The 72089-nt window shown below is 45.1% G+C and overlaps 1 non-coding gene across 1 annotated transcript; it reads left to right on the top strand.

The window, feature by feature from the left end:
* The first annotated feature begins 29664 nt into the window (after positions 1–29664).
* Positions 29665–29739, top strand: Trnat-cgu. The gene has a single exon. It is a non-coding gene; the product is annotated as a tRNA-Thr (tRNA).
* Positions 29740–72089: the final 42350 nt, after the last annotated feature.

The following is a 72089-nucleotide window of genomic DNA, read 5'->3' as shown; positions in this document are numbered from 1 at the left end:
TGTTTATCTTGCTCTATTCACTTTTCCCATTCCACGCTGCTCCCCTTCCACAAACAAACCTTTCGTAGCGGGCTGCAATTACGGTGCCGTTGGTCCGTGAATCAGCAGAACTATTCCGCGCCGAACGCTATAATTTTCTCGCATTTTTCATTCTGGAATTTTCTCTTGAGGTAATAAATACGGTGTGTTGCCTCCATAACGTTTTCAAATAGGTTCTCTTCCACTGCACATAATTAGGTGACCTAAATAGACTTACCAAATGTGCTTCCAGCAATTTTCTTGAGGTTGCGTGCGATGACTCCCAAGTGCAGCACTAACGGCACGGTGTAATTGAGACTGGCCGGTCTGAAATTTCCAATATGTCTCAGGAGTGATGACGCAAGCACTGAAATAGCCGCCATCATTCCTTCGTCGCATGCTGATGGAAATGCACGGAATACGACAGAGTTGGATTTTACTTGTTTGCTGTAAAGGTGACGTATAAAAGGCGTTGCTAGTAGTCCAAATAAATAGGGTGCATCATACTTAAGAGCGATACTGTATATAGTAATGGAAATTATAAGATGGATTTATTACCTACATAAGCTAAACCGTCGAACTGACTTTATTAGACTACACAGTTTATTCGGGACTAGCTTAGGGCCCGCTGCTTCACTCACGTAGACACTGTACTCTGTACAGATTCTTTTGTTTTTCTTTAATCGGATTTGTATGTTGTTACGCCCACTGCCCATGTGTAAAACTACACTCTGTCTAAAAGGTGTATGTAATCTACGCAGACAAAGCTGAAGACAGGGTATTCAAATTTAATAAAGCAATTCTCTGTATAAGATTTTTCACTGTTTAACAAATATTTAATTGAATTTATATATTCTTACTCACATTTTTTTGTACAGATCAAAAGTGTGGAAGCAGTGTACCTGGGTGTTTCAAACGAATGTTCCTGTACGGGGAATCGCATTTAATCGTGGTATCTGTTTTGTCATTAGTTTGAGCAGTAATTGCAACAAAAATAATTTTAGAAGATACATTAGGTCTAGTCCGCAGCTCGTGGTCTTGCGGTAGCGTTCTCGCTTCCCGCGCGCGAGGTCCCGGGTTCGATTCCCAGTGGGGTCAGGAATTTTTCCTTCCTCGAGATGACTTAGTGTTGTTGTGTCGTCTTTATCATCATCATTCATCCCCATTACGCTCGGAGGAAGACAATGGCAAACTACCTCCACTAGGACCTTGCCCACTACAGCGGTGCGGGTCTCCCGCATCGTCCCCTACGCTCCTCGGAATATGGGACCTCATCATCATCATTAGGTCTACTGAAAAATTAATGTATTAAAGACCCGTTTTTTTTTCTTTGCATCTCTGACAAAACCGATCTGTGACTGTTAAACAACTTTCTTTGATTTAGTTCACAAATTGCAAAACCTTCTAAATTTTTCACGCTAATTAAGGCCGTAGAAGCATGGTTTCCTGAATGTAATTCTGGCAAAAAAAAAAACGATTCTGGCAGCTGGGGTTGGAGGTTTTTGGTAATCCTTCCTTTTGATTTTTTGTGTGATACTTCCATTGAATCTTTCATCCCCTAACAAATATTTCTTTATATCTAACCGAGAAGGCATATCACAGTTGTCATACATTTAATTTTAAAAATGTTTTAATACAATGAAATATTTTCATAAGTTTTCATCCCCGATTTCACACCCTTTCGAGTTGCATTTCCTAAAACACTGAAACTGCGGATTTTGATATTTCTAGCGCAAAAGCCAAATACAGATATTCACTGATTTAGCTTCAAAAAGGGCTTCGTAATGAGGCATTTTCATAAAATTTTTCATTCTCTATTTCACCTCTTAGGGGTTGAACTTTCAAAAACACTCTCATAAGTATTTGTTTTTATTTCTAAACGAGAAGTCAAACATCAGTTTCCATACAGCAACTTTAAAAATGCTTTAGTAGTTATTAAATACTCATTTATTTTTAAAAAGTTTTGAAACACAGATTTTTTATTTCTGACCGACAAACCGAATAGCAATTTTCGCGTTTCTAGCTTCAAAATTGACGTTATAGCAACATATTTTTAACAACCTTTCATCCCCTATTTCTAAAACTGTCTTCTTAAACGATGCTTACAGTATAAGAACAGCACCTGCTCCAGATATCAAGTTTCTATCCTTTGCGGTTTGGGCTGGGTGAAGATGAGTCAGTGAATCGGTCAGGACATTTCTTTTTGTATAGACCATATAGATATTGACTTCCAAAAGATAATTTGCAGCAGATAATACACTTCGCTATAAAAGCATAACGTTAGGAGAAATTCGTAAGCAAGAATAGCAAATTTCAAGTCAGATATTCAGGAACAGCACTAAAGTCTTTCCAAGTAATGAAAAATAACAAGAACCAGTCCATCTGTAGTTAAAATCCAAAATGAAAGAACACGATCTACAGAAGAAAAGGACAATACTAGTGCCACTAGGAACAGTAGAATTAACTTACGCTCGACCATGGCAAAATAATATTTTTGAGTCATCCTTCTTCTGACTGGTTTGATGCGGCCACCACGAATTCCTGTCCTGTGCCATCCTCTTCATCTCAGAGTAGCACTTGCAACGCAAGTCCTCAATTATTTACTGGATGTACTACAATGTCTGTCTCCTCTACTGTTTTTACACTGTATACCTCCCTCTACTATCACGGAAGTTATTCCATGATGTCTTAGCAGATACCCTACCATCCTGACCCTCTTTGTCAGTGTTTTCCACATATTCCTTTCCTCGTCTATTCTGCAGAGAACCTCCTCATTGTTCACCTTACCAGTCCACCTTATTTACAACATTCTTCTGTAGCGTAACAAGTGCTTAGATTCTCTTCAGTTGCAGATTTCATGCAGTCCATGTTTGACAATCATATAATGCGGTGCTTCAAAAGTAAATTCTCAGAAATTTCTTCCTCAAACTGAGACTGGTTCTTGTACATATTTTACCGAGCGAGGTGGCGCAGTGGTTAGACACTGGACTCGCATTCGGGAGGACGACGGTTCAATCCCGCGTCCGGCCATCATGATTTAGGTTTTCCGTGATTTCCCTAAATCACTCCAGGCAAATGCCGGGATGGTTCCTCTGAAAGGGCGCGGCCGACTTCCTTCCCCATCCTTCCCTACTCCGATGAGACCGATGACCACGCTGTCTGGTCTCCTTCCCCAAACCAACCAACCAACCTTGTACATATTTTACTGTAACTGTCTTTCCCTAGCTAAAGAATAACAATTCACCACGATTAAATAAAGTTTTGTAATAAAATATCAACGCTCACGATACCACAACAGCAAATTTATTGACGCTACACCCTAGCGAGCAAATGCACAGCATACCCTGACGTGCTATCAAGTCACACAAAACGACACAAAGAAATGAGCATCAGACTTAACAGCAGAACCATCTCTACTAATTTATCCATAAAATCATTTCGTCTTGCAGGTGCAAATGCGTCGTTAAATCACATACAGGAAATTTGCGTCGTACAATACTCCTGCAACGACTGCACGAAATAATGTTACCCAGGAAATTCACAACCGGGCGTAACAGTCACGTACAGAATCAGATTGTCCAGATTCTTTAGATCAAAGAGTGTATAATTTACGTAATGAAGGGGTAAAGTCGTTTGGCATCGTTGATTGGGAGACGCGCCAGTGTTTGTCCAGCCGCCTGTATTGAAAGCTTTCCCTTCTTCGCCTACCACCGTATTCTCCTTGCGAAGTGCTAAATACTGGGTTTCAAGCGAATTTATCCAGTAAAGGAGACTGCTCAGTTCACGGGTAGAGTTTATAGTGTCACTTCGTGTTGCTGATAACGATGAGAGATACGGGAGTGAATGAAACAGTGACGTCACGTAGCGTAATCCGCCGTAATAGCACCAACAGGGTCCCCGAGCTTAACGTACCTATCCAACGGACGGGCCACCATCAACAGTGTTACGTGCCCTCACTCCATGAGACACTGCTGTAATCATTGCTGGAAAACGAGCACTATCCACGGATGAAACTTAGACCACACATGCTATGGTGACTTGCCAGTCTGATGCCTTTGCGCCACTGATGACTTGAAGAAAACTAAAATCTCAGAAGTGTACGTTTTTTGTCACCACGTCTTCTACAGTTTCTAAATAGCACAAACTTTATTCATACTTATGAAGAGCGAAGTGTGGGCAAGGCGTTCAGTAACCCCCCGCCAATGCAGAAGAAACCTCCATGTATGCAACAATTTTGAGAAGAACTATTGAAATATGAAACCCCAAAAGACTGGATTCAAAAGATAAAACAAATGCGTGATGTCGCTTTTGTCAGTGACTTCCCGGCTGCACGTATTTGGGACTGAGAGATCATTCCAAACTCGACAAGCAGAAGAAAGCAGCTAAACCATTTTCTTGCGCTAGACAGTCTAAACTGAAGTTTCAGCCTAAAGTTCCGTCAGTCGCAACAGCGAGAGTCGAGTATGCATGCGTTCGCCATCTCAACGAGCTGAACAAAAGATGTTTCCAAATGTTGTTGTTGTTGTCTTCAGTCCTGAGACTGGTTTGATGCAGCTCTCCATGCTACTCTATCATGTGCAAGCTACTTCATCTCCCAGTACCTACTGCAACCTACATCCTTCTGAATCTGCTTAGTGTATTCATCTCTTGGCCTCCCTCTACGATTTTTACCCTCCACGCTGCCCTCCAATGCTAAATTTGTGATCCCTTGATGCCTCAAAATATGTCCTACCAACCGATCCCTTCTTCTAGTCAAGTTGTGCCACAAACTTCTCTTCTCCCCAATCCTATTCAGTACCTCCTCATTAGTTACGTGATCTACCCACCTTATCTTCAGCATTCTTCTGTAGCACCACATTTCGAAAGCTTAAGGAATTTGAAAATGAATAACCAAAAATACAGTGGAGTGATCAAAAATGTAATATATCCACACTTCAGAGTTCTATTGAAAAATAAGGATGGTGATAGTTGTATAACATACTTGTAAACCGATATTACTATTACGAAACAGCTACGTGTTTGTATTTTGTATTTCTCAGTAGACAAAGTGTATGTAGTTTCGACATTTTTTATTGATTCGGGTGATGCAAAAACAATTGCTGAAAGTGGCAAAGCAATATCAGCTGGCTTCGAAATGAATTTGCAGAAAGTGTCATATAGGCACAGACAACGCATCTGTTATGGTCTGCAAAGACGATGGAATCTATGCTCTCCTTGAGCGAGAAAGTGCACACCTAATCCTCATACCATGTTCTAGTCACTCTATCCAGTTAGCCCTTTCCTCTTCTCGTAAAGAAGATTTTGGAGTATTTTTCTTTTTTTTTAACATACAATTGGCTTCATCGCACCTCGATAAGGCACAAGGCCTACAATGACGTATAAAATACACTTTTGAGGAAGATCCCTTGAAGATGATACAAATCGCCGGAGCACGATGGATCTTAATAAAATTGTTCAAATTGCTCTGAGCACTATGGGACTTAACATTGGAGGTCATCAGTCCCCTAGAACTTAGAACGACTTAAACCTAACTAGCCTAAGGACATGTGAACACATCCATGCCCGAGGCAGGATTTGAACCTGCGACCGTAGCAGCAACGCGGTTCCGGAAGCGCCTAGAACCGCTCTGCCAATCCGTCCGGCGATGGATCTTAATAGAGCCCGTCTGTGGACACGTACTTACTGTCAGTGAGGGGCTTTAACAATGTACTTCAGGGAAGTCTGAGTGACTGGTTTTATACCGTTCAGACACTACATACAATGTATAAAGGCAATAACAACAAACAGGTTTTCATATTTCTACTACCAGTTCCACGAGAGTGCAACGTAGTTAATAAGGTGCTCCAGTCTAGATCTGCCGACTCCAACAAGCTGCTGCAATATCTCAGTTTTTTTTAATTCGAACACTTGTGCATGAGATAATCGTAAAAGGGTGTCAAGATGGGTTTCTTTTTGTATATGTTAAAAAAATTTCGTCCTAAGCCACTTCTGGTTTCAGCTTTTGAAAAGAAAGTAGGAATTTAGCGTATCAACGGTAGAATGGGTGTGGATACTTAAATTGAGAATTCGGAATATTTGCATTAACTTTACTGTACGCGTTACCAGTGAGCTCCAATCTCTTCTCCAGAAGAATGTTGAAGTGCTAAGCAAGGTACCATCTGCAGCACCAGAAAACTGTTTTAAGTAGAATAAAGTACAGCATCACATCATTAGCTTTGTAAACAGGTATCAGAACGGCCATCTTGTGTTATGGTGAACTCTAGTGGCAGAAAATCAACTGTGTGGAATGAGAGAATGTGACAGACTTGTTTGATTTTGGTCTGAAGTGTCAAATTATGAGGATGCAAGTAAACAGAAGCCTTTATGTGAAATCTGCAATTTGGCTAGAATACTTCTACTGTTTCCTTGGTCAAATGCAGAAGTAGAGAGGTACTTTAGTGAAATGAATACAGCCAAAAGTTCGTACAGAAACAGAATGGGGAGTACCATGATCATTTCCACACCGACGATTCGTTCTTGACTTTCCGGTTTCAGAATGTGCCGTTTCAACTTCCAGTTTGAAGATGAAGTTCTGAAAGAAACTAGGTAAGTTTGGAATTTATAAATATTTAGAGTTTTTTACACTACCACGCTTTACGTAAATTCTGTTTGTTTCATAGGTACCATCCAAGCCTACGGCAGGATTAGTGGAATTAACTCTGACAAACCAATTCCTGGAAGAACTAGATGACCCTGACGTATCTGTTTCTCATATGGAGTAAATTGTACAGTTCAAAACTCACGTGCTATAGTTAGGAAATTGTTACCCTAATATGTAAATGTTAATTTTCTGTAGTCTGAAGGCAGACTATGCAAGCAAAAGGACAATGTGCCTTTAATATACCGTACTTAGTATGTAAAGAAAGCGTGTTTCTCCTAAAAATGTTTTGAAGGATGGTTTGCCGTATTACCTGTGACAGTTACCAGCACTGTAGTTATAATCTCTCATACATGGCTGTACGTTAGTAATATTCGTATTGCCAACGCAAATAAAATCAGTTATTACGAAGAGGATTAAACTTATACTGATCGTTGTGTATTTGACTGATATTTAATGTGTGGGTTGTGAATGCAATTTTGCTTCAGAAGTGCAGATAAGTAACCGGAAAAAATTACTACAGAAAAGTAGAATAAACGGTACAGTTATAAGAGGTGCTGATTTCTTTCTCGTACACACCGCTTATTTTACTCGTGTCCGTTTTCGCCCAAACGCAGCGTCCCAAGATAGCACAAATTAAATGCAATCTGAGCATTCGAGATAATTTCCCTTCACTTGTATTAATATCTGTGTAATCTCGTGCATAATAGCGAATCCTTTATTATCGGCGGGGATCGCTGTTAGATGAGCTGGGATAATAAGATTTGAAACTTTGCAAAATTGCTCCTAATTTCCAAGCCGCGTAACCCTAGCTTTCAGATGAGATTCATTAGGGACGCAAGCTGTACGGAAATATCGTTTGGTTACTATACGTACAAGAGTTGTGTAATACGTATACACTCCTCCTTGTCTGCTGGAATAAACTATTTTAATAAACTATTTTTTTCTAATCGGCAATTAAGTGTGGCAGAAATAAGTAAAACCTTATTTCAATTAAAGAAAACAATACCACTAGGCAAAGCTGGTAAATGAAGCATCTAACCAGACAAATTGCCTCTTATCTATGTATATGAATATCGTTTTCATCCTAGGCTGCAGGATATCTTCCAAGGGAGCCGAGTACATAGCGGTGGTACAATAAAAATGAGGATCTGTGAACTCGAATTATTTTAATTATGCGGAAATAAGTGCTTTGATTGAGGAGCCAGGTGCCTTCAATGAGAATCGGTACATCGAACTGTTGGCAAACCACGTTTCGCCAGTTGACCTCTGTCTCGCTGTTGGTCGTTACATTACTTGCACCATCTTAATTGTGTCCAGTGAGCCATAACCGTAACTGCTTGATACGACGTACACTGAGCTAGCTGCTGTATTGGGGAGTCAGTGTTCACAATAACAGGGCGACGGAGTAGTTCGGCGTGTCGTGTGATCTGGATGTCTACAGACACTGAAGCACTAAACTAGGCAGAGTGGCAAGACATGTGGTAAGGAAGCATTTGACCCCGGCTAGAACCCTCAAAGACCTTGTGGACTAGAATAGTATGAAGAGCACTGTTTGGGAGAAACCGATATAGTAAATTAAAGGTGGACAACACTACGTTGATTCTAAATACGGACGGATTGGCCACGTAACACGAAATCACTCGCCTCTTCATCTGGTGAGCAAACGTACCATACAGTGACATCTACTGGCTACAATTTATGGAAACCTCCATCCCATACGTGTACCTTCGATTACTCCAAGTAGAAGTTCGCAGGAGTTAGCAAAGGTGTACGAAAACCGAAGTTGGACGTTCAAAACTTGCTTATGATAGCCAGGTGCCGTCAGACTCACATGAAGTTAGCGTTAATGCTGATACGCAGGGTGACACGTACTGAACTATATGAAATAAAACTGTCATAACTTCTGAACGGTTTGCGTTAGGACGTCCAAACTGCACGGTTGGCTGCGGGGCGTGATGGAAATCAGAGCTCGTACAGAAAGATACAGGTGTTCATTCTTTCCGCGCTCTATAAGAGATTGGAATAATAGAGAATTGTGAAGGTGGTTCGATGAACCCTCTGCCAGGCACTTAAATGTGATTTGCAGAGTATCCGTGTAGATGTAGATGCGTTTTATGGTTTGGTTTGGCGACGAAGCCCACTTTCATTTGGATGGGTTCGTCCATAAGCAAAAATGGCACATCTGGGGGACTGAGAATCCGCATTTCGCGATCGAGAAGTCTCTTCACCCTCAACGGGTGACTGTGTTATGTACAATGTCATGTCACGGAATAACCGCTGCGATATTTGTTGACGGCATGTTCACTACCGAACGATACTTGAAGGTTTTGGAGGATGATTTCATCACCATTATCCATAGTGAACTAGATTTCGACAAGGCGTTGTTCATGCGGGTCGAAGTTCACCCCATGGAAGCTGGAGAGTATTTGATGTCTTGCAGATGCACTTTGGGGATCGCATTCTGGCTCTGGGGTACCCAGAGGCCACTGGCATGGGCATCGATTGTTCGCCATATTCTCCGGATCTGAACATATGCGTTTCCTTTTTATGGGGCTATATTAAAGACAAGGTGTAGAGCAATAACCTCAAAACCATTGCTGAGTTGAAATAGCCATTCAGGAGGTCACTGACAGCATCGATGTTCCGACATTTCAGCGGGTCATTCAGAGTTTTACTGTTCGTCTGCACCACATCATCGCCAATTATGGTAGGCATATCGAACATGTCATAACCTAAATCCGAATATCTGTAGTGACGTTTACATTTTGAATAAAGTGTGTGCACTCCGTAGTTTGTAACTAATTTACGTTTTTTTTTTCATATAGCTCAAAAATTGTCGCCCCGTATCTCGCAATATAAATGAAACACTCTACGAATCTATGCCTAATGTATTCGTTCAAAAGGTTCTGAGACAGAATTTGTTCCTGCCATCCAAGAGACGTCTGCACAACAACTACAGTGGTAGCTTCAACTAGCAACTGCAAAGGACATAATAATCTGCATTCGACCAGTCCGTTGTGGGTATACAGTGTTAAGTAGTGGAGGTGCGGCCGTAGTATGTTAACGTTGTTGTATCTCAAATCACAATGGAACAACGGATCTAAATCAAGTGTCCAAGAAATACTCCACAATTTTTATAAGAAGATGAAAGTGTGTGCAAAGCTTGTCCCGCAACCCTTGACTCCCGAACAGAAAGAACGACGCGTGGGCCCCTGTGGCTTGACTGAACTGCAAAACAGGGTAACTACTTTCTGCAAAAAATCGTAATGGCTGACGAGAATTGGTGTTATCAAAACAAACCTACCACACAACGACAGCGTGCGCAAATTCACATAGAGAGTCAACACTTTGACAACTTGAGAGACATTCAACACAATGTGAAGTGCGAGTTGACCAACATCCCAAAGGAGAACGTTTCTTACGGTTGCACATTGCTATATGAACTTTCTGAGTGTTACACTCAAGACTAGCCACCATCTTATTTTTTTCTCTGTTTTCATTAATCCAGTCTCGAAACTTTTTGGACTGGTGGTATATACAATCAGGAACGGTGTGGTGTTTTTATCCGTTCTTTTAGAATTCGTTGAGATCAGTATCCGTTGTAAACCGATCAATATCAAATTCTTAACATTTCAGTAGTACAATTCGACGCATATTTGGGTGCACTATTGGAAGTTTCTTTTAAAACTTACTTTCGTTTTGTTTTTGAACTCGTACTGTCTTGGTTGGTTGGCTGTAACTTCACTGTTGTTTAACTTTGAGTGACTATGTCCATTTCCAACAGTGAGAGAAACCTCTCTGTGAAAATACATGAATTTGGCCCACTTTTATAAATCAGTTAGTGGTACCAGAAGTATCTCCGCCACACAGCGTTAGGTGGCTTGAGGATTATGATGTAGATATATGGCCAACTTCGCCTTTATTAGGAAAGGGGGGGGGTGGTGAACAGATTGCGTAATGAAATGAATTCTCATAATGAGTTACTCTGACCTGAAGATAATATGCACATTATTCGTATTATTATTTCAGGATGGATACAGAAAGATATTTCAAACTCCTATTTCTTGCAACATCTACGGTTAAAAAGCGGAACACATTAAGGAGATAAACTGCAACATCACACGAAAATCTCACGGTAATCACGCACCTGTACACATTTGTAATACGCGGGTTTCAAAAATGGTTCAAATGGCTCTGAGCACTATGGGACTTAACATCTGAGGTCATCATCCCCTAGAACTTAGAACTACTTAAACCTAACTAACCTAAGGACATCACACACATCCATGCCCGAGGCATGATTCGAACCTGCGACCGTAGCGGTCGCGCTGTTCCAGACTGAAGCGCCTAGAACCGGTCGGCCACTCCGGCCGGCAATACGCGGGTTTTATTTGTGTACTTAATCTTTTCCTACCTCAGATTAATAAATACTTTTTTTTCTTTCTATAGTTGTTGAGGGAGAATTTGTTTTTTTCAATGATACTTTTATGTACGCCACGATCATTTGTTCGTATATTGTTAAAGATGTAGCGTATGCAACATCCGTCTTTTCCTTCCCGACATATGATCTCACTTCAAGAGTTTTACACTTGTATACTCCAACAGCAGTATGTTACTTCATGTCACCCGATATAGTGGCGCTACGAAGAATGCTCCACTTGATATTTATTTGTACAAGCCTGCATATTTGCGGTACTTGTGTACTCTTGTCAAGCTTGCGCCATTGAAAATCGTTCAAGCGGCATCATTCTTAATGATTGCGTTAAATTACCGCACGCACGATCAAGAATGCTTGCACAAAGTGCTTGATCATGCATGCTAAGCAAGCTTGCAGTTACATGTGTGGCTGTAAAAAAAAAAATAAAAAATAAAAAATAAAAAATAAAAAAAATAAAAAAAAAACTCGTTCTCTTAAGTGCAGACAAGTATCAAGACACAGTGGAATTTTCGTATTTGTTGCCCGACCGAGGGATAATGAAGTTGAAAGACGGAAGGAAGGTTGAGTTTAACGTCCCGTCGACGTCGAGGTCATTAGTCATTGGAGACGAAACACAAGCTTGGATCGTGTCAAGGATGGGGAGGGTAATCGGCAGTGCCCTTTTCAGAGGAACCATCCTGGTATTTTACTGCAGCGATTTAGGGAAATGTTGGGAAACCTAACTCTGGAGGGCCGGACGCGGGTTGGAACCATTCTCCCGACTGTGAATCCAGTGTGCTAATGCAGCTGACCTTGCTTAGGTAGGCACTGGAGGTAGATGTACTTTTTTTATTGGTTTCAAGCAGAGCCCAGTTCACCATATACAATTATGTTAAATAATGATACAGATAGGACATTTTTTCTAATTCCGTTCCAAACAATACCGAGCGAAGTGGCGCAGTGGTTAGTACACTGGACTCGCATTCGGGAGGACGACGGTTCAATCCCGCGTCCGGCCATCCTGATTTAGGTTTTCCATGATTTCCCTAAACCGCTCCAGACAAATGGCGGGATGGTTCCTTTGAAAGGGCACGGCCGACTTCCTTCCCCGTCTTTCCCTAATCCGAAGAGACCGATAACCTCGCTGTCTGGTCTCCTTCACCACAACAATCCAAATCCAAACAATAAAACACAATTGTGCGACATAATTAGTCTACAAAGTCCCTTAATCTCTCAGTACAATAAAAGACAAATTTGTAACATATTATAAACACGCGCGCCATTCGCGAGTGGAACAGAACAGGGAAGGAGGGATCAGTTGGTGATGCTGCCCTCGTCCACGCTGACTGCTGCCGCCATACAGTTGCAGCGCTCCTCAGTTGCTGTTGGAGTAGTGGTTATTCCTCGTCTTTCACTGTCCTTGTTAATACATTGTGGATAACACGAGTATCGCATGGAGACTAATTTGGAACAGCTCTATGTGATGGGCACGTGAAATTCCGCTTTAAAAGTAATTTTGTTTTTAATGGGAAACAAACCGATTCTTTCTGTCCACTGTGGACGTCGCATGAACTACGTAATGAGCAGTGTTTGTCTGGGTTCACTGCAGCTAGAAATTAAAACAACGAAATTGAAATAATCTGCCGAAACACCAGAGAGGACGTCAAGAAGTAAGTTAAACGTTATTGTGGCAGGCCAAGTTTTTATTGAATGCTGCACTGGACTTCAAAGTGACCCAAACACATAACATCATTTTCGAAGATAGTTACCAAATCTCTGTAAACGACGTTAGGAACGTTCTGGCCATCGTTCAGTTCTTCGGCGATAGAAACCCGCTCATTGGTCATAGTGGTATTCGAGAGCCGCTATGTGAACGTCCTCATCGTAGGGAAATGTTTCTGCCCAAACGTTCTTCCTCGATTGCCTGGACATCGTCATCTGCTGTCGCAGTCGGTTTCCTTCCTTTCACATCGGCATCATACACGTCCGTGCGGCATTCGTCTCATTGCTGCAACCGTTCCACTAAAGCTGGACTCGACATTGGATTTAGTTTATAGTTTCACGGTCAATCTGTTACAATTTCGGTGTTTTGCCTACAAGAATCGTACTGTCCAGCGTACTTCAACTTCAGAACACGTTTCCAGTTGCCATGCCATTACGAGGACGTTTGAAAAGTCCGTGCAAAAAATAAAAACTACTTACGTTCTTGGGGTAAACCTTTTTTGTTTTTCGACATAGTCTCATTTTAGACTTACACACTTCCTCCAACGCTGTTCTAATTTGTTGATCCCTTCCGAATAATAGGAATTGTCCAAGTCTGCAAAATAGCTATTAGTTGCTGCAATCACCTCCTCGTTTGAATAAAATCTTCATCCCGTCAGCCATTTCTTCAACTTGCGGAACAAACAGTAGTCCAAGGGAGCCAAGTCTGGGAATAGTGGGGATGTGAAACGAGTTGGGATCCTATTTCCATTAATATTGCGACCATAACTGCTGAGGTGTGTGCTGGTGCATTGTCGTGATGGAAAAGGACTTCTTTGCGGTCCAATCGCCGGCGTTTTTCTTGCAGCTCGGTTTTCGGACGGTCCAATAACGATGAATAATATACACCTGCAATAGTTTCACCCTTTTCCAGATAGTCGATGAGTATTATCCCTTGAGAATGCCAAAAGACAGTCCCCATAAACTTTCCGGCCGAAGGAATGGTCTTCGACTTTTTTCGTGCAGTTTCTCCCTTGGTAACCCATTGTTTAGATTGTTCTTTGGTGTCAGGAGTATAGTAAGGTATCCATGTTTCATCCAGTGACGAAACGACCCTTAAAGTCCTGCGGATTCTTCCTGAACAGCTGCAAACGATCCTTGCAACACTTCACACGATTCCGTTTTTGTCCAAGTGTGAGCAATCGCGGAACCCATCTTGCGGATAGCTTTCTCATGTCAAAATGTTTATGCAAAATATTATGTACCCGTTCATTCGAGATGCCCACAGCACTAGCAATCTCTCGCATCTTAACTCTTTTGTCATCCATCACCATATCATGGATTTTATCAATGATTACTGGAGTCGTAACCTCCACAGGGCGTCCAGAACGTCCAGCATCACTTATGCCCATATGGCCACTCCTAAAATTTTGAAACCATTTATAAATTGTTCTAACCGAATGTGGAGAGTCACCGTGATGTTCATCAAGCTTCTCTTTAGTCTCCTGAGGCGTTTTGCCTTTCATAAAGCAATGTTTAATCACCACACGAAATTCTTTTTCGTCCATTTTTTGACAATCACTCGACTTCCATGATTCACACGAATGTCAAGCACAAGGAAATAGACCAATGTGGGTGAAACTAGGTGTGCGTTCTTTCCAAAGATGCTACTAACTAAAGATGACATCGATACGCGCCGGTGGTGCCATCTCTCGGTCTTTGCACGGACTTTCCAAACGCCCCTCGTACATTCACACACTGCCATCAAAGGTTATCTCTATCACAGTAGAACTGTCTGCTGGAAATCTGGAACATGTACTGTCTTATAATATTGTGCGACCCATGTTGCGCAATATTCTTAGTGTGGGACGACACGCGTAACTTTTTTTATGAAGCCGATTTGTGTTATTATATGTACAAGGTCCTTATCAATGAGGCAGGAATAACAGCTTGTAGAGGGTATTAATTTTAATAAAAGTCTAATTTCGTTAGTATGCATGCAGCCTGATATAATAATAACAAGTTCATTTCTCGTGAGCTCCGAATTCAGAAACCAAGGGTGGCGTGGGATCTGTAGTTGAATCGCCCAGTACCATGTGCCTATGATGTAACCGTCTATCTCCACGAAGATTGTCCATTCCGTACTTGCCTGGTTGGCACAAAGACTACGGAAGTTACTGTATGGTAGGACTAAGTCGATGGAAAGTAGATGCTACACCATATTCGCCAATCTGTCTGCAAATTCATTGTCCCTAACTCTAGCATGTCCCGGTGTCCAGTGAAGATGAATCAGTTGACGCAGCTCCACTTGTAAGTACTTCGGCTCAGCGGAAAGTGGAACGTGGCCAGCGTATGACCGCTGGACGGCTGCCGTGACCGGCCGATCTCGGCAAAAAAGGAAACCGGGTCGCCGGTCGCCATATGCACTCGCTTCTCGCCATCCGATAAACACACACACACACACACACACACACACACACACACACATACACATACAGTAGAGAGGTGGAACTTCTCATCCCACACAGTAGAGGTTAGTCAGTTTTTTCACCCCATAGATGTCACTGATGCAATCACTAAGTGCGAAGTCTGTCCTGCACTCTCATATACACTGATTAAAAAAAATCGTAATACCAAAAAATGATTATTGTAGGGCAGTGATAATCCAGGAATTCATTTGTATAGGTAATATAAATAAGTGATTAACATTGCAAGATCACAGGTTAATGTAAGCGAAAGATAAGCCATTTCAAATGTGAAATGCAAGTACTTTAATAGCCGCTGTAAGAGCCAGAATGTTGAATGCGAGCAGGCAAACGTGTATACATTGTGTTGTACAGGTCTCGGATATCAGTTTGTGGCATGGAATTCCACGCCTGTTGCACTTGGTCGGTCAGTACAAGGACGTTGAATTCTGTTTGTGAATGACGGCCGGCCGGAGTAGCCGAGCGGTTCTAGGCGCTGCAGTCTGGAACCGCGCGACCGCTACGGTCGCAGGTTCGAATCCTGCCTCGGGCATGGATGTCTGTGTTGTCCTTAGGTTAGTTAGGTTTAAGTAGTTCTAAGTTCTAGGGGACTGATGACCTCAGAAATTAAGTCCCTTAGTGCTCAGAGCTATTTGAACCATTTTTTTTTTTTTTTGTGAATGACGCTGGAGGTGCCATTTCTGCACCATTGGAGACAGGTCTGATGACCGAGCAGGGCAAATTAACAAGTTGACACACTTAGAACATGTTAGGTTACAACAACGGTATGCGGGTGAGTCTTATCATTTTGGAAAACACCCAGTGAATGGCAGCACAACAGGTCGAATCACCACATTGTTGCATAAATTTGCAGTCAGGGTGCTTCGGATAAGCACGAGAGTACTCCTGCTGTCATATGAAATCAAGCCGGAGACCGTAATTCCAAGTGTATGTCCAGTGTGCCTAGGCAGCAGACAGGGTGGTTGCAGGCGCTCACCTGGTCTCCCCCTGCCCAACGCGCGGCCATCACTGACACTGAGGCAGAACCAGCTTTCACCAGAAAACGCAACAGGCCTCCACTCTGCCCCCCAATGAACTCTCACTTGACACAACTGCAGTTGCAAACAGCGTTGGTTTGGGTCAATGGAATGCACGCTACAGGTTGTCTGTCTCGTAGCTTTCTTTCGAGACACCGGTTCTGTAATTGCTGCTGAAGATGCAATGATGTGCCACAGCCGTAAGCGAACCCTACTGTCTTACCTCTCAGTAGTGCCACGTGGCAGTCCGGAGTCCGGTGTTTTCCTCTCAGTAACCATCACCTCTTCCTCCCCGATTCTCTGTCCATGACTTCCTCCCCCTTTGTCCTCCTCCCCCCTCCGTCTCTCTGTCCATCTCCCCTCCACCACCTCTCTCTGTCCGTATCCTCCTTCCCCGTATTGTGTCCAATTTGTTTCCCACTTTCTATCCACCTCCTCTTTCCCCTTCTCTCTGACCATGAGCCATGTTTATTGATATTGCAAACGAAACTGTTGTTGGAATATGAAGTCGCTTAAAATGAATGAGTAAATCGGTTGGGATTATTGGTACAAGTGTTAATGGGTGCGGCATGTAAAACCTGCCCATCGTGAGCAACGCGCACGAACTAATCATTTTCTCTGATGTTCCAACACTGCGCGGAACTTCGTTGTTGTGTAAAACAGCTACAGCCGCAGCCAGTGAAACTTGTCGAAACCAGTTGAGAAAAAGGCGTCGTTGTGCGAAGCCGGAATAGTGAGAGTGCGTGATAATACCGTATTCGTTACCCTAGTGTGCTGCCGTTGTTGAAGCCTTCATTCGCACTGCATCTTTTGTGAAAACAAAGAATATGTTTCAGGAGAAATTTCCAGGACGTTCTGTGCCAGCAAAATGCACCATAAAGGAATTGATTGAAAGGTAGCGGCGTATAGGATCGGTTCAAAATGCTTCCACCTGTTTAGACAAGTGAATTAAACAGGCAGGTGCAGAAGATAATGACAAGAAGCCCTCGTAAGTCAGCCAGGAGATTGAGTCAACAGGTTCATGCGAGTGAGAGAGGTTGCAGACGTGTTTTAAGGAGACTGAAGTTAAAACCGCACCAGATAAGTCTTGTGCAAGAACTGAAGGATCCTGACCTGCAGAAGAGAGTGCATTTCTGTTCATGGCTGTTGAGAAATGTTGCCAGTGGTGTCTTGGACCAACTAAAGGCCGGTACCCACTAGAGCGCGGCAGCGCGTCTTGCGGCAACGGCAGCGGCAAGTGTTTTCCGCTTTGACGCGGCGGCTCGCGGAATTGGCGTTCCCATCTGGAAGCGGCAGATGCTAGCGGTAGCCAATGACGGACAGCCACTGGGGTACGGGGCGGGACCCACTGAAACGCCCGGTGCGTTTGATTGACTATATCTTACACCTACATGAAGGAAAGACGAAGTTGGGTGAAGACATACCAATTGTTCATTTTCTGTACAATGTACTCTTTCATAAATTTCATTTTTCAAATTTTCTCATTTCATCATAAACAGAATTCATGACTACCGTTCACGATTGTTCACTATCTCCTAACATACGACAAAAGAGATTATTCAGATAGTTAAGCGAGACAAAAATTTAAAATGTGATACGGTAGCAGGTACAGGAAAATAGTAAGAACACAAAGGCTTGGGGGGAAGGGATGAAAGTGGAAGCCACCTGATAGGATTTCGCACAGAGCATAATGTAATCATCCCCAGCACCTTGCTTAAGAATCATGAAAGAATAATACATATTTGGAACAAAGTTTTCTAAACCAGATTTTAAATTATAAGACATTTCCCGGTGCAGACGCAAACCTACAATAATTTATTGGTTACGAGCTGCAGTTTGCAACTAAAGAGACAGTAAACGGTAGCAAATTAAGGAAATGGAACTTGAATAAGTCAAGATTAACGTTTTTCGATAATCTTAAAGTTAGCGTAATGCAACGACTGACTGAAACAGAGGAAGGAATCCGCTAGAATACGAATGGATATCTTTGAGAGAAGAAGTGGTGAATGCAGCAGAGTATGTGAACGGGAAGAAGGTACAGTAGAAATCGCTAGATAAAATGTGATATATTAAATGTGACAAGAGGGAAAAGTATAAAAATGCAGCAAATAAAGTAGGCTATGGGAAATAGAAATGACTAAACATGGCGTTGACAGAAAGTCCAAAATTGCAACGCGATTTTGCACTTGGTAAACTTAGGGGAATGAAAATGAGAAAGAACAAAGAAAACTTTGGTCAGAGGAGAAGCAACTGTCAAGAACTCATTTGGCAAACGAGAACTAAGCAAATAAAAGAAGGCTAGAAAGTGGAAGGAATATGTAGAGAGGAGAGGGGGAGGGGTTGTACAAACTAACAAAGCACAATGTTAGATTCCTGTGAGATGTCTGAACATGCAAGGCAATACTGATCCTACCACTTAGCTAAGTAGACACACTGAAGAACTGCGAAACTGTGTTTATAGCATTTGCATGTTTAGAGAAAGGTTTTGACAGTCTTAATTAAAACATTCTTTGAAGCTTTGGAGATGTCATCGATAAAACACAGGGCCACAAGATTATCTACAACTTGTGCAGAAACCAAACTGCAATTCTAAGACGCCCTTTCAGGAAGTAATAATTGAGAAGGCAGAAGTAGAGAGGATGTAAAATGAAGACTGTGAATAGCAAGAAAAGCGTTCTGAAAAAGAAAATTTGTTCACTTCGAATATAAATTTTAATGATTGGGTACTATTTTACAAAGGTATGGACGCTTTCAAAACGTGGTGATCAATAAGAATGCTGAAGATTAGATATGAGGATCGTGTAACTAAAGAAGAGGTACGGAATTAAATAGAGGAGGAAGAGGAAATTACGGCACAACTTTGACTACAAGAGGGGTAAGTTGACAGGACATATTATGAGGCGTCAAAGAGTGAGGACAAAGGGGTTGGGTGATAGTATTCTGGTAATAATCATCTGTTCAAATGCTATTCTACTATTTTATCTATTAGTGTAAGCAGTGAATTTACTCTTCTATGCACTCTTCCACAAAACATTCAAACCAAAACTGAAATCAGCTGAACACCAAATCTTTCAACCACTGTCTGACAACTATTGCATTCACTTTCAACTTTCTATAACTATCACTGGATAGCCACACAAACATACAGATATAAGGAGAACAGAAATAAACAAGGCATTAGTTTTCAACATATAATTCTTTAGGTTGGCAACATGTACATAAACAAACCAAACAGGAAGGGACATGAGGTGAACACACTGTAGTTACGACTTCAAACCAGTGTTTTCGGTAAAATGTTTACAGCTAGTGACAGAAGAAAAAAGAGCGAAAATGAAAATGTGCTTATGTTCCATAATCTAAGTTTTATTTCAACCTCCAGCATGCGACCAGGTGAGGGGAAACGTAGATGTCCGCCAAAGACTCGATTCACTGTAAGTAATCGGTTATTCACGTAAAAAAAAAGATGTGAACTGTTTTATAATCTGCAAGTATCACATATCAAAACAAAACTGAATCATTCTAGATTCCTGGCCGGCTGGTGTGGCCGACGGTTCTAGGCGCTACAGTCTGAAACCGCGCGACGCTTCGGTCGCAGGTTCGAATCCTGCTCAGGCATGGATGTGTGTGATGTCCTTAGGTTAGTTAGGTTTAAGTAGTTCTAAGTTCTAGGGGACTGATGACCTCAGAAGTTAAGTCCCATAGTGCTCAGAGCCATTTGAACCATTCTAGATTCCACTGAAGATGCCTCAAAGTAAAATGCGAAACGCGTCTTGAACCAATAAAGTACAGTGGATAAAGAAAAAAAGTTTATTACTTACCAAAGGAAATAATCAATAGCTGTAGATACTTAGCAAATTACATCTTATGACATACCAGCAAATTAGTTTCGGTTTAACTTCTCATTCCACATGCTATTAAATGGCGTTTAAAAATATTCATCTATCCCTTCTGAAAAACTGTAGTTGCTTTCATATCTCGGTAGACAAATAGATTTTGGATATTTACCATGCGACGAAAAAATGAGTTTTTACAAGTTATCGTTTGCAAAAAAACATGTTTATATTTCTTGAACCTTTTACGAAATTTGCGGTTGATACAACCAAATGGTTTACGGCGAGCAGGACAAAGTATCGGTCGCTTCGGGAGCGACCCGCGCGCGGTCACCGCACAGCTCGTCCGCCGACATATCATTCAATATCTCGATAACGGTGATAGCTATCGTTCTGCTCTCAGCTTTAAAAACAACTTCGATATGTTGACTAAATTTCATGTGCAATAATGTATTACCTAAAATGATCTGTACGCAAAGTCCACGCAATGCGTTTTTACCTCTGCACACTCATTAAAATTTCGTGTAAAGGCTTACGTAAATGCGATACAGCAAGTAACCACGACGAATAACGAAAAGAAATTAGGTCCTTTATCGATAGAAGAAGTCAGGCTGTAACATGCACGAGAATCAAATTTTTCTACCGAATAGTTTCCTTGGAATCGGATGATAAGTATTTCATAGCTGCCGCCGCGTCCGCGTCAGCGGTTCGGCGAAAGTTCGTGTGGCCCGGGGTTCCGTGCCTGACGTCACGCTCAGCGGCTTCTGTGATTGGCGGCGCGCACCTGGAGCGCGGCACGCGGCAGCGGCAGCGGTTCGACATCGTCAAGCCGCGACGCAGACCCCGCCAGGCCGCGAACGGCGTTTCCATGGCAACCACGCCGCTACCGCGCGGTTTTGACGCGCGGCAGCCCTAGTGGGAACCGGCCTTAAGGCTCATAATAACTGATTAGGCGCGGTTCCATCTGTCTGTGTACGTAAATTCCCAAAACAACCGGTACTGGTCGACAGAAAATCCACACTCGATGCACGAGGTACCCCAGCATGACGAGAAGATTTGTGTTTGGTGCATCATTTCTACATCTACATCTACAATTCACACTTAAGTGCCTGGCAGAGGGTTCATCGAACCATTTTCATACTATTTCTCTACCATTCCACTCTCGAATGGCGCGTGGGAACTTTCCGTTCGAGCTCTGATTTCTCTTATTTTATTATGATGATCATTTCTCCCTACGTAGGTGGGTGTCAACAAAATATTTTCGCATTCGGAAGAAAAAGTTGGTGTTTGAAATTTAGTAAATAGATCCCGCCGCAAAGGAAACCGCCTTTGTTTCAGTGACTGCCACCCCAACTCGCGTATCATATTAGTGACACTCTCACCCCTATTGCACGATAACACGAAACGAGCTGCCCTTCTTTGCACTTTTTCTATGTCCTTCATCAATCCTACCTGGTAAGGATCCCACAACGAGCAGCAATATTCCAGCAGAGGTCGGAAAAGTGTTATGTAGGTTGTCCCTTTAGTGGGTTTGTCGCATCTTCTAAGTGTTCTGCCAACAAAGCGCAGTCTTTGTTTCACTTTCCCTACAATATTACGTATGTGGTCTTTCCAATTTAAGTTGCTTGTAACTGTAATTCCTAGGTATTTAGTCGAACTGAGAGCCCTTAGATTTGTACGATTTATCGTATACCCAAAATTAATCGGATTTCTTTTAGTACCCACGTGGATGACCTCGCACTTTTCTTTGTTTAGTGCCAATTGCCACTTTTCGCACCATACAGAAATTCTCTTTAGATCATTTTCTAATTGGAACTGATCGTCTGATGATTTTACTAGACGGTAAATTACAGCGTCATCTGCAAACAATCTAAGGGGGGATGCTCAGACTATCACCTAGTTCATTTATGTAAATCAGGGACAGCAGAGGGCCTGTGACACTACCTTGCGGAATGCCAGATGTCATTTCTGTTCTGCTCGATGATTTACCGTCTATCACTACGAATTGTGACCTCTCTGAGAGGAAATCACGAATCCAGTCACACAGCCACAAGCATAATGGGGCACATATTCTTTGAGACGACAGTGAACACTGATGTATATTTGGGAATCCTGGAGGAGTTTTATTCAAACTTGACAGAACAGCAGCGTCAGTAACGTCATTTACTTTAGTTCATGTGTTGACTTTACGGGCCGCTTTTACGTGCCTCACCCCTCTGCGAACGGGTAGCATTACAAGGTTCAGAACGATTCCAATTGCGTAGCAATATTCCAGTCATAAGCCGATAAGCCTGAAATACAACTTTCACAGGATACATGTTTTCATTCAAAACGGACTGCCATGAAGAAAAGAAAATGTCACATTATTCTGTAAACAATTTTGGTATAAAATTCTTCAGGGTGAAACGAGATTCGCTCACTCGGGCTTTGCAGCGCGACTCCTCACATGCCAGTAATAATAAAAGTCTTACAAAATTTCGTCTGGCGAGTACATGCGGCAGAATAAGGGCGTTAAAGAGTTGCAATCTGGCACCGCTGTAACCACATATATGGTAACTACCTCTGTAAGCAGATGTTAGTCGTGCTGTACAGTTGGTGCAGTGAATACACTTTTGGGTTAGCATGCAGGAGGTCGAGGGTTCGATCGTGGGATTTTGCGCAATTTTTTTTATTTGCTAATTTCATTCTGACATTTCATAATGTAATACACACCGTTTATTAGGTCATATGTATCATAAATTTACATTTTGCAGCGCTGAACATAACAAATTGTGGTTAGACAAATAGGAAACAGACAGTTAAAACAAATGACCCCTCATAGGACAGAATAACTACAAAAAATATCAATTTCGAGAAGCTAAAGATGATAGCACAGTACAATAACACAGCATCTACTTGCCATTCATACTACATGTAATATGAGCGCTCAGATGTCGCATATTAGCAACCAGTGACAGTAATAATGTCCATATTAATGACCGCATGATCTTCACAACAGAATACGTTGACCTCAGAACAACAGATGCTCAAAGCGAGCTCCCTGGAGCTCCAAACATTGCGCAACTCACTCTGGACCCTTCGCAGCTAAGGTGTGTCCACAGCAACAAGAGAGCATGAACACATGCTACCAATTCTTCCACATTCGTCGGAGTAGTAGAGTACATGTGCTCCTTCAGGTGTCCCCATAGGAAGAAATCCAGGGGATTTAGGTCAGGTGAACGAGGTGGCCGTACAACTGGACCTCCACATCGGAGTCATTTCCCTGGAAATGTTCTGTCCAAATACTGTTGCGCATTAATTCCAGGGTGTGGAGGTGTACCATCATGTTGGAACCATATCTTCTGCCGAACATGTAGTGGATCATCGTCCAGCGCATCAGACAGATATTTTGAGAAGAATGCAGTCAACCGGTCAGGCAACAAGTAGGGAGCCAAACACCTGTCACTCAGTATTCCAGCCCAGACGTTGATACCAAAGCGAACTTGATATCCACGGTCGCGGGTGACATGCGGGTTAACCTCACACCAATGACGGGCATTGTGCATATTGAAGACACCCTCACGAGTGAATGCTGCTTCATCCGACCACATTACGTTGTTCACGAAGTCATCGTTGGCTTCCTGTCGTTGTTGGAGCCATTCACAGAATTGCATCCGCTGATGGCGATCTGCAGGATGCAGGTGTTGCGTGAAAGCAAATGATAGGGGCTTGTGCAGCACGTTAACAACCATGCATTGCGAGACACGCAGCTACCTTTGCTACGCTACGTGTGCTTCGCTGAGGTTCTTGGTGCACGACCTCCAGAATAGCTTCTCGGCAGCTGGAGTACCGCGAGTCCGCGAACGACCTCTGTCAGGCGATGGTGGAAGGAGAGAACCTGACCTCCGAAGGCGTAGCTCCAGACAACGAAACACATTTTTATCTGTATGGCGTCTACGAGGTTACCTAGCAGCATATTCACGAGCGGCAATGCCACCCCACTTATCAGATACTCCAAGGCCCAGAAGCATATTACATATTCATCGTTTGTGTATGCCATACGTCTGCCACACTGGTTTAGAGGTTTACAATGAGAAAATTCGATACTTGTACGCATGTACATTGGAGCCTGTCACGGGTTCGTTACTCCGTTCGTAACTAGTCCCTGTCTGGTGGACAGCGCATACAGTGTTGTGGTGTCACCGCCAGACACCACACTTGCTAGGTGGTAGCCTTTAAATCGCCCGCGGTCCGTTAGTATACGTCGGACCCGCGTGTCGCCACTATCAGTGATTGCAGACCGAGCGCCGCCACACGGCAGGTCTAGAGAGACTTCCTAGCACTCGCCCCAGTTGTACAGCCTACTTTGCTAGCGATGGTTCACTGACAAATTACGTTCTCATTTGCCGAGACGATAGTTAGCATAGCCTTCAGCTACGTCATTTGCTACGACCTAGCACGGCGCCATGTTCAGTTGCTATTGATATTGTAAAGAATGTACAGACAAGAGCTACGTTCAACATTAATGGATTAAAGTTAAGTATTCCACCAGTTACATCCTTTTTTTCTAGTCTAACTACCTTGTCCTGTTCCAGATCTCACGCCAGCCTGCGTGAGCTTAAACGCGTGCCTTTCGGCTTCCTCCAAACCCCGTGGGTTGGCTCCTGCCAATCCACAACAAGTATAAAGACGCCATCAGTCCTGAGCGCTGTTCCACCTAACGCGCATTAGCCCTCTGACAGATATTGTTCTGCATGATTCATTCCAACATCGCTAATTGTGAAATGTTCGGTTTCGAATTTCGCTGCTTCCCTGACGGTAATAGGCGTGATGTTTCCACAGTCCCATTGACAGACTAATAATAATAATGCATTGAGATACGTTCTAAACAGCATGCGGTTACCAGACTCAGTGCTGAAAGGCATAATTAATGGGACCATGGTGATAACACATATAAATAGTAACCGACTGTGGTCATTATTCGCAAAGCACTTTGCTAGTCCCACTGGTAACGTAACGCTCTAACGGAATGTAATGGACCTGCAAGGCATGAATAATAGTTGGTACTAATTTATGGGACCATTGGAGCAGGGTGCAAGGAAAACAGGTTTCGCATCTAGTAGATGAAGTGCTGCGAATAACTTCGCGCCCACGACGTGGAAAGGGCCTCTTTCAAAGTTGACCAATCTTCCATTTCTACAACTGTAGTATTACGTTTCATAGAGGACCCGCTGCAATCGCTGTTGACAATTAAGATGCCAGATACCGTACCATTTGGACTACATTTACCAAATAAAAGATATATGCCTCAAACCAGAATCAAACCGTCGACCTACTGCATGCTAACCCAAAACTTCGTCCACTGCACGAACTGTACAGCACGTGTAATATGTACTGACAGAGGTAGTTACAATACATGTGGTTACGGGTTTGTCAGAATGCCACTCTTTAACGTTCTTTTTCCGCCAGATGTACTCGCCGGACGAAATTTCGTTACAGACCCTTTTTTTTAATCGTTTGCATGTAAGGCGTCACGATGCGAAGCGCTAATTTCTCTTCACCCTGTATACATCGAGAAGTAAAATATATGGGGGAAACAATATGACCAACTAATGATTTTGTATGGAGCCACAGTCGTATAAAACTTTCCGAAAGACATGACTGCCACTTGGTAAAACAGGTTTTATTTCATGATCTAGATTTCGCCCTTACGTCGTTATCAACTCATTAAAGCACAATAAAAGTACAAGTATCAGACAAAGTATCAGTCTAAAGGTATCAGAAAAGTCTAATGATTTGTAATACGCAAGTAAGAGAACAAATCGTGCAGCCCATACAATGATTTAATTTTTTGCCCTGCTATTTTTCTGATTTTTTCATGTATGGGCAGTTTGGTGCCCAGTAGAAGTGTCTCCACTCAGAACAGTGTTCCTGGAGCCGCTCTGTAGCAAATCTGGATGTGTGGTGTGTCGCAGTGTCCTACTGAAATTGCCCAAGTCCTTCGAAATGCACAGTGGACATGAATGGATGCAGGTCATCTGACAAGATGCTTACCTACGTGTCACCTGTCAGAGTTGTATCTAGACGTATCAGGGGTCCCATACTACCCCAAATGCACATGCACCACACCATAACAGAGCCTCCAGCAGTTTGAACAGTCCCCTGCTCACATGCAGGGTCCATGGATTCATGAGGTTGTCTCCATACCCGATCGATACAATTTGAAACGAGACTCCTCCGACCAGGCGAGGTGTTTCCAGTCATCAACAGTCCAATGCTTCGTGTCGTGCAGTCATCAAGGGTACACGAGTGGGCTTTCGTCTCGGAAAGCCCATATCGAAGATGTTTCTTTGAATGGTAGGTTTGCACGGTTGCACTTGTTGATGGCGCAGCATTGAAATCTGCCGCAGTTTGAAAGGGCTCTGTCACGTTGAACTACTCTCTTCAGTCGTCGTTGGTCAAGTTCTTGCAGAATCTTTTCCCGGCCGCCGCACGGTACACTCGTGAGATGGTCGCACGGGAAAACCCCCACTTCATCGATATCTCTGAGATGCCGTATCCCATCGCTCGTGCGCCGACTATAACACCACGTTCAAACTCAGTTAAATCTTGGTAAGTTGCCATAGTAGCAGCAGTAACCCATATAACAACTGCACCACACACTTGTTGTGCCGAGCGGTTCTAGGCGCTTCAGTCTGGAATCGCGCGACCGCTACGGTCGCAGGTTCGAATCCTGCCTCGGGCATGGATGTGTGTGATGTCCTTAGGTTGGTTAGGATCAAGTAATTCTAAGTTCTAGGGGACTGATGTCCTCAGCTGTTAAGTCCCACAGTGCACAGAGCCATTTGAACACACTTGTTGTCTTATACAGGCGTTACCCGCCGCAACACCGTATTGTGCTTGTTTACATATCTCTGTATTTAAATACGCATTCCTATACCAGTTTCTTTGGCGCTTCAGTGTATCATGCAGAAAAAATGCCTAATGATTTAAATGCCCTGCTACCGTAGTTGGAGATTTAATGTTTTACCGGATTCCTGATATTCACCGTACACATTACAGGATCGTTTAGTAATCGCGAAAGCGTTACTGAGATGATAGATAAACTCCAGTGGAAGACTGTGCAGGAGAGACGCTCAGTAGCTCGGTACGGGCTTTTGTTGAAGTGTCGAGAACATACCTCCACCGAGGAGTCAAGCAGTATATTGCTCCCTCCTACGTATATCTCGCGAAGAGACCATGAGGATAAAATCAGAGAGATTAGAGCCCACACAGAGGCATACCGACAATCTTTCTTTCCACAAACAATACGAGACTGGAATAGAAGGGCGAACCGATAGAGGTACTCAAAGTACCCTCCGCCACACACCGTCAGGTGGATTGCGGAGTATCAATGTAGATGTAGATGTAGATCGTAGTCAAAGCCGACAGTGAGTAAGAAATCGAAACCGCACATTTTCACGAAACAGCATTTTCTTTCTCGCAGTCGGTTTCTACTGGGTTAAAAGAAACGATTAGATGTAGAATTTTGTGACAAATTTCGCGAACCGAAGGTTCTCAGTCCAAGTTTATATGAGAGCATTGTGTACTAATTTAAAGTAAATTAGTCAAGATATTTTTGAGGTATTTTGCAACGACGTTAAACGTCACCTAACTTGTATATAGTAGTAACGATTAGTCTCTGTAATTTTGTGATAAATTTTGCCGAACCGAAGACTGAGCGGAGGTTCAGCACGAAATTCCGCTGAACGGACGCAGGAATCGTTAGCGCTAGGATTTCACCCGGAGCAAGTCCCACCCACTCACCCCTGGTTTTCCCGGTCCTTCTTCGGCGCCTGGGCATCGTTTCAGTTGACGCACGTGGTTTACCGCGTTCGGCTGCACATGGAGTGAATGTTGAATCAATATCTTGCTAGGTCTTAAATTTTGCCAGATAGTTACAAGACACGTTACAAAAGACGTGCACAGTTGGCCTCAGCTGTGCTAGGTACTTCCACAGCAAACATAAGAGAAAACAATTTAGCACTCAATTTTTTAAATACCAGAACTCAGTATTCAGATTAATAGCCTATGAAGAAATACACTTCCATGTGAGAAAAAGCACCGAAAGCTACTACAGGAAAAACCTACCCTCAAAGAATAATTTGCTTGGAGAAAGACGAACCACAGTATACTTGACACTTAAGTTTCAGAACTCAGACAGTATATGTGAAACAAGCACCAATGTTCACTATGCTTCCAAAGGGCATCAAAATTACTTTGTTCTTGCTAGATCGATCCAAGCTGTTTTTGCGTGTTATTCACTGAATAGTTTTGCTGAAAAGTTTTAGGGGTGGAAGAAGAACTAGCACAGCATAAGGACGTTTTACAGCCGTGAAACACTGCAGCATTTTGTGGTGTCACCGCCAGACACCACACTTGCTAGGTGGTAGCTTAAATCGGCCGCGGTCCATTTAGTACATGTCGGACCCGCGTGTCGCCACTGTGAGATCGCAGACCGAGTGCCACCACAAGGCAGGTCTCGAGATACGGACGAGCACTCGCCCCAGTTGTACGACGACATTGCTAGCGACTACACTGACGAAGCCTTTCTCTCATTTGCCGAGAGACAGTTAGAATAGCCTTCAGCTAAGTCCATGGCTACGACCTAGCAAGGCGCCATTAACCGTATCTGAAGATAGTCTTATTTGTATTATCAAGAGCGATGTACCACAAGGATAGAATAAAGTTAAGTATTCGAGGAGCTGCATACTTTTCTTATTAGCATTCAATACTTATCCTGTTCCAGAATTCACGCCCGTCTGCGTTAGAGTTCGGCCTCCTCTATCTACAAGGTGTTGGCACATTTACCAACACATCAAATTTATTTCCTCCATAACTGCTCTGTGACAAACATACACATCATCGTTATTATTTTTTTAAAAATGTTTGAATGACATTTACGAAATTAATAAATCTTTTGGTTAAAAACAGACAGGACAAAGAAGAACGACAGATTATTTTCCTGAGACCTTTGCAACAGCGTATAGGACACTAATCACACAGAAACAGCCACAATTCTTTATAAACTCGTTTATAATGCTGAGGTATGGCATTGGAAGAATTTACAAGTTTAAATTCACCCATTACCCATGCAAATACTAACGAAATATGGCATATAAGCCAATACCTTACTGCTTTCGTTAGGCATTTCTACTTTATGGCATTCTTATATTCTTTAATCGTGAGTTACTATGAGGGCCTACATAAACAAAACGACTTTCACTTACTTCTATATAACCTTGATTTTAGACATCAGTGTTAGTCGAGTGCAACTGTGGCTTTACTACCGACATGACAGATTCAAGACCATTGTTTTCGCATTATATGTTTGCTCTGCTGTTTCCCTCATTTAAACGTATTCTAATAAGTGAATTCTGGAAACATCCCCCAGGCTGTGGCTAAGCCATGTCTCCGCAGTATCCTTTCTTTCAGGAGTGCTAGTTCTGCAAGGTTCGCAGGAGAGCCTCTGTAAAGTTTGGAAGGTAGGAGACGAGATACTGGCAGAAGTACAGCTGTGAGTACCGGGCGTGAGTCGTGCTTCGGTAGCTCAGTTGGTAGAGCACTTGCCCGCGTAAGGCAAAGGTCCCGAGTTCGAGTCTCGGTCGGGCACACAGTTTTAATCTGCCAGGAAGTTTCATATCAGCGCACACTTCGCTGCAGAGTGAAAATCTCATTCTGGAAACATCCCCCAGGCTGTGGCTAAGCCATGTCTCCGCAGTATCCTTTCTTTCAGGAGTGCTAGTTCTGCAAGGTTCGCAGGAGAGCTTCTGTAAAGTTTGGAAGGTAGGAGACGAGATACTGGCAGAAGTAAAGCTGTGAGTACCGGGCGTGAGTCGTGCTTCGGGAGCTGAGATGGTAGATCACTTGCCCACAAAAGGCAAAGGTCCCGATTTCGTGTCTCGGTCGGGCACACAGTTTTAATCTCCCAGGAAGTTTCAAGTGAATTATATAATGAAAATTTGTTCTTATTGCCGTTAAATAATATCACGTTATTTTTATTTTCTATTGCTGGCAATGCTTTCAATTCTCTATAAAAACTTTTATTTCTTTAATTATGCACATTCATATCATATTACTATCCAGGAAAACTTAGATTTCTTACCATTCCTGAATCTCATCGCAGTGTAACATTTGTTGGACTGTGACGATAACAACTTTGATGTAGCTTCCAGTTTGCGGAACTGGGGGCTGTTATAGGGGAGGGCCTTACACTGTGGATAGGCGTGGAGGGGGGTGAATGGGCGGGACTTGTTCCGGGTTAAATCCTAGCACTACGGCCACGTCACGGACACACCGCAGCCGTCTGATGGCAGTGCGGACTGCGTAGGCGGACGGATGCGCGCTGGGAAGGCGGCGCGACCGCGGCTACAGCCAAACAGTCGTCCCGGAGGACCGGCGGAACTGCCGCCTCTGCTCGGTGATGGGTCCAGGCGGGCTGGCGCATGCGCAGTGGCTGGCCCGGGCTGAGCTGCGAGCTGTGTGCTGTGGGCGGAGGATAGGACGCCGGTTTGCGCCGCCTGTTTGTTTCCGCAGCGCAAACAGCGGACACGCCGGCAGCACAAACACGCCGTTTTTCCCACCCGCCCACGCTGCTTCGACGCCCCTTGGTCCGAAGCTGCGCCTGCCGGAACTGACAGCGTCGTGGCACAGTGCTTAAGCGGCGAAGCTTGCAGCACACTCACTCGTTATACTGGAATCCTTTATCCACCTTTACAGCAGGCTTAAATGACTATACCGCGGGTAGTCATACAAGCAAACACAAATCAACGCACGAGAAAGCAAATACCAGATAGTTATAATTAAAGTGCACCTGTACACAAACGTCCACTGTGGGCTGTAATTAGCCGGCGGGTGTGGCCGAGCGGTTCTAGGCGCTTCAGTCTGGAACCGCGCGACCGCTCCGTCTGCAGGTTCGAATCCTGCCTCGGGCATGGATGCGTGTGATGTCCTTAGGTTAGTTAGGTTTAAGTAGTTCTAAGTTCTAGGGGACTGATGACCTCAACTATTAAGTCCCATAGTGCTCAGAGCCATTTGAACCTTATAGTATTGGCGGTGCAGCTTGGTATACATGCTAAAGGTTAATGTGGAACCGATTTACACTAAAAAGAATTCAGTCCCAGTTTTGGCCACCAGGTGCAAATCTGCCACCGAACAGCATCTAGTCGACGTATTGAACAAATTGCATAAGTGGGGGTTAATACACTACTGGCCAATAATATTGCTACACCACATAGATGACGTGCTACAGACGCTAAACTTAACCGACAGGAAGAAGATGCTGTGATATGCAAATGATTAGCTTTTCACAGCATTCACACAAGGTTGGCGCCGGTGGCGGCACCTACAACGTGCTCACATGAGGAAAGTTTCCAACCGATTTCTCATACACAAACAGCAGTTGACCGGCGATGCCTGGTGAAACGTTGTTGTGATGCCTCGTGTAAGGAGGAGAAATGCGTACCATCACGTTTCCGACTTTGATAAAGCTCGGATTGTAGCCTACCGCGATTGCGGTTTATCGTATCACGATATTGCTGCTCGCGTTGGTCGAGATCCAATGACTGTTAGCAGAATATGGAATCGGTGGGTTCAGAAGGGTAATACGTAACGACGTGCTGGATCCCAACGGCCTCGTATCACTAGCAGTCGAGATGACAGGCATCTTATCCGCATGGCTGTAACGGATCGTGCAGCCACTTCTCGATCTCTGAGTCAACGGATGGGGACGTTTGCAAGACAACAACCATCTGCAAGAAAAGTTCGACGACGTTTGCAGCAGCATGGACTATCAGCTCGGAGACCATGGCTGCGGTTACCCTTGACGCTGCATCACAGACAGGAGCGACTGCGATGGTGTACTCAAAGACGAACCTGGGTGCACGAATGGCAAAACGTCATTTTTTCAGATGAATCCAGGTTCTGTTTATAGCATCATGATGGTGGCATCCATGTTTGGCGACATCGCGGTGAACGCACATTGGAAACGTGTATTCGTCATCACCATACTGGCGTATCACCCGGCGTGATGATATGGGGCGCCATTGGTTACACGTCTCCTTCACCTCTTGAATAGCATTGACGGCACTTTGAACAGTGGGCGTTACATTTCAGATTTGTTACGACCCGTGGCTCTACCCTTCATTCGATCCCTACAAAACCCTACATGTCAGCAGGATAATGCACGACCACATGTTGCAGGTCCTGTTCGGGCCTTTTTGAATACAGGAAATGTTCGACTGCTGTCCTGGCCAGCACATCGTCCAGATCTCTCTCCAACTGAAAACGTCTGGTGAATGGTGGCCGAGCAACTGGCTGGTCACAATACGCCAGTGACTACTCTTGATGAACTATGGTATCGTGTTGAAGCTGCATGGGCAGCTGTACCTGTACACGCCATCGAAGCTCTGTTTGACTCAATGCCCAGGCGTATGAAGGCCGTTATTACGGCCAGAGGTGGTTCTTCTGGGTACTGATTTCTCAGGATCTATGCACGAAAATTGCGTGAAAATGTAATCACATGTCAGTTCTAGTATAATCTATTTGTCCAATGAATAGCCGTTTATCATCTGCATTTCTTCCTGGTGTAGCAATTTTAATGGCCAGTTGTGTAATTAAATCAACATTATTATTTGCTTGACGTTTACTGGTGATGTCCCATTCCTGATCCATTACGTATGGAAACATATCTACACGTCTTTCTTGAGTTCACAACACCAGATTTCTGCATGGTGGTCAAGATTCGAACTAATTTTTTCCAGCGTAAATCGGATCCACATCAACGCATTGGAAAAAATACCAACTTTCGCTGCCACACGATACTTACAACCCACACTGGACCTCTGTGAGTGGCTGCACTTCAATTATACCCATCCGATATATCGAAAAAAATAAAGATTACACATATCATACACAACAAGGAAGACATGTCAATCATATTTACGAACGGCAACGGGCTAACCAGACAAATATCAAGGAGCTGGTAGGTGCCAGTTAGAATGTCAAGAACACACAGGAAACTGGAACTACGAGAATAGCCATCCTACCTTCGCTGAACACCTAATAAGGCACGGGCATGAACCATATAACAGAGAACAGGATACGAAAATTTTTAGGATGAACAATCTCAACAGAGAATTATCATTACAGGGAAACTTTCACATACAACACACACGAACAGCCTTTGCAATGAATAGGAAAATAGTAAATGACCAAATGTATATATGTAATCACTCGTTGGTCACTTTCAACAAAACTAACGAAAAACACAAATCGTCAGTTGGTAATACCACATACAGTAAACACACCAAAAGAGACTGACTGAACAGTGTAACATGTTATGACGAGACGTGTTCGAAAAACGCCGAAAACCGTACATGCTGCGTCCGCAGATCAACCGTGTACAGCTCCGGGACGGAACATACACATTTTGACAAACAGTGAACAGAAACAATAGTAGTTCAAGGTCACGAAACTTTTACTACAAAAAGTTGTTTCTGACCTGAAACGACAGAATGAAAAAACTGTGATGTAGTCCCAAATCTGTAATTATACAACGCCATTATTAAATACAAAAATAAACAAGTATTACAGCCCACTGCAGACTCTTCACAAACAAAAGGAAGCTAAACGCATGTGGCACAAAAAAAAAAAAAAAAAACACATGTGATTGAGTAGCATTGGACCAGGACGTTCCAAATCTGAAACTTTGCGTTCCCGTGAAATGGCATACTTTCATTACAACAGCAATACGAAAGCAACCAAATACGAAACTGCTTCAGCCACGAATACGGCGTTTTTCGTCATTTTTTTACAACAAATTGTGCTAACACCGACACGTTTTCGAGAGATCCTTACTGTGCTTGTGATTTGAAATAGCATACGTTCGTAAGACACACATTATAACATTAAACCTACGAACTACGAGCTTCAACTAAAAAAGTCATTGGCCCCAAAAACTTGAGAGACACGCTATTGGATTTCGTCTATCTTTGAAATGAGCGGAGCCATGGTAGCTTTCGTAAAATAGGTGTAAATTAGGGAACATAACAAACTTATCACACCCCTAGAAGAGGCTTAACGAAGTTGTGCAGCCCACTGATAAAATGAAAGTGGGCTGGGCCACTTTGTTCTGATTTCACTAGCTGCCTGCTGCTGTACTGCTACACCGTGCAGTTGTAACGCGTACGAGGATTGCGACATGTACGTGCAAACAAACAAAAACTTAATTACGTAACTTTACTTTTTTATTTTAATTAATTAAAAATTTTTGGTAGCACCTCGAATATGTCCAGATGTTTTATATTAAAAATTGTGTTTCATAGTATCCGCACGGTTTTTCTACTTATTTATTACTCATTATCTCTTATAATTAATCTCTCGCTAATCTTCATGTAATTTGGTTTTAAATAGTCCATTGTCTTTTATATTTTGTAGACAAGGCCAATGAAAGCTCTGTTTCATCGTTAAACCATCTACTCATCCAGGCTTGTTGGGTTGATTTCGGGAAGAGGACCAAACAGCGAGGTCATTGGTCCCATCAGATTAGGGAAGGATGGGGAACGAAGTTAGCCGTGCCCTGTCAGAGAAACCGTCCTCGTGTTTGCCTGAAGTGATTTAGGGAAATCACGGAAACCTAAATCAGGACGGCCGGGTGCGGGATTGAAACGCCGTCCTCCCGAATGCTCATATAGTCTGTGCCAGAAACGAATAAAAAAAGGATTAGGAACTACGAATAAAATGTATGCCTGTGTTGTATATGTGGCCTTCGAAAAGGGATATGTCCGTGTTGAAAGTAGATCTTTATTTCAACTACTGTAATAATTCGAAGTGGATAATAAAACAAGTAACATAATTCGGCAAACAACAGTAAAAATGGTTCAAATGGCTCTAAGCACTATGGGACTTAACATCTGAGGTGATCAGTCCCCTAGACTTGGAACTACTTAAACCTAACTAACCTAAGGACATCACACACATCCATGCCCGAGGCAGGATTCGAACCTGCGACCGTAGCAGCAGCGGGGTTCAGGACTGAAGCGCCTAGAACCGCTCGGCCACAGCGGCCGGCATACAACAGTAAAGGAATAATCTAAAATTAATTTGTTGTGGCAGATATCTATAGCTTTCGAGATCTGAACGGATGTTAGATGGTCTATGCTCTACTTCAATTGTGTACTTGAAAAAGGTATTCGATTATAGGAAGAACAGCTCAGAGAACGTTGGCTACATGAGCAGTTGCACCTATGCATTGTGGTGTAGTTAGGTCTTGATCTCTTGCTCAGAAACTTACAACGCTGTCATGAGACGTAGCAATGACAACAATAAAACTCAAACCTTCGAAAAACAATTCGAGACAAAGCAAGTCTTCAAATACATACCAGTGGTAGCCAGAAGAATTTTAACCAATACTGCTACTCCTCCAGCACAAACGCCGGAAAACTCCCCTTTATAAGAGAACGCCACACTAGTCTAAATAATGTTCAAATTTGTTTGAAATCTTATGAGACTTAACTGCTAAGGTCATCAGTCCCTAAGCTTCCACACTACTTAACCTAAATTATCCTGACAGACACACACACACATGCCCGAGGGAGGACTCGAACCTCCGCCGGGACCAGCCGCACAGTCCATGACTGCAGCGCCTTAGACCGCTCGGCTAATCCCGCGCGGTACACTAGTCTCCGACAGTGGTTTAGCAGTAGTAGACACCGGAAGATCCTGAAGAAGATCCCAGCACAGGGGTCGAAACGTCGATTATTTTAGAGCAAAGATGCCGCGGCCTAACAACCAAGAATATTTTAACTTTAGTGACAACGGCCACGAAAGCCTGCAGACTTACATAAATACAAATATGTTTTTCTCTCAATTTTTCGCGGTTTCATGCTTCAAAAAAATTGTATTAAATACACTGGAGTCCAAAATTTAAGCAACAAACCGCTATTTCCCCATACTGTGTCTAATTCACGATGTAATCATACAAACTGTCAACAGATGTCCGTAGGGTCATGTTCTGCACGGAAGATGGCATTCTGGTCAACGTACAACCATGCCAACGCTGACGTCAGGGCAACTATAATACGAGGTAGTGTTTGCCGGATGGTCCCACATTCACAATCGCTGTGTACACAGTCACAGACGGTACAGTATGCCACGGAGAGGGCACCTACCAAACTCTCTACGGTGGATGGTCATAGTAAGAATGGAAGTAGGACTGTCGGAAACTGATACGGCCCGATAGCTCATTGTGGATCATCTGTTGTTTCTCGGATGTGGTGACAGTTTATAGAGACCGAAACTGTATCCCGAAGACGAGGGCAGAGCCGACCACGTTTAACATCAGAAATATAGAGTGGACTGTTATTTGGCTGTAAGGTAACGACGGTGCCACATTAGTACTGCACGGCAACTGACATCCGACCTCGCAGCATCCACTGGACGCGTTGTATCGAAGCAAACGGTGTGCAGAAGGTTTCGACAGAATGGCCTCCATTGTCGGAGACCTTCTGTATGTGTACGTCTGATGCGTCTTCACAAAGGGAATGTCTAGAGTCAACATGCCACCTGGACAGTCAAACAGTGGGCCAATGTTCTTTTCACGGATAAGTGCCGATTTGGTCTGGAGAGTGATTCTCGACTGATTCGCACTAGGAGAGAACGTGAAACACGATTTCGTAACCCAAACATTGATGAAAGAGACCAATATCTAAGAGATTTCCTAACAGGGATTATGGCGGTCTCTCGAACACCTCTTCAGGAAACTGTACGGTTAAATCGGCAAGGTTTAACTGTTGTCAGGTACCGTGACGAGATCTTGGGACCTCATGTGTTGTTGCTGCTGTGGGCCCAGTCTTCATGGTCATGGACGATAATGCTCGACCTTACAGAGAACGGGTGGTGGTGTTTTCTTGGAAACGGAAGATATTGCACACGCGGCGGCGTGGCCTTCTCGCTTTCCCGATTTGAATCCCATAGAGCCTCTCTGGGATGCACTCGCGGGGGGGGGGGGTTGTTGTATCACGTCAGAAAATCCACCAACCACTCTCTAAGACTTACGGGCAGCTCTGCAGTAAGTATGCGCGCTATTGCCCCAAGATGAGGTTGATGACATAATTCACAGCATGTCCCGTCGTTGTCAGGCCTGTATTGCTGCCAGAAGTGGTCACACCCCATAATGAGCGCTGTCACCAGTTGTCGGAATGTGTATCTGCAAAGCCGTTGTGTTGGAAAAATGTAGACCAGTTTTGTCTCCTGTTACGCATGTTGCAGTTGTTTACGTTCTGTGTTCTTTACACTGTTTCTACTTTAGTATCAACTGTTTATACTGCTTTGTGGCAAAATAAAAGCAATTCCGCAAAATTTCCGTTGCTTTAATTCCGGATACCAATGTACTTTATTAAATAAAAAAGATATTCCAGAATCCTTGATAACAGTGCAGGAAGAAGATAGATAAAAGGGGCTTTAGACATAAATATTTTGGTAAGGTAACACCAAAGGAAGAACCAGAGGCCAACAAGAAGTCTTGCGGCCTGCTGTGTCCCTTCTGCTACTGCAACACTGCCCCGACCGTCTCAGCCGGTTGTCATTATCTGGCCAGATGCTTCGTTTCCTGTCAGGCTTGTTCATTCTCAGACGTAGTAGAACAAGATGTTCCGTTCACGTCTACTCCCCTTTTACTGCTTTTATCAAACGTATAACTTCATCATTCTGTTGAAAATTCGCCGCACTTTACTTTGAATTATTCAAGACCAAAGCTCCTATCCGAAAAAGGACACCCAAACTAGAAAGGATCTTGTTTTCCTTGTTTGTGTTCTGTTACTGCCAGTCTTCTGTATCTTAGATGGGACTCACATCAGTGAAACGATAAAGCATGTAACATACACAGAAATGTTCGACAGGAATTGCAAGATAGTCTAAAAAATGAGACAGTGAAAAAATGAGATTGACAGAAAGTGCAATCGACTAACCCTGTATCTGTAGAGGAAAGCTGGAAGGGCGTAGAGCCATTCATAACTAGGGAGAAGAAAGCTACCACCTATAGGAAGGTTAAAGAGACACTTGGACAAGAGAGGAGCAGCTTATGAACATCGAGAGTTCACACAGCGCACTAAGAAAATGAAGTGGAAGCTGAAAGGTGGGACGAATCTATAGTGGGGTTCCACAAGGGAAATGAAGTCTAGATCACTAAGGGGGGGGGGGGGGGCGGGGGGGTGTACGCTACTACCGGATGGTACAAATAAAAGTGGCCTGAGAACAGGCTACAAAGAAACCAAGCAGAGGAAAGGAACTAGAGTACTAACCTTAATATAGCAAAGTTGAAAGTGACCACCATTCATCTCCTGGCACTTTCTGGCCCTGATCAACAAGCTGCTGAAGACTAATTGAAACTGGACTGCTGGCATTGTTGGAGTCTTATCCGAAGCGTTTTGTAGCAGTTCTCGAAGGCTATGATGGTTGTTGCGTAACACCTTAGACTTGAGGACTCCTCACACAAGTAAACGCACATTGATAGATCAGCTTACCTAGTTGGCTAGCTAGGAGCCGGCCGTTGTGGCCGAGCGGTTCTAGGCGCTTCAGTCCGGAACCACGCTGCTCCTACGGTCGCAGGTTCGAATCCTGCCTCGAGCATGGCTGTGTGTGATGCCCTTAGTTAGGTTTCAGTAGTTCTAAGTCTAGAGAACTGATGACCTCAGATGTTAAGTCCCGTAGTGTTAAGAGCCATTTTTGGCCAGCGAGGGCTGCGACCAGACCGACCTCTGCTAACAACTCTTTCAGGAACGAAGATCGTGTAAATGTGCTCCAAGGCTCGACCGGCTCTACGGGCAGTTGCTCCATCATGTTCGAAGTAACTGTTTGCCACGCGGAGTACAGCTCGTGGTCGTGCGGTAGCGTTCTCGCTTCCCGCGCTCGGGTTCCCGGGTTCGATTCCCGGCGGGGTCAGGGATTTTCTCTACCTCGTGATGACTGGGTGTTGTGTGATGTCCTTGGGTTAGTTAGGTTTAAGTAGTTCTAAGTTCTAGGGGACTGATGACCATAGATGTTAAGTCCCATAGTGCTCAGAGCCATTTGAACCTAACGTAACCAAATTAGTTAGTAAGTCCAACCACATTTTACGGAACCCCAAGAGCATGCATGCTATGTAGGTGCTTGGGTGATATTTTTTTTTCCCCTCCTGCTGAAGCACGTGGGGGCTCGAGCCATCTAGTTTTACTGGATAACTGACTTTGAACTAAAATGATTGTGATCAGCCAGTGCAACCAGTGTGTTTGTCCCTATCTCGCGCGTAGAGAGAGACCGTAGCACGTCGCAAATGGGTATTTATCGTCTGTAGTAGTTCGCAGTGTACACTCCCGTTCTTATACCTCCACGGTTCTTTGCCACCGAACGACGACCGTGGCGCTTGTGTACCCGTGCCGCAGTTGCTGGGGTGCCGTCCGCTGGTTTACAAGGACGGTGGGAGTTCTGTAGCTTCAGTTAGTCGGCTTATTCACAAGATGGCCGAAAGGTAAACAGCAAAAATATCAGAAGAAGAAATAGGGTCTCTGCGGTTGTACGGTCGAAATTTAATGGGTCTTCTCTGAGTCTACTCCGCTCGTCTCGTCAGCCCAGAACGATTAGGCCACCACATTGGCCATAAAAAGGATTGGTCCGCTCTAAAGTGTCCTTGTCTGTAAACGACAAATTTAAGTACTTTAGAAAACTTTTTCCGACGGCGCAGTTTTAATTACCAGGTATCTTTCATTGCAAAAAACGAGAACGTGGAAATAAACCTTCGATTATTTTCCAAGACTTGTGGACGTTCGTAAAGCTCGCTTTTAAGGCAGGACGTAGCTGCTTCTCTAGGGATTTAGCACTGCGGTGAACGCGATGAGAGAGAACCGCACGGTGGGGAACACGAGAAAAACACCTCCACCCGGCGTCGGGCTTAGGAGTGCGCTTGATTAGTCGGCGGCGGCGTTGGATGGGCGAACTGGTACCGGTAAGCCGCCGGTAGGGCCAGCAATTAGCAGAGTGGACGCGGCTTAGGGCGGGGTGTGCCCGCGCCGCCGCCGCCACCACCACCGCCACCACCAACACCAATACCACCATGCTAAGCCCCACACAGCACATACAGCGCATCTCGGCCCTCTCTGCTCACGGAATTTCCAGACCCCGAAATTTATCTCTGTAGCCCACCAGAGGTACAGTGTGCTCGAGAATTCTTCCAGACATTCAGACAAACGACGATCCGCAGAGAGCCGGCCGAAGTGGCCGTGCGGTTAAAGGCGCTGCAATCTGGAACCGCAAGGCCGCTACGGTCGCAGGTTCGAATCCTGCCTCGGGCATGGATGTTTGTGATGTCCTTAGGTTAGTTAGGTTTAAGTGGTTCTAAGTTCTAGGGGACTAATGACCTTAGCAGTTGAGTCCCATAGTGCTCAGAGCCATTTGAACCATTTGATCCGCAGAGAAGCCAAATATTGAGACTAAATCGGCAGTTGGTCTGACAAGTTCCGCTTGTACGCAGCTGACGAAGATAATAAATATGAGGAAAAGTTGAAGACTCACTGGAAGACGATCAGTTTGATATCAGGGAGGGGAAGAAGTACCGCAGAAAAAATTGTGACATTGAACTTCGTTGTGGAAGGTAGGCTGAAGAAGGATTTGTGGACCTAGAGAAAGTTTGCATCGATCTAAGGAGGAATATTATGTTCACGATCATCAGGTTTATGCTGTGTCGTCGGAAGAACGACGTACCATGCTTTGGTCGGTACCTCGCCACGAAACCACAACTAAACATAGGCGGTGCCAGAAGAAACGACGAATGAGAGACTCCAAGAATAATTCCCATACACCACCGCATCAGCTTGGTTCATTACGTCTGACCGCAGAGCCTCTCAGTCCAGTCAACCAACATCGCCGAAGGCTATAGCATCGTCTGCCTACGGACCCAGCAGCGCGACAATTGTATTAGTCAGACCTCTGCATAAAAGTTCATAGTTAGCTGTATTTACGAAGAGAGACTATTGTCTAGTGATACATCAATGTTCTGTGTTAGTACAAATATTCATGACATTCCTGTGGACACCCACAGTAACAAAGCTAAATATTTCATCTTGTTCAAGTTGCAATAAACCGATCTAATAACTGTGTGCCGAACTAAGACTCGAATTAGGGAGCTTTACCTTTCGCGAGCAAGGGCTCTACCTACTGAACTGCCCAACCACTGTGAAGTTTGGAAGGCAGGAGACGAGGTACTAACAGAATTAAGGCTGCGAGGACGGGTCGTGAGTCACCGGTAGAGCATTTGCCCGCGAAAGACAAAAGTCCCAAGTTCGAGTCTCGGTCAGGCACACAGTTTTGAATTACCAGGAAGTTTCACGTAAGTGCCCACTCCGCTGTAAAGTGAAAAATTTCATTCTGGATGTGATCTAAGTGTTGTAGTATAATATAGGTCGCTCCAGGAGTAAAGCTATAAACCCAGCACTGTTTTGAGGAGCGTTATTTCGTCATGTACAACAGAGGGTAAAATGCAGAGACAGGCAGATAGGTCCACAACATCAACAAAACAAAAGTGGTAGGTAGAGAGAGGCTGGTTATAACTAGTACAAGGTGGGCGAAATAAACAGACCCGGAAAATACACTCCTGGAAATTGAAATAAGAACACCGTGAATTCATTGTCCCAGGAAGGGGAAACTTTATTGACACATTCCTGGGGTCAGATACATCACATGATCACACTGACAGAACCACAGGCACATAGACACAGGCAACAGAGCATGCACAATGTCGGCTCTAGTACAGTGTATATCCACCTTTCGCAGCAATGCAAGCTGCTATTCTCCCATGGAGACGATCGTAGAGATGCTGGATGTAGTCCTGTGGAACGGCTTGCCATGCCATTTCCACCTGGCGCCTCAGTTGGACCAGCGTTCGTGCTGGACGTGCAGACCGCGTGAGACGACGCTTCATCCAGTCCCAAACATGCTCAATGGGGGACAGATCCGGAGATCTTGCTGGCCAGGGTAGTTGACTTACACCTTCTAGAGCACGTTGGGTGGCACGGGATGCATGCGGACGCGCATTGTCCTGTTGGAACAGCAAGTTCCCTTGCCGGTCTAGGAATGGTAGAACGATGGGTTCGATGATGGTTTGGATGTACCGTGCACTATTCAGTGTCCCCTCGACGATCACCAGTGGTGTACGGCCAGTGTAGGAGATCGCTCCCCACACCATGATGCCGGGTGTTGGCCCTGTGTGCCTCGGTCGTATGCAGTCCTGATTGTGGCGCTCACCTGCACGGCGCCAAACACGCATACGACCATCATTGGCACCAAGGCAGAAGCGACTCTCATCGCTGAAGACGACACGTCTCCATTCGTCCCTCCATTCACGCCTGCCGCGACACCACTGGAGGCGGGCTGCACGATGTTGGGGCGTGAGCGGAAGACGGCCTAACGGTGTGCGGGACCGTAGCCCAGCTTCATGGAGACGGTTGCGAATGGTCCTCGCCGATACCCCAGGAGCAACAGTGTCCCTAATTTGCTGGGAAGTGGCGGTGCGGTCCCCTACGGCACTGCGTAGGATCCTACGGTCTTGGCGTGCATCCGTGCGTCGCTGCGGTCCGGTCCCAGGTCGACGGGCACGTGCACCTTCCGCCGACCACTGGCGACAACATCGATGTACTGTGGAGACCTCACGCCTCACGTGTTGAGCAATTCGGCGGTACGTCCACCCGGCCTCCCGCATGCCCACTATACGCCCTCGCTGAAAGTCCGTCAACTGCACATACGGTTCACGTCCACGCTGTCGCGGCATGCTACCAGTGTTAAAGACTGCGATGGAGCTCCGTATGCCACGGCAAACTGGCTGACACTGACGGCAGCGGTGCACAAATGCTGCGCAGGTAGCGCCATTCGACGGCCAACACCGCGGTTCCTGGTGTGTCCGCTGTGCCGTGCGTGTGATGATTGCTTGTACAGCCCTCTCGCAGTGTCCGGAGCAAGTATGGTGGGTCTGACACACCGGTGTCAATGTGTTCTGTTTTCCATTTCCAGGAGTGTATTTCATGCGGGCAACCCAACGTAACTTATCTGCTCCTCAGGCCGTTGGATTGCCTGTCTTAGAGTACCTGTAATATTTTCTGTTTTTTTTTTTACCCTGTATAAGGCATGTTTGCAGGTTATCACCATTGTTTTTTCAACCTGTATGTTCAAAAATCAACGAAGGTTGTGAAAACAAATTTGGAAAAAATGTAAAAGGGTGAGAGAAACAACTGCTTAGATTCGTAGACAACATCTCCAGCTATATGATTACTCTGCAGTTTACAAGTAAGTTTCACAACTACCTTTAAGCTACTTCTCGAACACTCTCGAACACCGCGCCAGAAAAGCAAGCACGTAAATCTGTCTGTACGAGCTCTGATTTCTCCTATTTTATTGTGATTATCATTTCATCCCATGTTGGTGGACGCCAACAAGCTATCTTCGAACTCTGATCGAAATTTCATGAGAAGGTCCTGCCGCTTCGAAAAACGCTTGTCCTTAGGCCGAATGTGACTTAGAGCTAGACCTGTCCAGAGGGACGCAGAATATACGTGACAGATAATATGGCTTAAGAATAAACAGAGCAAAGACGAATATGATGGCGGATATTAGAAATGTGAATAACGATTTGCTGAACATCAAAGTAGGGAGCAACGCCTTTGAAGAAGGAAAAAAGTACTTATGTCTCGAAGAAAATGACACACGATGGCAGAAGCGAAGTAGACTGGCGCAGCCGAAGAAAGCTTCCTTGGGAAAAAAGAAAAGGAAAAAAAGCGCTGCTGATAACAGACAGTAGTGTGGGAACGATGAGGAAGTTCCTAGAAGAGTAAAACAGCTGGGCAGTGTTGAATCGTAATAAAATGTGGACCATCTAGAGCTCGGAGAAGAAGAAACTGGAGCCTCTTGACATGTGGTTGTACCGAAAAATGTTAAAAATTACGTGGACAATACGAAATGAAGAAGTATGAAAAAAGAACACATGGAATAATTTATGGAGGACTCGTACCAGAAAAGGGGCAGGCTTGTGAACCGGCCCTGGAAGGAGCAGTGGAGGGGAAACATATTAGGAGCAGACAGAATGGAAAACGCAAATCAGAATATAAAGTTTAGTAGTTACGAAAATTCAAAAGATTGGAAAAAGATAGGGAATGATGGTAGGCCGCATCGAACCAGTCTACAGTTTGAAACGTCCCCTTTGAACAATTATTCATGACTGTGCTTAAACTGACACACAATATTTTGTTAGCGCAACGCAATCTGACTTTCAAAATTCCCTACAAAAGAATGGCCCTGACAAACATTAAACTATACCTTTCACAAATCACTTACCTCACAAAAATATTCGCTGCTCAAGCTACTGCAATACAGCGAGCGCCACTACTGCCAGCTAAATAAAAGATTCAAACTATGGAAGGGACTAACTACTGATAGGGATAGTTAGCAAATGAAAGATATTAATAGAGAACAAACAATGTATTTACCTTGATATCATCATATATAAATATAGCAGTTCATGACAAATTTCAAAACTCCGCCATCTCTCTCTCTACATCCACCACTGCTGGCGGCTCACCTCCAACTGAGCAACGCTACGCGCTGTTCACAGCCTAACACTACAATGGCGAGTATTACAACAATGCAAAGCAGCCACAGACTGCACACAGCACAGCCAGTGATTTTCAAACAGAGGTGGCGTTACCAATAAAAAAACCTAAACAGCCAAAAAAACCTAAACAGCCTACTTACAAGTTTAGTAAATTAACAAATAAAGATAATTAGTGTAGAGTGAACACCAAAACAATACAAAATTACGAGTACATTCTGCAATGCAAAATATATAACACAGACTTTTTTACGTAGTGCATTCTTAGGCAAACTTCTTGACTCATTCATGTAAATGTCGTTGGAATCGTCACACCTTGCTTTTAAATACTATAGCTTTAACCTCTTTATATCTTTCTGTGTGTGAATCAGATGCTGTTTTTTGCTGATTGCCCATATGTTAAATTTCTAATGACCACGTCGCCGCGGGATAGAAAATATTTTTCTCCTCTGGAAAAATCATCAAAATTGTCACCGAGGTTCACAGGTGCTTGCGACTGACAAAACCTTATGTTCCAGCTCATGACTTTTAAGAATGGTTTGCCATTGTAACTGAGATGGTGAGGTAGACTTTGATTGTTAGTATTCCCTCTGTGCCCACAATCAGTTAAATTTTGAAGGTAAAAGTTCTTTTCAGCATATGATGCCTCACGTTAAACTTCCTTTCGTGTTTCACCGTCTTAAATATACGAAGACCACCGTACATTTTTAATAATACAAGACACGAAGTAAATTACAAGGAACATTTGAACTCGAGAAGAATCACTGACATCTTAGGAGGAATGAAAAGTAAAAAGAAATGAACATAAGCAAAAAATCGTAATCATATAGTTTACAGCGCACGTCGTCTCATAATGATACCCAGTGACGAATATCAGCAAGTAAGAGTAAATACAGCTTTACCCGACAGAGATGTCATGTTTGTAGGTCACATCGCAGTATCGTCCCTGTTTTGCCGTAGCGTCACCGAGATTATGAACTCCAATTGCAGCTTATTGATCCAATTCCAGCAGAGCAAACACGGAGAGACATCGGCAATTAGAGGCTGTTCGTCTCTGCTCGGCCTCGTCGGCAGTTGACACATCCGTCGGAGTTTGACCCTGGCCTTTTCGAGACGCTAGCTCCCCAGCTTCAACTCTTGTGGCTTCCCAAACGACGTGAGAGGACGCGATTCGGTTTCGAAAGCTGCCTCCGCCTCAGAATACACTGGGTTCGATGAACTGCTCGCGTGGTAGAAATATGATCATTCCCGGAGGTCGAGGAGTCGCTTAGTAGGTCGGTAGAGAGAAGCGGTATCGGTTGCAGGCAACCAACCGCAATCTGGTCTGATCCAGTGACAGGTGTCTATCGGCGATTGCGAACTGTCAATTTTTCGTTTCTTCTTCCCCTGTGCAACAAGAAATTCATTGACCTCCAACGGCTGAAACACGGATACAACGATTTCGGCGTATCATAACGTGCAGACGTGCAAGTAACAATAAACCTGGTCCAGTAGCCCCAGAAACTTGCAATTCCTCGTTGCAGATCCTGAAGAACTAGCGCATTGTATTAAATTCCTGTAGATGTGCATTTTTTCCCTTCAGCCTCCTAACTAATATGTTGTGTAGTTCCGGGTGGTTGTAATTTAGTTGCGGCTGCTAATGGATGTCCAGTGAAGGTTGTAATTATCGTTTGGCATCGAAAATTGGTAGATATTCTAATGCATTTATGTGTAACAGATTTAAGCCGGAAAACAATTAGTTGCAATTTTGGCCAACAGATGCAAATTTGGCATCTCGCTGTTGCATAGCGATTTGATTCACTGATCCAGTTAAATGGCTCCTTCCGTGTATAGGGATTTTACGACTATGACGTGTGAGGCCTGAAGATGGCATCAATGTAATGCCGAAAATGGTAGCATATAAGAAGTTCATAAAATAAATTTCTACAATACATACGGCTGTTGGTAAATTATTGCATCAAGCAATGGCTCTGAGCACTATGGGACTTAACATCTGAGGTCATCAGTCGCCTAGAACTTAGAACTACTTAAACCTAACTAACCTAAGGACATCACACACATCCATGCCCGAGGCAGGAATCGAACCTACGACCGTAGCAGTCGCACGGTTCCGGACTGAAGCGCCTAGAACCGCTCGGCCACCGCGGCCGGCCCGCATCAAGCAATGCATGTATGTTTGCATGCTTTCATCATTCTGGCGATTATATTAGCTGTTAATGTACCACCGCTTCACATCTGCAGCGGCTTTTCTCGTGGTTACATTAACCTGTGAAGCTGCAACGTTAATTATTTAAATTTGCTATATAGACAAATGCATTTCCGAATTTTCATTACTCTGTATTAATTATTTCCTGATGTTGCATTTTATTTCCGTGAGTGTATTAACTTTTCATCTGGAACATTTTTTTTTTTTCAGACGACGTGTATTTTTCTGTATATTTAGTTGTAAGTTAAAACAAAAACGGGCTCTGTTGGTGTTGGGGAGGGAGGGGAGAGGCCGGGGGGCGGGGTGGAGGCCGGACGGGGCGGGGGGGGGGGGGGGTATTACGTCAGACAATGATGGCATTCAGCGACTACGTGCTCGCATTCACTGCCCTGGGGAGTGGGAATCATTTCCCCGACAACGCATCTGTACGCGGTGCACTTGCAAGCCTCTGGTCACTCATTCGTGTATTTAAGTTTCCAGTGTGTAGTTCTCATACGCGAATGGCCTTGCCGCAGTAGTGTAACACTGGTTCCTGTCGGATCACCGAAATTAAGCGCTTTAGGGCTTGCCACGCACTCGGATGGGCCACTGTCCGGGTCTCCCGAGTGCTGTCGCCAAGGGGGGTGCGCTCAGTCCTTGTGAGGCCAACTAAAGAGCTACTTGACTGAGAAATGAGGGCAAAGGTCACGAAAACCGAGAACGGCTGCGTGAGCGGTGTGCTGACTGCGTGACCCTCCGTATCCGCATCCGGTAGCGCCTAAGGGCTCAGGATGATACGGCGGCCGGTCGGCTTCGTTGGGCCTTTAAGGCTTTTTGGGATGGTGTTTTGTTCCTCTTCACAATGAATAGACGGAACACAAGTCGTTAAGTAAAAATAAACTACTGGCCATTAAAATTGCTACACCAAGAAGAAATGCAGATGATAAACAGGTATTCATTGGACAAATATATTATACTAGAACAGACATGTGAATACATTTTCACGCAATTTGGGTGCATAGATCCTGAGAAATCAGTACCCAGAACAACCATCTCTCGCCGTAATAACGGCCTTGATACGCCTGGGCATTTAGTCAAACAGAGCGTGGATGGCGTGTACAGGTACAGCTGCCCATGCAGCTTCAACACGGTACCACAGTTCATCAAGAGTAGTGACTGGCGTATTGTAACGAGACAGTTGCTCGGCCACCATTGATCAGAAGTTTTCAATTGGTGAGAGATCTGGAGAATGTGCTGGCCAGGGCAGCAGTCGAACTTTTTCTGTAGCCAGAAAGGCCCATACAGGACCTGCAACATGCGGTCGCGCATTATCCTGCTGAAATGTAGGGTTTCGTAGGGATCGAATGAAGGGTAGAGCCAAGGGTCGTAACACATCTGAAATGTAACGTCCACTGCTCAAACTGCCGTCAATGCGAACAAGAGGTGACCGAGACGTGTAACCAATGGCACCCCATACCATCACGCCGGGTGATACGCCAGTATGGCGATGATGAAAACACGCTTCAAATGTGCGTTCACCGCGATGTCGCCGAACTCGGATGCGACCATCAAGATGCTGTAAATATAATCTGGATTCATCCGAAAAAATGGCGTTTTCCCATTCGTCCAGCCAGGTTCGTCGTTGAGTACACCATCGCAGCCGCTCCTGTCTGTGATGCAGCGTCAAGGGTAACCGCAGCCATGGTTTCCGAGCTGATAGTCCATGCTGCTACAAACATCGTTGAACTGTTGGTGCAGATGGTTGTTGTCTTGCAAACGTCCCCATCCGTTGACTCAGGGATCGTGACGTGACTGCACGATCCGTTACAGCCATGCGGATATGCGGATAAGATGCCTGTCATCTCGACTGCTAGTGATACGAGGCCGTTGGGATCCAGCACGGCGTTCCGTATTACCCTCCTGAACCCAGCGATTCCATATTCTGCTAACAGTCATTGGACATCGACCAACGCGAGCAGCAATGTCGCGATACGATAAACCGCAATCGCGATAGGCTACAGTCCGACCTTTATCAAAGTCGGAAACGTGATGGTGCGCATTTCTCCTCCTTACACAAGGCATCACAACAACGTTTCACCAGGCAACGCCGGTCAACTGCTGTTTGTGTATGAGGAATCGGTTGGGAACTTTCCTCATGAAAGCACGTTGTAGGTTTCGCCACCGGTGCCAACCTTGTGTGAATGCTCTGAAAAGCTAATCATTTGCATGTCACAGCATCTTCTTCCTGTCGGTTAAAATTTCGCGTCTGTAGCACGTCATCTTAGTGTGTAGCAATTTTAATGGCCAGTAGTGTATTTTATTCCGTAATGTACTAGGTGCTACTCCGTAGTACTGTAAAAGTCAAACATACCTTCCCGCTGTAGTGCTTTCCTGTCGGAGACACACTTCCACGCGGCACGGTCTCTCCAGGCTAACTGGCCCGTCCCCTCTCCACGGCCGCGTGGCACAAAGAACCTGCAAAGTTTCGATAATCCGACTGGAAGCAGGTTGTACTGGACACGGTGTCCTGTCCAATTTGCACGATTCACTAGAGGGAAAAGCGAGTTATGGGACTCAACACAACCAAAGTGTTACTCTCTGCCGGCAGTAACTACTTCTTTCCATAATGAGAGTGACAACTTTTTGGGTTACGGGATTTTCCCTCCTACCGCGGGGCCGTCCCCCTCAGTGTCCCAGTCTGTGTGTGTCTGTGTGTGTGTGTGTGTGTAACTGCCTCGCTGGTCCTGTCAGCGTGACAAATATCCGCATCGTCGTTTCAGCCGCGATGCACGTTTGTCCAGAGACTGGGGGAGGTGCTGAGTAAAAGCGCGGCCGACGGCTGTGTCAGCTCCCTGTGACAGGCTCTTTGTGCTCGTGCGGTGCCGCCGTGGGTGACGCCTCGCAAGCCCGGCTGCCGTTAGGGAGGCGCGCCGCGCACCTTTGTCCCGCCGGCCGGCCACCGCCGGCTGCTCCTTATTGGACAGCTAGCACCGCCGACGCCTCGCGTGGGAGTCTCGTTACGTGCCTTGTCAGGCGGCCGGCAGGAGGGACGTATGCGTGTGTGCGTCAGTGCACTGGCCGCGGCTGCGGTAGCGCTGGATCACAGCACCGGCCGCCACCCCTCGCCGCCTACACACACGGTAGTTATAGTGGCTACTTCCTCAGTAAAATGTCACACATAGAGACATCTAGCCAAAGTCGTTAGAGAGAACGCCACCAGTTTCTTACCTTCGATACACTATATCCATTTTTCCTCACCATCATTCTTAAAAAAATTGTTCGGTATACACTAAAGAAAACGATCATCATCATCCTCTTCTTCACTACTTGAGATTTTTCTTTCCTTCTCCCTTTATACTCACTCTTTTAATTTTTTTTTATTTTTGCATTTCGACGACCTTTCCTTGCTTGCATTTTCAGCTAATACTTCACGCGTTGAATCTACACTACTGGCCATTAAAATTGCTACACCAAGAAGAAATGCACATAATAAACGGGTATTCATTGGACAAATATATTATACCAGAACTGACGTGTGATTACATTTTCACGCAATTTGGGTGCATAGATCCTGAGAAATCAGTACCTAGAACAACCACCTCTGGCCATAATAACGGCCTTGATACGCCTGGGCATTGAGTCAAACAGAGCTAGGATGGCGTGTACAGGTACAGCTGCCCATGCAGCTTCAACACGATACCACAGTTCATCAAGAGTAGTGACTGGCGTATTGTGACGAGCCAGTTGCTCGGCCACCATTGACCAGACGTTTTCAATTGGTGAGAGATTTGGAGAATGTGCTGGTTAGGGCAGCAGTCGAACATTTTCTGTATCCAGAAAGGCCCGTACAGCTCCTGCAACTTGCGGTCATGCGTTATCCTGCTGAAATGTAGGGTTTCGCAGGGATCGAATGAAGGCTACAGACACGAGTCGTAACACATCTGAAATGTACGTCCACTTCAAAGTGCCGTCAATGCGAACAAGATGTGACCGAGACGTGTAGCCAATCGCACCCCATACCAGCACGCCGGGTGATACGCCAGTATGGCGATGATGAATACACGCTTCAAATGTGCGTCCGCCGCGATGTCGCCAAAGACGGATGCTACCGTCATGATGCTGTAAATAGAGCCTGGATTCATCCGAAAAAATGACGTTTTGCTATTCGTGCAGCCAGGTTCGTCTTTGAGTACTCCATCGCAGGCGCTCCTGTCTGTGATGCAGCGTCAAGGGTCACCACAGCCATGGTCTCCGAGCTGATAGTCCATGCTACTGCAAACGTCGTCGAATTGTTTTTCCAGATGGTTGTTGTCTTGCAAACGTCTCCATCTGTTGACTCAGGGATCGAGATGTGGCTGCACGATCCGTTACAGCCATGCGGATAAGATGCCTGTCATCTCGACTGCTAGTGATACGAGGCCGTTGGGATCCAACACGTCGTTACGTATTACCCTCCCGAACCCACCGATTCCTTATTCTGCTAACAGTCATTCGATATCGACCAACGCGAGCAGCAGTGTAGCGATACGATAAACCACAAGCGCCATAGGCTACAGTCCGACCTTTATCAAAGTCGGAAACGTGATGGTATGCATTTCTCCTCCTTACACGAGGCATCACAACAACGTTTCACCAGGCAACGCAGGTCAACTGCTGTTTGTGTATGAGAAATCGGTAGGAAACTTTCCTCATGTCAGCACGTTGTAGGTGTCGCCACCGGCGCCAACCTTGTGTGAATGCTCTGAAAAGCTAATCATTTGCATATCACAGCGTCTTCTTCCTGTCGGTTAAATTTCGCATATGTAGCACGTCATCTTCGTGGTGTAGCAATTTTAATGACCAGTAGTGTATTTAAAATGCTGTACCTCGTTTTCGGTAAGTATTTTGTCTGCATTTTTCCTTTCGCTAGCTTGTAGTACGTGGGCTGCATACGTTGCTGCGCTTTAGGACATTTTACATAATTTCCTCGATGGCTTCAAACCTGTTGCCTTGAACTGTTGTTGCCAGGTCGTCTGCATGTACAAAAGTTTTGGTTTTGTCTGGAGTTGGTTGGTCATTTGTATATATGTTGAAAAGGGTTGGCGCCAGCACGCTCCCTTGGGCGAGCCCGTTTTTCTGATTCCGCCATCGACTCTTTTTCCCATCAAGCATTACGAAGAACTGTCTATCCTTTCTATAGTGTCATCCTACTACGAAAAGAATTCTCTAAAACCCAATCCCTCCAAAACTCAAGTGAGTGCATTGCATCTGAACTCGAGCCAGGCGAAGTACGGGCTCAATGTTACCTGGGGTGGGACATTACTAGAACACACAGATACTCCCACCTACCTTGGCGTCGTACTGGACAGAACATTGACATACAAATATCAATGCGAAAAAACACGCAAAAAAGTAGAAGCACTAAATTCCCTAATAAGAAAGCTGTCCAATAGCAAATGGGGTGCAAAACCTACCGTGGTCAGAACTTCAGCCCAAGCTTTGTGCTTCTCAACTGCCGAATATGCCTGCCCGGTATGGTGCAGATCCGCCCACGCAAAAAAGGTAGATATTAGCTTGAATGAAAGATGCAGGATAGTGACAAGCTGCATGAAACCAAACCCCCATAGAAAATCTTCACCGGGCCGCAGGTTTCACAAACCCTGACTCACGTAGGAAAGCCCATGAACATACCGAGAAGCTAAAACAAACCTTTGATGCCCGTCACTCAATATTTGGCCTAGAGTGTGGCCCCAGCAGACTCAAATCCAGACGCCGTTTCCTAAGTTGCGCCTTAGATGAGCCCCCCATCTACTATCCACTAAGAGAGGACCCACCAAGTGGCGTTTCTGGTGATTGGAAAACCTGGAGAATGCTTAACCGCATCAGAACTGGGGTGGCTCCTGTGAAATCTAATCTGATCAAATGGGGTTTGTTGGACGAAAATGACGACAAATGCGACTGCGGCCCTCGACAGGGCATGGAACATCTCCTACAATGCCCTGCCTGCCCCCACAGATGCACCCTCGACGATCTATGGCTGGCTAAAGAAGAAGCATTGGACATTGCCCAATACTGGGCAAACAAATTGTAGTTTCCGGACACGAAAAATTAAAAGTAAAGTAAGTACATAATTTCCCACTCAAATATAATGGGAAAGATTTGATTTCTTTTTGCGTTAAACCGTTGTAAATACCGGCAACTTGGAAAACGTATTGCTCTAATATCATCAGAAAAAAGCCTTTTATATTAGTAAATAATGAGTGGCCGTAAAGAGTCAAATTACTTTTCATTGTTAATTGGGAATTTTTATCTTGCTAAATCTTCTCATCATTCAGCTGCAGCTTTACGAATACATAAGCCCTGTCTTTTTCACTTTCCCCACTGCTGCAAACATATCTGGAGCACCTTCTCCTTGTTTTGTCTTTTGTATGATTTCTGACCATCTACATCTGAGACTGCGACAAGGGCTCCTGAAATGTCCTGCCTGGGTAGGTTGTGACGTATGACAGCCATTCCCGAAATTTATGTGACAACACACACCGAACAGATAATTTAGACCGTAAGCCTAACTTCAACGTATTGATATAGAATTGCATTGGATATCTGTTGTAAAATAATAGAATGTAGGTGTGATGTAGCTTTCATTGATAAAGAGCGAATAACATATTAGTGTGCAAAACTTAAGGACACAAGTAACTTTCACTCTATGTGTCACTGTCAATTATCATATCTCAACGGAACTTGGATGGTATGTAGGAAGAAGGGCAGTGTAGTGCAGAAGGTGAAATGAAGGAAATACCCTATGAGACGAACAGAAATGGTACATTCATTCAAAGCCAGTAATTGCACTGAAGTTACCGCGATTTATGATAGTACCTTGGATATTACAGAAGGCGGAACATGGTTCTTAATAGTGTGTGTGATCACCACAGGTGGTGAAGCACACTCTGCAACTTGCTCCTCTGCTGGTCACACGCACACGGTTGGTAAAGAGCTCTTGCGTCAACGGGTTCCATTCCTCCAGCAGCGCAGTTGACAGCTGCTAGACGGTCCTTACAAGGGAAAACTCCCCATCAACAACCCCCCCCCCCCCCTCCCCAGATTTAGAGGTAAAATGACACACTGGACAGCCCGTCAAAAACTGAACATAAATCAAGCACGAAAACAGGCAGAATGTGTACTTTGTGAAAAATAAGCAAAATGGAAACAGTGAACGGTGGAAGCTCAAGTTACAGAATATGAGTCATGTGATGGGAATATATTAACGTCGCAAGTAAATACGATGAACAGTGAGAGCTGGTGGCATGCTGCATAGATCTCTCACAGAAATGAAAGCATGAAGCAAACGAGTGTAAACTATGTTACTACAAAGGAATTAAAGATCAGAATTTCTAGAATCTAACGCAGGAGTCATAATATGCGGTAATTTTGAAGAACAAATAGGATGTGCGCACGTCTGGAGATCCCTTCCGTACACCACGCTATTGCAAACGGACTTTACACCACGAAAGAGACACAAATTGAATACAGTAAGCAGACATGTCAATGACCGGACGGACAGTTCATAATTCTACGAGAAAAAAATGTGGGGCTAGAGGGACATTTGAACACGAATCTCTCCCTTCGCAGTCAAACACCCTGACCAAACAACCACGACGCTGGGGCTGTTGATCTTTCCTCGATGTTGCGCATCTTGAGCTTGCACACTTCACTGTTTTTATTTTGCTTCTTTTTTCACAGTTCAGCAGACCTTCTTCCTGTTTTCATGCTTGATCTGTGTTCAGTTTCAGACGGACAATCGACTGGGCTATCTTAGCACTACATGTGAGGAGGGTGCGACTGGGAGTTTTCCTTGTTAGTGCTGGTGGACGTGTTGCAATACGCCTGGCTAACGCTTCCCCCACGTGCTTCGTCGGATTGAAGTCGGGGGAACGGGCAGGACAATCAGTTCGCCGACTAACCTCTCGCTCCAGAGCTCCTCTACCTGCGCTGTTCGATGTAGTCGCGCAGTGTCGCCCATAAAAATGAAGTCACGGCCAAATGCACCCTTGGGAAGACACACGTGGAAAAGTCAACTTGTGGTCATTTATCACAATTTGCAATTCATAATCAGCTGCTTGTTATCCCTTATATACAACGCCTCAGTCATAGTCGCTACTAGAACACGTATAATGGCCGCTATTTCAACTATCTCAACACATTGACACATATGTTTTCAGTTTGTTTTAATAACATTACTAATTTCGGTTTTTTAAAAGATGCTTCTTTCTTTTTTGTTCTGTAATTTACAGAACTTATGGACGCCTACTGAACATAATTTTACGACAGTCGACATCTCGTAGGCGTTGACACAAAGTAATACAAGCCGGTTATCATTTTACGTAATTATTTTTAATGTACGTTAACAATTCCTTTGCTATTTGAATATGTGCTGGATATCGTGCATAGTCTATGTTTAATTTCTCTAAAGTACAATGTACATTTTGGTATAAGTGACACTATTACTTGTCCTTCCTCATGATGGTTTCTCGATGATTGGTGTATACTACTTGTTCACACCTTATATTTGCACGGTATTTTAATTATTAAGTAACGGCAGTTTCGTACTGTGATTTTTTTATATATTTGACTCCTTGGTATTAACGTTATTTTTTATATATTTGACTCCTTGGTATTAACGTTTGTTACATAATTTACGAACGTTGTACTTTTGACTTCCCACGGCAGATGGTGGGTGTTATGTTTTATAAGAAAGACCTGTGTTGCGCCTCTTTTTATGTTGTTCATTTATTATTCTTTGGCATTATCTTTTGCTTTTTATATGTTCTGTACTCTAGCAACTTATCATCGATCTATTTTATGTTTTATAGTTAAAAAACAATACGCCAATGTTTTTTAGATATTCTCCTGCGTCTGCTATGTGTTGTACGTACATTTTAAATTTGAATTACTACACCATTCATAAAAGTACAAGAGTTATTTAGTGTTAATAATTCATAATACTATGTCTTCACGTGACACATGTCACATAGAGGGCGTGTCAAGCCCCGTCACACCGAGGTCTGCTGAACAACTGCAGGTAAACAGCGACCTCAGTCTATGTGATTGCCGTAAGCTTAGTGACAACAGTGCATCCCAATTTAAGTTATACAATATAGGTTTGTTTCTAACAAGTGTTATGTTCATATGCAGATGTAATTGTGATTTTCTATGTTGTACTCTCTGATCGTAATGTGAAAAAAATTTTTTAACTTCTAGCACTGAAGATGGTCACTCAGTGACAGAAAATCGATTTTGCAATAGTAAAAAATATACGACCAATGCTGTCTCTTTTTTCAAGTATAAAGGAATAAAAGGTTTCAAATGGCTCTAAGCACTATGGGACTTAACATTTGAGGTCATCAGTCCCCTAGACTTATAACTACTTAAACCTAACTAACCTAAGGATATCACGCACATCCATGCCCGAGGCAGGATTCGAACCTCCGACCATAGCAGCAGCGCGGTTCCGGACTGAAGCGCCCAGAACCGCTCAGCCGTCTGGAAAAGGAGAACAATGTCTTAACAATGTTGGTCCGCTCAGAGATCTGGAGGTCAGTACACCCATGCGTCATCATGCCGAACCCACACCATAACACCTGTAGCACCAAAACGGCCATTTTCGACAATGTTTCTGGGTGCATTATGTGTTCCCACCACTCGACACATCAGAGTATGTCCAGAATCACTACTGAAGCTGAATGTGATGTCATCAGAGAAGAGCTCGCTACCCCACTCGTCGTGGATCCAGTCGCCATACTCTTGGCCCTATCGCAAGTGATCCCACCGTGTGTCGGTGTACCCCCCCCCCCCCCCCCCCCCGTTCTCCGTTCTCCTGTCCTGCCGGACGTCTGCGTGCGGCTGAGGAGCGCGAGAATGCGTGTGCCTTGCAGTCCTGTTAAATGTAGTTACAAATGCGCCCACTGTTCGACGTGGGACCCTTCTTGCATATTGCTCAACGTAGAAGTCATCTGCTGCTGTAGTTGACTTCGGTCGAATACCTGCTCTCCTTCGAGCAACAGTTTCTGTGGTTCGGAACACTCACCATGCACGTCAAACAATGATGACAGCAAGAACAAACTCCTAGGTTCCACTTGTCACACTTCGTCTCCCTTCGTTTCCTGGTGATTATTCGCCGTCTGAAGTCATCGAGATGTTGTCACCGTGCCATGTTGTAATGAAGAGGGTGCACCATAAGTGCTCGCTAATTGAAACACTGTCTTTTCCCGTTCCTGTAACTGCTTCGTGCTGTGGGGCCAGCTGAGTTTGGCGTTAGTCACGCCGACCTCGTGCCGTGTGAATTCTGTTCTCGACTGGAAAACCTCTACCAACACGCTCCTGAACTTTCAATCATTTCCACTGAGTTGTTAATATGTTGTTACTTTATTTACCGCGTCCTTAACGTTCGCAGTGCGGTTTGTACCAATAAATGAGCACTTACAAACGCGAAAACAAAACAAAAAATCATTAAAACCCAGAAAACTCTCGCTAGAAACTAGAAACTGCGCAGAGGGTAGTCATTATACAGGGATCGTATTGTGGTTTGAGCTCGGACCGTTAGGAAGTAGCAGTGAATGAGACCTAACACTTTCGATAACCACCCTGTGTGACAACCCACACAGTCTCCCCCACTGCATCTATGGCAGTGGGAACAGTGATCAAGCAGGTAAGACAGCTTGTGGTTTTGGGACTCACGTGGTTGGGAAATATCTGGCATAGCCATGTGAGCTGTCCTAATTGCGGAGACTCCCTTTCTTTCTGATCCTAAAAGCAACAATTTCCTCACCGGAGCTTCCTGGCAGAATAAAATTGTGTGCCAGACCGGAACTCGAACCTGGTACCTTTGCCACTCGGGAGCAAGTGCTCTACCGACTAAGTTAGCAAAGCGCGACACACTACCCGACGTCACAGCTTACCTTCCGCCAGTTCCTGATGTCCAACCTTTGCTGGCCGGGGTGGCCGAGCGGTTCTAGGGACTACAGTCTGGGACCGCGCGACCGCTATGGTCGCAGGTTCGAATCCTGCCTCGGGCATGGGTGTGTGTAATGTCCTTAGGTTAGTTAGGTTTAAATAGTTCTAAGTTCTAGGTGGCTGATCACCTGAGAAGTTAAGTCCCATAGTGCTCAGAGCCATTTGTCCCCTATGGCCGCAGGTTCGAATCCTGCCTCGGGCATGGATGTGTGTGATGTCCTTAGGTTAGTTAGGTTTGAGTAGTTCTATGTTCTAGGGGGACTGATGACCTCAGAGCCATTTGAACCATTTGTCCCACCTTCCAAACTTCAGAGTTTCTTCCATATATCCTGCAAGACAAGCGCTTCTGTGAGAGAACGAAATAGCGGTAGGATGATTTGCAAGTTTAGTGTGACATGTGAGTGTTCGTGGAAGTATCCTTCATACTTGTCACCCCAATGAGTCGATAGCACGCAGTAATAACTTTGGGGGATGTGACTGTGGAGAGGGAGGCCGTGCGTAGACGGTCAGCAGAACAGGAAGTGCAACCTCTCAAGTGGACGTATGTGACGAGCAACGTGTGCGAAATGCATTTAGTTTCTTGTATTTCTGTGAACAATTCAACAATACGAATCCATTAACATCATTGTAATCTGTCAACTCTCGTTCTTTGTGTGAGCTCGCTCCACAAAACTGTGTCTTAATGAAACTGCTTAGTATTTGCAGTGCCAGACTCAAGCTACTTGGCACTAAAACGCACAGGTACGTGCTTTTTGTACCAGTTGGGCATTTATTTATTTTATTCCTTCCTTTACACCTATTCTTTTTATATAATAAGCTATATTTCTAATATTTTTGTAGCTATTAGATGTTTCTGTTGATTACAATGTTCGTCTCAGAATATCAATATAATAAAAATAATAATAATAATTAAGTACCGGTAAAAAGAAGTTTATTCTCTCCCCCCCCCCCCCTCTCTCTCTCTCTCTCTCTCTCTCTCTCTCTCTCTCTCTCTCTCTCTCTCTCTCTCTCTCTCTCTCTGAAGCGCCAAAAACATATCTTAACAGCAGAATCAGAATACGCCGCTGCGGTCAGCAACGCCTGTACGGGGTGTTCAAAAAGTATCTCCGCAGTGCCGTATGATTGTTCGCCTTCCTGGGTTGTTCAGCGAAACAATAAACGCACAACGATACTGCAGTTATATTCTGTTCCCATTCATAGGAGGTGTTAAATGAAATACTGAACGGTTATTTTCAACAAGATGGTGCAACCGCGCATACACCTCACGTTTCAATGTCACTGCTTGCTGATGTTTTTGGTGATCGCATGATTTCACAGGGACTTTGGTCTCCACGATAGCCTGACCTAACATGACCTGGCTTTTTCTTCTGGGGTACGGCGAAAGCAACTTTCAACATTTAATGTGAAAATTTGTAAGTAAAAATGAATATTCAATAAATTAATGACTTGTATTTCACTGACTATCATTACGGTACATTCACTACGGCATACGGCACGCGCGGCTAACAATCATACGGCTCTGCGGAGAGACTTTTTGAACATCCTGTATAAGACAAAAAGTGTCTGGCGCAGTTGTTAGAGCGGTTACCGCTGCTGCAATGGCAGGTTATCAAGATTTACGTGAGTTTGAACGTGTTGTTATAGTCGGCGCACGAGCGATGAGAGACAGCATGGCTCAAATGGCTCTGAGCACTATGGGATCTAAAATCTGAGGTCATCAGTCCCCAAGAACTTAGAACTACTTAAACCTAACTAACCTAAGGACATCGCACACATCCATGTCCGGGGCAGGATTCGAACCTGCGACGTAGCGGTCGCGCGGTTGCAAACTGAAGCGCCTAGAACCGCTCGGCCACACTGGCCGGCGAGAGACAGCATGTCCGAGGTAGCGATGATGTGGGGATTTTCCCGTACAATCATTTCACGATTGCATCATGAGTACCCGAATATCAGGAATACGGTAAAACATCAAATCTCCGACATCGCTACGGCCGGAAAAAGATCCTGCAAGAACGGGACCACAACTGAACAGAATCGTTCAATGTGACAGAAGTGCAACCCTTCTGCAAATTGCTACAGATTTCAATTCTGGACTGTCAACAAGTGTCAACGTGCGAAACTTTCAATGAAACGTCATCTATGTGGGCTTTCGGAGCTGAAGGCTCACTCTTGCACCCTTGATCACTGCACGACACAAAGCGTTACGTCTTGCCTGAACCTTTAAGCACCGACATTGGACTATTGACGGCTGGAAAGGTGTTGCCTGGTCGGACGAGACTCTTTTCAAATTGATTGGCGACTCCATAGAGTGCTGTGTGCACAACTACCATATGATAAGTAAAATTAGAAGGAAGGTCAGCTTTGGCCGTAATTTTGATGATTTATTAACAGCAAAATCGATTTTCGATTACTTAATGATCATCTTCAGTGCTTTAGCGTACAAATTAAAGCTCTAGGCACTGGTGTCTAATTATTAGCAGCAACAGAAGCTATGAAACGATCACAGTAACTCAAAATCGTATCGAGCGGATGGACATGTACGGGTATAGAGACAACCTCATGAATCCATGGAACCTGCATGTTAGCAGGGGACTGTTAAACTAGTGGAGGCTCTGTAATGGTGTGGGGCGCGTGCAGTTGGAGTGATACGGGACCCCTGATACTTCTAGATACGATTATGACGGGTGAAATTTACGTAAGCATCATCTCTGATGACCTGCATCCATTCGTGTCCATTGTGTGCTCCGACGGAATTCGGGAATTCCAGGAGGACAATGCGACACCCCGCACCTCCAGAATTGCTGCAGAGTGGCTCCAGGAACACTCTTCTGAGTTTAAAGACTTCCGCTGGCCACCAAACTCCCCAGACACGAACGTTATAAAGCATATCTGGGATGCCTTCAACGTGCTGATCTCCGCCTCCTCGTGCTCTTACTGATTTATGGACAGCCCTGCAGGATTCATGGTGTCACTTCTTTGCAGCACTACTTCAGACATTAATCGGGACCATGTCACGTCGTGTTGCGGCACTTCTGCGTGCTCGCGGGGGCCCTACACGATATCAAGTATGTGTACCAGTTTCTTTGGCTGTTCAGTGTGTTATTAACTGTGTTGCGTATCGGTTGCAACATTTGCGAATTGTACAGGAAGAGAGCCAGTGAGGTTCTGGAAGGTGCCGACTGGGTTGTTGAGTCATCCCGACCGCTGTGTCCTGGCCAGCTGCGCTTTGTTTCGGGGCTCAAGTTCCATTGCGCGAACAACTCGATCGAAGTGCTTCCACAGAGTCCCGATTGGGCTTAAATCCGGGAAGTTTGGTGGCCATGGAATTGCAGTAAACCCAGCCTGATGCGCTTCGGACCACGCATGTACACTGTGAACTGTGTGACACTTTAGATTGTCCTGCTAGATGATGTCGTGCCGAGGAAATACATACTGCATATAGATATAGAAATGATCCCAAGGGTAGATGCAGAATAACGAGATCGTCCATGGAATGCCACAATACCGTGTCACAATGCAGCCTGCCCCATACCGTAACGTTCCCTCCTCTGGCCTGGACCCTTCCGACGACTGCTGCAGGGTATTTGCTTTCAGACGCCGTGCACACATGTGGCCATTTTTCATCTGAAACAGCGACCAGTCGCCTCTCACTGGATGTCCAGTTGGGGTATTGGCGTTGAAGAAAATCTGTTAGCAGGGTTGCACGAACTGGGCGCCTGCTGCTGAGGCCAATACCCAGCAACAGTTGCTGAACGGTCGTTGGGGAGCCATCGTCGGCAGCCCCTTCATTCATCTAGGGGGTCAGTTGCTCAACAGTTGTACGTCTCTTCGCTCGTACACGTCTCCGCACCCCTCGTTCACTCTTGCCATCTACGACCTGTGGTGTACCACTGTTGCCTCGGCGCCGGTTTTGCATAGCATAAGTTTACCATGCACGGTGTACTTTAACCACGGCGACACCGAATAGCTTACAAAATGGATTCCAAAATGCTTCCTGTCTTGGCCCGGAAATCAATGATGATGGATTTTTGGACGTCAGATAAGTAAATCCCCCTCCCCCCCCCCACACCACACGCTTCAGATACCCTCCCCTGCTAGTGCTGCCACCTGCCATCTGTGAGTGGTTATTCCACGTCGACGTCGAACATAGGCGGTAGTCACATAAAGGTGACTGCTCCTGTGAGATGTGAGAAGGCGACGAACAGAGTGTTCTATAAATTTGTATATGTTCTGCAGCGGCGTTAGGGCACTTTACCGTCCTATGTCTGCTGTAACGTTCTCTTACACTACTGGTCATTAAAATTGCTACACCAAGAAGAAATGCAGATGATAAACGTGTATTCATTGGACAAATATATTATAGTAGAACTGACATGTGATTCCATTTTCACGCAATTTGGATTCATAGATCCTGAGAAATCAGTACCCAGAACAACCACCTCTGGCCGAAATAACGGCCTTCATACGCCTGGGCATTGAGTCAAACAGAGCTTGGATGGCGTGTACAGGTACAGCTGCCCATGCAGCTTCAGCACGATACCACAGTTCATCAAGAGTAGTGACTGGCGTATTGTGAGGAGCCAGTTGCTCGGCCACCATTGACCAGACGTTTTCAATTGGTGGGAGATCTGGAGAATGTGCTGGCCAGGGCAGCAGTCGATCATTTTCTGTATCCAGAGAGGCCCGTACAGGACCTACAACATGCGGTCGTGCATTATCCTGCTGAAATGTAGGGTTTAGCAGGGATTGAATGAAGGGTAGAGCCACGGGTCGTAACAAATCTGAAATGTAAAGTCCACTGTTCAAAGTGCCGTCAATGCTATTCAAGAGGTGACCGAGACGTGTAATCAGTGGCACCCTATACCATCACGCCGGGTGATACACCAGTATGGCGATGACGAATACACGCTTCCAATGTGCGTTCACCGCGATGTCGCCAAACACGGATGCGACCATCGTGATGCTGTAAACAGAACCTGGATTCATCCGAAAAATGAGGTTTTGCTATTCGTGTACCCAGGTTTGTCGTTGAGTACACCATCGGATTCTGTCTGTGATGCAGCGTCAAGGGCAACCGCAGCCATGGTCTCCGAGCTGATAGTCCATGCTGCCGCAAACGTCGTCGAACTGCTCGTGCAGATGGTTGTTGTCTTGCAAACGTCCCCATCTGTTGACTCAGGGATCGAGACGTGGCTGCACGATCCGTTAGAGCCATGTGCATAAGATGCCTGACGTCTCGACTGCTAGTGATACGAGGCCACTGGGATCCAGTACGGCGTTCCGTATTACCCTCCTGAACCCACCGATTCCATATTCTGCTAACAGTCATTGGATCTCGACCAACGCGAGCAGCGATACGATAAACCGTAATCTCGATAGGCTACAGTCCGACATTTATCAAAGTCGGAAATGTGTACGCATTTCTCCTCCTTACACGAGGCATCACAACAACGTTTTACCAGGCAACGCCGGTCAACTGCTGTTTGTGTATGAGAAATCGGTTGGAAACTTTCCTCATGTCAGCACGTTGTAGGTGTCGCCATGGGCGCCAACCTTGTGTGAATGCTCTGAAAAGCTAATCATTTGCATATCACAGCATCTTCTTCCTGTCGGTTAAATTTCGCGTCTGTAACACGTCATCTTAATGTTGTAGCAATTTTAATGGCCAGTAGTGTAGTTTTAATTTTATTTTCCTGTGTTTGGTAGCAGCTTCGGAAACGTATCGAGACTGTTTTCGGCACTGTATTAAGCTACAGTCATGTCATCCGTCTGCCTCCGAAGCGCATCTCCTGGTCACCGTCGCGGAGGCGTAACTGGACATTGTGCCGCCATGGGGCTGATGTGGAACTGTGGGTTCTCCCTCGTGTGTGTTGTGATCTTGGACGCACATGCGCATTCTGCGACTGAAAACTCGCATTCACATCTTGCACAGCAGTAGACGCACTCGGCTACACTGTTTACTTGTGAATTTGCAGCGTACTGTTCTGAAAGACAACGAGGCGGGAAAGAGCGGGCACGGTACGGGCTTCCTCGTGCTAGGCCCACCTGCGGGGAGCCCCGCACACACTGTACACTGCTCACTCTGTGCAAGGGGCGGATCGGATCGTTACGGCCGCCGGCGAGGCGGGCGCGATGACACGGCTGCCGGCTGTCTGCCGCTCCGCCCCCGCTCCCGCCCCCGCCTCTTGTCGGGGGTGGGGAGGGCAGGCCGTAAATCACGGCAGCGCGCGCGATACAGCGGCCGCACACAATGGAGATTGTCTGCTGTCTGCTGGGGTGGCACTTTGCGGACCATACCACCGCCCCCGCCGCCCCCGCCGCCCCCGCCTCGGCGGCATTCCGGCCGCTACCGGCGCAGTCTGCGGCAAACGGAGCGGACACCCACCTACCGGCCGTCTGCTGGCGCGCCAGCCGCCGCAGATAAGCCCCGGCAGCGCTACCTGCTGGAGCCGGCTGCGGGACGCGATTTCCGGGTCACGTGCCTGCTTTAAGCCTTCGGCTCACGGACCGTGCATCCGAACGTTGAGGTGCCGTGTTCCTCACGTCATAGCATGGAATAGCACGTTGGGGAGTCGTTCCGAACGTGCTGAACCATATCTAGCTTGTCAGATACTCTGAACGTGCGTTTGAACTTTGTCCAATGAGATGGCACAACGCCATCTAGGTCACATGCACGCCATCTCCCTTAACTGCAAAGTTGTGAGGCGCCATATTAGCATTCAGTTGAAGCCCACATGTATACTGGGTGGTCCATTGATTGTGACTGGGCGAAATATCTCACGAAATAAGCGTCAAACGAAAAAACTACAAAGAGCGAAACCTGTCTAGCTTGAAGGGGAAACCAGATGGCGCTATGGTTGGCCCGCTAGATGGTGCTGCCATAGCTCAAACGGATATCAATTGCGTTTTTTTTAAAAATAGGAACCCCCATTTTTATAACATATTCGTGTAGTACGTAAAGAAATATGAATGTTTTAGTTGGACCACATTTTTCGCTTTGTCATAGATGGCGCTGTAATAGTCACAAACGTAGAAGTACGTGGTATTTGGTTCGTGATACACTGCCCGTGTTAAAGTGGACCGTTTACCAATTGCGGAAAAGATCGATATCGTGTTAATGTATGGCTATTGTGATGAAAATGCCCAATGGGCGTGTGCTATGTATGCTGCTCGGTATCCTGGACGACATCATCCAAGTGTCCGGACCGTTCGCCGGATAGTTACGTTATTTAAGGAAACAGGAAGTGATGAGCCACATGTGAAACGTCAACCACTACCTGCAACAAATGATGATGCCCAAGTAGGTGTTTTAGCTGCTGTCGCGGCTAATCCGCACATCAGTAGCAGACAATTAGCGCGAGAATCGGGAATCTCAAACTCATCGGTGTTGATAATGCTACATCAACATCGGTTGCACCCCTACCATATTTCTGTGCATCAGGAATTGTATGGCGACGACTTTGAACGTCGTGTACAGTTCTGCCACTGGGCACAAGAGAAATTACGGGACGATGACAGATTTTTTGCACGCGTTCTATTTAGCAACGAAGCGTCATTCACCAACAGCGGTAACGCAAACCGGAATAATATGCACTGTTGGGCAACGGAAAATCCATGATGGTTGTGACAAGTGGAATATCAGCGACCTTGGTGGGTTAACAGATGGTGAGGCATTATGGGAGGGACGATAATTGGCCCCCATTTTATCGAAGGCAATCTAAATGGTGCAATGTATGCTGATTTCTTACGTAATGTTCCACCGATGTTACTACAAAATGTTTCACTGCATGACAGAATGGCGAGGTACTTCCTACATGATGGATGTCCGGCACATAGCTCGCGTGCAGTTGAAGCGGTATTGAATACCATATTTCATTACAGGTGGATTGGTCGTCGAAGCACCATACCATGGCCCGCACGTTTCACCGGATCTGACGTCCCCGGACTTCTTTCTGTGGGGAAAGTTGAAGGATATTTGCTATCGTGGTCCACCGACAACGCCTGACAACATGTGTCAGTGCATTGTCAGTGCACGTGCGAACATTACGGAAGGCGAACTACTCGCTGTTGAGATGAATGTCGTTACACCTATTGCCAAATGCATGGAGGTTCACGGACGTCGTTTTGAGCATTTATTACATTAATGTGGTATTTAGAGGTAATCATGCCGTAACAGCATGCGTTTTCAGAAATTGTAAGTTCACAAAGGTACATGTATCACATTGGAACAACCGAAATAAAATGTTCATACGTACCTACGTTCTGTATTTTAATTTAAGTAACCTACCTGTTACCAACTGTTCGTTTAAAATTGTGAGCTATACGTTTGTGACTATTACAGCGTCATCTATCACAAAGCGAAAACAGTGGTCCAACTAAAACATTCATATTCCTTTACGTACTACACGAATATGTAATAAATAATGGGGGTTCCTATTTAAAAAACACAAAGGTGATATCCGTTTGATCTATCGCAGCGCCATCTAGCGGGGCAACCATAGCGCCGTCTCCTTTCCCCCTTCAAGCTAGACAAGTTTCGTTCTTTGAAGTTTTTTCGTTTGACGCTTATTTCGTGAGATATTTGACCCGGTCACGATCAATGGATCACCTGTATGTGGCGTTTGTGAGCACTGGCAAACTGAGGATCTCTCGTAAACCTGTCGTTAACTGTATAATTCATTGTAATCGTATAATTCATTGTAATAAAATGACAAGAAACGGCATATTCGTGGTAAAAGAGTTATTGTAACTTGCGTATTATTAGAGTATGTCACTTCAAAGCAACCACACATTGAGGACCCATCAAAAATGCATTATTCTTGGTACAATTCGTTAAATTTCAGTTAGTAACATAGTTACGATTAAATCTTTCGTGAGGTGGTAAGAAGCTAGGTACGGCCAGAAGCATCGTGGTCAATTTAGCGCAATGAGAAGCGTCACAGTTCCGTTAAATGAAGTGTTACGTGTTGACGGTTCGGGTCTCTCTCTGCATCCAAGTATTTTCCTTTTTCCTAACCTCAGCGTTTTCAATAGTTTCTGATACTTTCTTATTAGCTTAACATAAGTATATACTATAATATTCGATGTTATATAGATATAAATGTGATCTTTTTGAGGAGTGAGTTTGTTCGATTCGCTTAATCTGCAGGACAGAATGCACCTCTTGCAGTAACATATTTTCCCCGTTTTTTTCTTTTAAGTTTGTAATTCACATGTTGTAATTCACATGCTACTGAATGGGAGCAGTGATCAAGTAAGTATGACCCTAGAGTTTTAGTAAAAAGTGAGAATGATGAAAAAATTTTGATCTTATCTGGAGATCTATTGTAAATTTGTATCGTCCTGTTTGTAAGAACTTTCATATGCGGATGTTCTTATATACTGGACAAGGTACTTTTCTTTATGACTTAAAACATATCCATGGTTATTGAAGTTTTTATTTACGTACACTACAGACAAAACAACGTGAGTAGCATATGTATAGTGTAGGAAATTTGCGTTTTAATAGAGCTAACATAGGAATTTTACGTGCACCCATTTGCTAAACAGTGTGATTTACGAACCAGAAACAGCCGACAAGTGCCGTGGGAGCGCGTTGCGATCGCGTATTACCACGTAGGGGCACACGTACCGTATCAACATGTCGCATCGTTTGTGACAGTTCAGCAGCAAGTTGAACTCGGTACGCTCAACGTTAGCGTTCAAAAGCACGCTGTTTGCCGACGACTTTACGCGGCCACTGTTAAAGTCTCATACGCTAACGAGCAAAAACTTGACGACCAGATGCGTTACGGTGTGCTTGTCAATCTCCGGAGCGCGACAGAGGTTCGATGCAGTGTGGCAGAAATACGATTGGCCTTTGTAGGTTTATGGAAGTATGTAGCTTGAGATGTCTACGCACAGATCCCGCTATTCCCATTAAGTAGGGGTCAATGGCGTGCAGGCGCGGAGGTGGCTCCCGATAGCATTCCCGATGCGTTCCTTCGGGTTCAGTTCAGGTGAATTCGGTGGTCAACAGATCAACTTGAGTTCACCATCATGCTCCTCACTGTCAGTGTAGTATGATTGTGGTACAAACATCTATCCCGCTGATGATGCCATCGTCATCGGAAAAAGACATCTACATCAACATCTGCACTTCTCCGTAGAACACACTTAAGTGCCTGGCAAATGGTATTTCTCCACCGTTCTACTCTCGTATAACGCGCGGGAAAAGCGAACGCCGGCCGGAGTAGCCGAGCGGTTCTAGGCGCTACAGTCTGGAACCGCGCGACCGCTACGGTCGCAGTTTCGAATCCTGCCTCGGGCATGGATGTGTGTGATGTCCTTAGGTTAGTTAGGTTTAAGTAGTTCTAAGTTCTAGGGGACTGATGACCTCAGATGTAAAGTCCCATTGTGCTCAGAGCCATTTTGAAAAGCGAACGCTTAACAGTGTTGCCGCAGTGGTAACACCTGTTCCCGTCGGATCACCGAAGTTTGGCGCTGTCCGGTTGGGCTAGCACTCGGATGGGTGACCATCCGGTCTGCCGAGCGCTGTTGGCAAGTGGGGAGCACTCACGCTCTGTGAGGCAAACTGAAGAGCTGCTTGATTGAGAAGTAGATTCTCCGGTCTCGTTAACTGACGTATGGCCGGGAGAGCGGTATGCTGACCACATACCTCTCCATATCCGCATCCAGTGACGTCTGTGGGCTAAGGATGACACGGCGACCGGTCGGTAGCGTTGGGCCTTCATGGCCTGTTCTGGTGGAGTTATGGAAGGTTAAATTTTTTTCCGTGCAACCTCTGATTTCTCTTATTTTATTTCAATGTTGACTTCTCCCTGTTTAGGTGGGCGTCAGAAATCACCTTCACGTTAAGAGGAGAAATTGATAATTGATATTTCATTAGAAGATGTTGCAGCAACGAAAAACGCCTTTGCTTTAATGATTGCTACCCCAACTCGTGTACCATGTACGTGACTCTCTCTCCCGTATTTCGCGAGATACAGAACGAATTGCCCTTCTCGGACTTCTTCAATGCCCTGCGTCAATCCTATCTGACTCGCATCCCACACCGTACAGGAGAACTTCAGAAGAGGGCGGACAAGCGTATTGTAAGCAGTCTCTTTAAGTAGACCTGTTGAATATTCTGATTGTTCTGCCAATAAAATGCGGTCTTCACTTTGCTTTCCCGACAACATTGTCTTTGTGATGGTTCCATTTTAAGACACTCGTAATTGTAATTCCTAAGGACTTAGTTTAATTCACAGCCTTCAGATTTGTGTCATTAATCGTGTAACCGAAATTTAGCGGATTCCTTTTACTACTCATGTGGATGAGTTCACACTTTGCGTTAAACACCAACTGCCATAAAAGTCAGGTGCCAGCTTTGCACCATACAAATGCATTGCCTAGTCCATTTCCCAACTGGTTTTGATAATCCGTATCTACTAAATCATTTACCTAGATAAAGAACAGAAGAGGGTCCTAAACATTTCCTTGGGGAACGCCAGCTATCACTTTTGTTGTACTTGATGACCTGGAGTCAGTTACACAATCACGAATCCACTCGCACAACTGAGACGATGCTCCTTAGGGACGCACTTTGGTTAGTCGCTAATGAAGAACGGTCTCAAAAGCCTTCTGGGTAACCAGAAGCATATAAATATGCAGGTGCTCGCAAGTAAGGCTCACGTAGCTGTCACGGTGTGTTCGAGCTCTACCACAGCTGCTATAAAAGCCAAGGGGAATGTCTCCCATAGCTTAACATACCCCTTTGGCTGCGACCGTCGTATGGTTCACGTTTCGAGTACCCGTGCCTCTGGATGGCGCCAGATCCAGACACAGCTATCTACCTTATGGAACGGGGAACGTGATTCTTCCGCCGTGGCGACACGCTTCCATTGATCGACGGTGCAAACTCGAACCTGTGCCGACTGCAGTCGTATCAATACGGAAACACGTAGGGATAGTCGGTTGGAGCGCTGTGTTTACCAGTGTGGGCCGAATGGTGAGCTTCGAAACATTTGTGCCTACATCAGCGTTGTAGTCTCTACAGAGTAGTTTTACAGAGGGAACGAGCGTCCGACCTCCACATTCTATGAAGGGGCAAGGATGTCCACCACTTTTTCACCTGTCTGAGGTACCACTGGCCTTCAATCACTTCCCATAGATGCTCACAACAGTAACACTCAGTTTCCGAGACGCTCATTCTCACTCTCGGGGCCGTAACAACCTGCCCTTTTTCAAAGCCACTTATCTCGGTAGATTCGTTCAATTCCGGCCTGCACTGCCGGTAGAATGATTCCCCATTCGTCCCCGTTCCGCATATATACTTTCCTTAATCTGTCACTTACCCGCAGAGCCATCAGGCGAAATTTCTTATCAGGCCCTCATACTTAGCGGGAGACGCTATTTTCTAGACATCTTTACTTGCTCGCTGTGCGCTCAGAACAGAAAAGAGCGACGTGACCGATCGGTGCATACTAGAGACACTGCCCAACACATTTGTTCGTAGCTTTATCGGATTTTCGCTGTAGATGCCATTTCGCGCACGGTCGGACCTTACTTTCCGAACAGTCAGCCCCCGGTAGCTGAGTGGTCAGCCCGACAGAATGTCAGTCCTAAGGTCCCGGGTTCGATTCCCGGCTGTGTCGGAGATTTTCTCCGCTCAGGGACTGGGTGCTGTGTTGTTCCAGTCATCATCGTCATTTCATCCCCATCGACGCGCAAGTCGCCGAAGTGGCGTCAAACCGAAAGACTTGCAACCGGCGAACGGTCTACCCGACGGGAGACCCTAGTCACACGACTTTCCGAACAGATGTCGTGTGTATGATTCAAGTTCCGTCAAGGTATGCTACTTGGAAGTGACGCATGATGCCAAAGTTACTTTCGTCCTTAATTTTTTCACATCAGTGTAGTAGAGTGATTGTTGTGCACACAGTTCCGCGTAGTCAGCGCGTACACAACTTTCCCACTAGAGCGCGCCCCGCTAAACACAACAGCGTAGGCGCAGCGCCCGTCCGTCTCCGCACTACGAGATGGCGCTGTCTTAGAGACGGACCAAATTCTGCTTCCGCCGATCCGCGTATTAATATGTAACGCAGCCAATGAGATTGCTGCTAACGTAGAACCTTTTCTCCTCGCGGATCACACTCGCGCAGTGATACCTGAACGCGCGAGGTATTATAGTGAGTCTGCATTAGTCTGCATTTGTCTGTACCAGTCTATAGTCAAGTTTCTGTCTGCGCCTAATAAGATTATCATATTCCTGTACATAGCCGTGAAGAGAAATGTATAGACACTTTGTCAAGTATCAGAGATATGTGAGAATAAGATTAACGTACCACGACCAAAGGAACTTCAGATTGTCAATTGTAAACAGCATCCAGAACCAAGTTAAGTAATTTTTATGCTTGTTATTATTTTAATAAAGGTGTGTGAACATTAATCAAGTTCTCTTTAAAGTTGGTTACCGTCAATCTGCTACTCTAAGCGTGCAAGTAGCATTTCTATCGTCTGACCTAACGGCAGAAGATAAACACGCCACGATAAGACCACGAGACATATTGCTGACACTCGCCTACTTCGTTAGAGCGACAAGTCAAATAATCTGATGGTGTGTGTACCGAAGGTCTTACAGTGCGCACACCACAGTGATGAAAGTTTGATGAATATTCATTGCCGCCCATGCAAGCAACTTAGCCAACTTTCAGTTGTCAAAATTACGCGACCTGACAAGCACCACGATTTTATTAAAAAAGCTACAGAATCTGTCAGCAACGAAAAACAGTTCTAAACCAGAGACCGCAACAATCGGCAAGTGGAAGCCACTGCGTGGCTACGCACGGAGCACTTGTTTGGCGGTCGCCGTCTCCCAGCAACCGCTGGCGTTGTTTTGTGCGGCCGCAGCCACCGGTCCAGTCGCTGACGCTGCTGCCGCCGCGACATCCATTTAAATTACGCCGCCGCTGCGCTGGCGACATTAATTTGAAATGAGAGTATCGGCGCGCAGCAGAACAAAACAAAAAAGGACAGAAACGCGGCCAGTGCAGTGGCTGCGGGCTGGTGTTTTATAGCGCGCCTGTCCACGGCGAGGTCTTTACTACTGGCGCGGACGCGCGCCCCATCGTTTTTTCTCGTTATCGGCAGCGGCCAACGCCACCGCTGCTGCGCTTATCCCTAA

Source organism: Schistocerca americana, chromosome 2, assembly GCF_021461395.2.
Source record: "Schistocerca americana isolate TAMUIC-IGC-003095 chromosome 2, iqSchAmer2.1, whole genome shotgun sequence".
Lineage (NCBI taxonomy): Eukaryota > Metazoa > Arthropoda > Insecta > Orthoptera > Acrididae > Schistocerca > Schistocerca americana.
Note: the sequence above shows the minus strand (reverse complement) of the source record. Positions and strands in the feature narration are given on the sequence as shown.